This window comes from Triticum aestivum, chromosome 6B (assembly GCF_018294505.1).
Source record: "Triticum aestivum cultivar Chinese Spring chromosome 6B, IWGSC CS RefSeq v2.1, whole genome shotgun sequence".
Taxonomy (NCBI): Eukaryota; Viridiplantae; Streptophyta; class Magnoliopsida; order Poales; family Poaceae; genus Triticum; species Triticum aestivum.
Window position 1 is genome coordinate 625358682 of NC_057810.1, and position 72089 is coordinate 625430770.

Sequence of the window (72089 nt, forward strand, 5' to 3'; positions counted from 1 at the left end):
CCTCTCCGATGAGTTGTGAGTAGTTTACCACAGACCTTCGGGTCCATAGTTATTAGCTAGATGGCTTCTACTCTCTCTTTGAATCTCAATACAAAGTTCTCCTCGATCTTCTTGGAGATCTATTCGATGTAACTCTTTTTGCGGTGTGTTTATCGAGATCCGATGAATTGTGGGTTTATGATCAAGTTTATCTATGAGAAATATTTGAATCTCCTCTGAATTCTTTTATGTATGATTGGTTATCTTTGCAAGTCTCTTTGAATTATTAGTTTGGTTTGGCCAACTAGATAGATCTTTCTTGCAATGGGAGAAGTGCTTAGCTTTGGGTTCAATCTTGTGGTGTCCTTTCCCAGTGACAGCAGGGGCAGCAAGGCACGTATTGTATTGTTGCCATCGAGGATAAAAAGATGGGGTTTATATCATATTGCTTGAGTTTATCCCTCTACATCATGTCATCTTGCCTAATGCGTTACTCTGTTCTTATGAACTTAATACTCTAGATGCATGCTGGATAGCGGTCGATGTGTGGAGTAATAGTAGTAGATGCAGGCAAGAGTCGATCTACTTGTTGTGGACGTGATGCCTATATACATGATCATGCCTAGATATTCCCATAATTATGCACTTTTCTATCAATTGCTCGACAGTAATTTGTTCACCCATCGTAATACTTATGCTATCTTGAGAGAAGCCACTAGTGAAACCTTGTCACGCCCAATATGCGACCCTATCCAAAAGGAACTCGAAGGTCCCACCAAGGATAGACCCGCATATTGAAAAACTTTTACAAGGTGGATATCATTACATCAACATTACATAATAGATGGGGATACATACATAAGGCATACAATGCCAAACGAATACAACATCACAATACATCAGAGCATTATCCGACTACGGATGAAACACAAACAGAAACTCAAATGACATCCACCTTGCTAGCCCAGGCTGCCGACCTGGAACCTATCCCCTGATCGAAGAAGCAGAAGAAGAACTCAACGCAAGCAAGCATCGCTCTCGCGTCATTACATCGCATAAACCTGTACCTGCAACTGTTGTTGTAGTAATCTCTGAGCCACGAGGACTCAGCAATCCCATTACCATGGGTATCAAGACTAGCAAAGCTTAAAGGGAAAGGAAGGGGTAAAGTGGTGAGGCTGCAGCAGCGACTAAGCATATAAGGTGGCTAACATACGCAAACAAGAGCGAGAAGAGAGCAAGCGGAACGGTCTTGAAACTAGCAATGATCAAGAAGTGATCCTGAACTCCTACTTACGTCAAACATAACCCAAAAACCGTGTTCACTTCCCGGACTCCGCCGAGAAGAGACCATCACGGCTACACACGCTGTTGATGCATTTTAATTCGGATCCGGTGTCAAGTTATCTACAACCGAACATTAACAAATTCCCATCTGCCTATAACCGTAGGCACGGCTTTTGAAAGATTATAACCTGCAAGGGTTTCCCAACTTAGCCCATGACAAGCTCTCGCGATCAACGAAGGAATAGACTTTCTCCCAGGAAGACCCGATCAGACTCGTAATCCCGGTTTACAAGACATTTCGATAATGGTAAAACAAGACCAGCAAGACCGCTCGATGCGCCGACAATCCCGATAGGAGCTGCACATATCTCGTTCTCAGGGCAACACTGGATGAGCAATCCATACAACTAAAACCAGACCTCAAGTTTCCTTGAGGGGGCGCTGCAAAGGGCTCTAGTTTGGACCAACACTTAGACAAGCACTGGCCCGGGGGGGCTGTAATAAAGATGACCCTTGGGTTAAAAACTCCCAAGGGAAATATAGGTGGTGGTGAGGCAAATGGTAAAACCAAGGTTGGGCCTTGCTGGAGGAGTTTTATTCAAAGCGAACTGTCAAGGGGGTCCCATAAATCACCCGACCGCGTAAGGAACGCAAAATCCGGGAACATAACACCGGTATGACGGAAACTAGGGCGGCAAGAGTGGAACAAAACACCAGGCATAAGGCCGAGCCTTCCACCCTTTACCAAATATATAGATGCATTAATAATATAAGAGATATTGTGATATCCCAGCCAAAATCCTGTCCACCATGGAGCAATCTTCAACTTCACCTGCAACTAGCAACGCTATAAGAAGGGCTGAGCAAAGCGGTAACATAGCCAAGCAATGGTTTGCTAGGGAGGGTGTCAAAGGTTAGAGGTTCATGGCAATTTGGGATGGCTTGATGAGCAAAAGATAGGTAACGCAGCATAGCCATAAAACGAATCAACTAGCATAGCAATGATAGTAGTGAGATCCAGGGTAGCCGTCATCTTGCCTGAAATCCCGCTAGGAAGAAGAACGAGTCCATGAAGAAGACGAACGGGAGTAGTCGAACGAATCCTCACAATCGCAACATTACCGGAACTAAGAAGCAACACCAGAAAGAAATAAACAACATGGTAAATGCACGAGCATACTCATGGCATGATGCACAAACAAGTATGATGCATGACCGGTTTAATAAGGCATGGCATGGCAAAGTGCAACAAGCAGTACTACAAGTTAAGTCGAGCTCAATATGCAATGCATATTGACGAAACACCACATCTGAGTTATTTAGTTCGCTCTCGTTTAGGTACACAACCATGTTAAATGTTGTTAAATATGGCAAGGGGTGAAGCATATGAAAAACTACCTACTTATACAAGTTTAAATGAGGCCGGAATAACAAACAACAAGTCCGGAAAATCCCCATATGCATATTTTAGATTCGGTACTGTTCTGCCCTAAACACCATTTTATTGTTGTTAAACAGAAAAATAAACTGCACCATGTTAAACTAGGCATTTTTCCACCCCATTTACATATAAAGTTTATTTAAAACGAGCTACGGTTATTTAGTTATGAATTAAATCGTTTTGACATGGCATATTAGCAAATTTAAACAAACAGCAAGTTAAACATTTTAAACATAGATGAAAGTGGCATATTATAAATCTACACAATTTTCTAAGCATTTTACATATATGAATTATTTACAAAAGATGCATGGTTTGCGAGATATTAAATGCATGAATATTGAGGGGTTTTCTGCAAATTCGTTAATTCTACGGATAATGTTAAAATCGCTGGACAGGGGAAAAAATAGCAACGGGCCGAATCTAGTCAGCCCACAAGTGCATAGGAGGGGGATCTGGAGGGGGCTGCTCACCCTGGGCCTTGGGCCGGTTCGGATGGGAGGCTGCAGGAGGGCGCGCTGGGCCTGGAGGGAGTTGGGCCGCGGTCGGGCCCACGTGGCCGACGCAGGCAACGGCGCAAGGAGCAACCGGCCTTGGCCCGAGGCCGAGGCGAGGCTTGACGGCGGCGGCGGGACGAGGGAAGCCGGCGGCGGGGTGAGGGATGGCCGGAGGAGGGGCATCTGGGCGAGGACGGCGAGATCCGGCGATCCTCGGCCGGAACTAACGCGAAACGGCAGCGGCAGGACGATCTCCATGGCGGCGGCGGCTACCTAAAGGAGGAAGGGGTCGGCGGGGTGAGCACGAGAAGTGGAGGAGGAGAAGGTAGAGAGGAGGAGGCGGGGCTCCGGCCTGGCGTTGGCGCTCGCCGGCGCGGCTGCCGGAGTTGCTGGCGGGATGCGCGAGGCGGCGGCGGTCGGGGTCCCCTGGAGGCGCGGGAGGGAGCTCCTCCCTGGAGCAGGCGGCGCGGAGCGGGCACCTCGGGCCCAGATCGGCCCGGGGCGGGCCGCGGATGGGCTCGGGCGGATGGGGGCACTGGAGGGAGGCGCAGGGGACGCGTGGAAGGCGGGGAGTGGGCGCGGGGGCGGCGCGGCTGACTTGGCGGCGGCGCTGGGTGGTGGCTGGCGGTGGGGGCAGCGCCAAGTGGCGGGCAGGAGGTGGTCGGGCACAGAAAATGAGGCGCCAGCGGCTGGGAGGTTAGGGGAGGAAGCTAGGGGTAGGTTTAGCCCAAAATGGCAAGGGGAGGGGGTTTATATAGCAGTTTTTGGCTAGGGTTTGGTCTAGGGGGGTTTTGGAGCCCTCCGATCTCGATCGGGAGGTTCCGGATGCGAGGGGGGTTAGGCAGGCCTAGGTGGGCTGTGTAGAGGGGGTTGGGCTGAGAGAAGAGGGGAGAAATGAGCCCGGCAACTGTTTCAGAGACCGAAACGTCCGACGAATATACCGACTATATCGCGGTTATATATTTAACGGTCGGGCAGTCTAACGAACTCCGAATACGATGAAACTTGGCAGGCGCTCTGTCTACACTATAATAAGACCGCACGACAAGTTGCATCCCATTCCGAGAACATTTTTATGCCACTTATAAAATAATATTTTGGAGGTGCCGCGGGCGCGTGCGAGTGTGTCTGGGCTCGGAACGGACAACGGAGAGAACCGGCGGAACACGAACGGATGCAAGCTTTATAAAAACGATGCCGATGCAATGCGCATGATGCTATGAGATGAGATGCCTGACATGAACAAAAATCAAAACGAAAGACAGAAACCCAACCACGGAGGAAAAATAAATCACATAGCCGGAAATGGCAAGAGTCGGAGTTACGAATATGGAAAGTTGTATCCGGGGTGTTACAACACTCCACCACTACGAGAGGATCTCGTCCCGAGATCTAGGATGGTACCGGAGGGAAAAGGAAGAGGAAAAGAGGAGGTAAACTAAGTTGCTTCTTTGACAAACGAGTGAAACCATGAACCTTGTGAGGTTGAGCAAAATGAAAGAAAGAAAACAACGAAGATGAACAAGATTGCAAACAATCCGTTAGAAAAGAGGAACAAGGAACATTATGAGAACTTGAAGGTTGCAAAGACATGAATGACGAGCACAATGGACAAGAAGGAATTGAAACCACTCTGGTTGAAACGAGATAAGAATGAATAAGAATGATATAATTTTGACAGCACTCCGACTGAAAAGAGAAGCAAAACTTGATAAGATGAGAGAACTCGAATGAAAACACGACACTCCGGTTAAATGGATAAGCATGAAAAGAACACGATCCTCACAAAACAAGATGATGAGTGAAGAGAACAACATCACAATGCCTTCGGAAGAAAGAATAGAAGATAGATCACTGGAATAAAAGAATGGAGAATACAATGCCAACATCTGCCACAAATGAGCTTGGAAAGCACCCTTCCGAGAAGGTTATAACGAAGTTGTTGGAAAACCAACAACGAAAAGAATAAGCTTGTAGTGGGCTTATGGAAACATCTCAACATTATGAGGTGACATTCTTCCACTAAAGAAAAACAATTGCTTGTTTGAGATCAAAGAGGAGATGGAAACTTCTTTCGCTGGGAGGATAGGAGAAAACTCGGATCATTGATAAGCACCACAAATAGCAACATTCCTTAGGGAAAGCTTTAGGTGAAATATAACCCAAGATAACTCCAAAGAAGAGATTGATGAATTTAAAACACCCCATTCTTGACAACATGTGAATCGAGAAACATGAATGGAAATTGTCCAGAATGATATAACACCACCTCAAAAAGATAAGGTAGAACGAATTGCACTTCGAAATGCAAGATGAAGAATACTTGAACTCCTCAAAACAAGACATGTGTTGAGAACCATGTTTATTTTTGAGTATAACTTGGCAGATCATAGATTCGAGAGAAATCTTGAAGAACAATTGAAGAATGAAAAGAATCCTTGATGAACCACCATGTAGAGCCTCCATGAAGAACTCCGGTAATGAAAGGATGATAGAAAGAAAGAGAAGTTGGAAACACAAGGTGAAGCCTTGCAATGATTTAGATGGAGCTTTGCGATGATATAACCGAGAGAACTTGGAACTCCGGAAAGAAAAGATGAAACATCTCGAACCGACAAATGTGACATGATGAACAACTCCGGAAAGAAGAAACTAGATTACTTGGATGAAACAATAATAAGAATTACGTTAAGCCTATCCTTCACCAATTTAAATTGATGACAGGCAACGGATTTGGCATACTACTTATTCTTGTAGAAAGGATTAAGAGAGATATAGTGTAAACTTGAGAAGGTCTTGATGGAACCACCGGTGGGATTTGGAAACAATGAATATTTCATATCATAACGGAGGAACAGAAATCCTTCTTCGGTCTTCAAATGTTGAGAATGGTGATGAGAACCACCATGAATTGTTGAGATACTCCGAGAGAATGAAAAGCTAAGGGGGTTGAGCCAACGATGAAAAATGATTTGAAATTGATCTTGGAAAAGATCTGACTGATGAAATTCATTCTTACATCACACTTGAAAAGAATTAGGAATGACTCCAGAATAATTAGAAGAGTCAAGTAAGATCCTGGGAAAAGACCTGTGGGTTAGGGCCCACTAAAAGATACACTGTTGAACATTTGATTGAAAGGGGGGATTGCACCGGTTGAATTAAATGACTAGAATGAGATAACAACCTCAAAATATATTGAACGTATTGAGAATGGAAACACAAGTCTTGTGAGATATCTTAGCACTCCAGAACAAATGAATAGCCAGAGGTGAGTGATTGAGAGGTGCATCGGCATGAGAAAGCATTAGAAACGAGTAAAGGAATATGATCAACACTGAAAGCTTGAAATTAATCCACCGGAGAAGAATACGAGAATGAAGAATGATGAACTTGAAGCTCGTGAGCATCTTCACGAGGGATCACCGGATCAGAACATTGATTGAAAAGAGTGAATAGACTTCACATGAATAAATGGATACTTGATTAACATATATGAGTCCTTGCAGAAAAAGGGTGGGAGGGCGGGAAAACAAAGACAACTTGGGAGGGATGAAATGGATACCGTTGAGAAAACTTAGAATTGATCTTGCGGATGTCGAAAATGATCGGATCCACTTGAAGAGAAGCACGCCGGTTGGAAAAGAATTAACATGACAACCTCAATGATCAAGAAGGATTTGCACTCCCATAGAAATATGAGAACACCATTTAGGAAAGGTATGGATTCAACACTTGACTTTGAAGCAACTCGAATACCACAAATAAAACAAAACAAAGGATTGGCTTGCAGAAATAAGCCGGAACAAACATATGATAGAGATTTCGTCCGAAGTTTTCGTGGTGGGTCCCACACGGGCTCGATTGTACAACACCATCATGTACAAGGCAGTGCACATGACATAGAAGTGTCCCCGAACCAGCATAGCCAAGGGTTCTTTCAGACACAACGAGACCACTGTAAAAACGACCGTGGAAAGGCGGACCACTAGACATCGAACCCCAATCTCATATCATGCATCTGTCGAAAAGATATTCTAGGAACTACTTGAATTCCCACCTATAAAACTCCCAAAACTTTCTGCTTATGCAATCTGGTGTTGGGGATACAGGGGAAGCAATATATCTCACCCAAACTATGAATACCTACATCCAGCTGTATCCATCCGTCAACACATAGCCAAGAAACCTTCGGAAATCGTGTACCTCAACCTTCGAAAAGCATCCGTTATACGAGTTATGGAAATACTCCCGAACTCCCCAGTACTGGGTGACGTCGAGGTTATCTCACCAACAACTGCATAAAAGAGATTTTCGATGTCGGCAAAACTCAGGTATTCCAGAACTGCAACGATAAAATTGTGACGACAACACCTCGGAGCTCAACTCCCCGGGTCGATGCCACATAATAGACAGGAGGCACCAAGAACAATGTTCTCGTCACAAAATCATCGGAACGATTCCAAGATACCCGCGTGATCCTAAAAAAAATTTAGTGAAATTTGAGGAGAGGAAAGTCAAAACATCTACGTCAGGAGACCTCACCAGAGCGACGAAGGGGGCTGAGGAGTAAAAAGAATCCTACTCTCCGATATATATAATCCTAAGACTCAAAATTGTTTTCTTCTAGACTCAACAATGGCCAACAATCAAGGGGGCTCCTATGGTCGGTCGAGGCTCTGATACCAACTTGTCACGCCCAATATGCGACCCTATCCAAAAGGAACTCGAAGGTCCCACCAAGGATAGACCCGCATATTGAAACGCTTTTGCAAGGTGGATATCATTACATCAACATTACATAATAGATGGGGATGAATACATAAGGCATACAATGCCACACGAATACAACATCACAATACATTAGAGCATTATCCGACTATGGATGAAACACAAACAGAAACTCAAACGACATCCACCCTGCTAGACCAGGCTGCCGACCTGGAACCTATCCCCTGATCGAAGAAGCAGAAGAAGAACTCAACGCAAGCAAGCATCGCTCTCGCATCATGATAATCGCATAAACCTGTACCTGCAACTGTTGTTGTAGTAATCTGTGAGCCACGAGGACTCAGCAATCCCATTACCATGGGTATCAAGACTAGCAAAGCTTAAAGGGAAAGGAAGGGGTAAAGTGGTGAGGCTGCAGCAGCGACTAAGCATATATGGTGGCTAACATACGCAAACAAGAGCGAGAAGAGAGCAAGCGGAACGGTTGTGAAACTAGCAATGATCAAGAAGTGATCCTGAACTCCTACTTACGTCAAACATAACCCAAAAACCGTGTTCACCTCCCGGACTCCGCCGAGAAGAGACCATCACGGCTACACACGCGGTTGATGCATTTTAATTTGGATCTGGTGTCAAGTTATCTACAACCGGACATTAACAAATTCCCATCTACCTATAACCGTAGGCACGGCTTTCGAAAGATTATACCCTGCAGGGGTGTCCCAACTTAGCCCATGACAAGCTCCCGCGATCAACGAAGGAATAGACCTTCTCCCAGGAAGACCCGATCAGACTCGGAATCCCGGTTTACAAGACATTTCGACAATGGTAAAACAAGACCAGCAAGACCGCCCGATGCGCCGACAATCCCGATAGGAGCTGCACATATCTCGTTCTCAGGGCAACACCGGATGAGCAACCCGTACAACTAAAACCAGACCTCAAGTTTCCCTGAGGGGGCGCTGCAAAGGGCTCTAGTTTGGACCAACACTTAGACAATCTCTGGCCCGGGGGGGCTGTAATAAAGATGACCTTTGGGTTAATTACTCCCAAGGGAAATATAGGTGGTGGTGAGGCAAATGGTAAAACCAAGGTTGGGCCTTGCTGGAGGAGTTTTATTCAAAGCGAACTGTCAAGAGGGTCCCATAAATCACCCGACCGCGTAAGGAACGCAAAATCCGGAAACATAACACCGGTATGACGGAAACTAGGGCGGCAAGAGTGGAACAAAACACCAGGCATAAGGCCGAGCCTTCCACCCTTTACCAAATATATAGATGCATTAATAATATAAGAGATATTGTGATATCCCAACCAAAATCCTGTCCACCATGGAGCAATCTTCAACTTCACCTGCAACTAGCAATGCTATAAGAGGGGCTGAGCAAAGCGGTAACATAGCCAAGCAATGGTTTGCTAGGAAGGGTGTCAAAGGTTAGAGGTTCATGGCAATTTGGGATGGCTTGATGAGCAAAAGATAGGTAACGCAGCATAGCGATAGAACAAATCAACTAGCATAGCAATGATAGTAGTGAGATACAGGGTAGCGGTCATCTTGCCTGAAATCCCGCTAGGAAGAAGAACGAGTCCATGAAGAAGACGAACGGGAGTAGTCGAACGAATCCTCACAATCGCAACATTACCGGAACTAAGAAGAAACACCAGAAAGAAATAAACAACATGGTAAATGCACGAGCATAATCATGGCATGATGCACAAACAAGTATGATGCATGACCGGTTTAATAAGGCATGGCATGGCAAAGTGCAACAAGTAGTACTACAAGTTAAGTCGAGATCAATATGCAATGAGTTGCATATTGATGAAACACCACATCTGAGTTATTTAGTTCGCTCTCGTTTAGGTACACAACCATGTTAAATGTTGTTAAATATGGCAAGGGGTGAAGCATATGAAAAACTACCTACTTAGACAAGTTTAAATGAGGCCGGAATAACAAACAACAAGTCTGGAAAATCCCCATATGCATATTTTAGATTCGGTACTGTTCTGCCCTAAACACCATTTTATTGTTGTTAAACAGGAAAATAAAGTGCACCATGTTAAACTAGGCATTTTTCCACCCCATTTACATATAAAGTTTATTTAAAACCGAGCTACGGTTATTTAGTTATGAATTAAATCGTTTTAACATGGCATATTAGCAAATTTAAACAAACAGCAAGTTAAACATTTTAAACATAGATGAAAGTTGCATATTATTAATCTACACAATTTTCTAAGCATTTTACATATATGAATTATTTACAAAAGATGCATGGTTTGCGAGATATTAAATGCATGAATATTGAGGGGTTTTCTACAAATTCGTTAATTCTACGGATAATGTTAAAATCGCTGGACAGGGAAAAAAATAGCAACGGGCCGAATCTAGTCAGCCCACAAGTGCACAGGAGGGGGATCTGGAGGGGGCTGCTCACCCTGGGCCTTGGGCCGGTTCGAAGGGGAGGCTGCAGGAGGGAGTTGGGCCGCGGCCGGGCCCACGTGGCCGACGCAGGCAACGGCGCAAGGAGCAACCGGCCTTGGCCTGAGGCCGAGGTGAGGCTTAACGGCGGCGGCGGGACGAGGGAAGCCGGCGGCGGGGCGAGGGATGGCCAGAGGAGGGGGATCTGGGCGAGGACGGCGAGATCCGGCGATTCCCGGCCGGAACTAACGCGAAACGGCAGCGGCAGGACGATCTCCATGGCGGCGGCGGCTACCTACGGGCGGAAGGGGTCAGCGGGGTGAGCACGAGAAGTGGAGGAGGAGAAGGTAGAGAGGAGGAGGCGGGGCTCTGGCCTGGCATTGGCGCTCGCCGGCGCGGCTGCCGGAGTTGCTGGCGGGATGCGCGAGGCGGCGGCGGTCGGGGTCCCCTGGAGGCGCGGGAGGGAGCTCCTCCCTGGAGCAGGCGGCACGGAGCGGGCACCTCGGGCCCGGATCGGCCCGGGGCGGCCCCCGGATGGGCTCGGGCGGATGGGGGCGCTGGAGGGAGGCGCAGGGGACGCGTGGAAGGCGGGGAGTGGGCGCGGGGGCGGCGCGGCTGACTTGGCGGCGGCGCTGGGTGGTGGCTGGCGGCGGCGGCAGTGCCAAGTGGCGGGCAGGAGGTGGCCGGGCACGGAAAATGAGGCGCCGGCGGCTGGGAGGTTAGGGGAGGAAGCTAGGGGTAGGTTTATCCCAAAAATGGCAAGGGGAGGGGGTTTATATAGCAGTTTTTGGCTAGGGTTTGGTCTAGGGGGGTTTTGGAGCCCTCCGATCTCGATCGGGCGGTTCCGGACGCGAGGGGGGTTAGGCAGGCCTAGGTGGGCTGTGTAGAGGGGGTTGAGCTGAGAGAAGAGGGGAGAAATGCAGCCCGGCAACTGTTTCAGAGACCGAAACGTCCGACGAATATACCGACTATATCGCGGTTATATATTTAACGGTTGGGCAGTCAAACGAACTCCGAATGCGATGAAACTTGGCAGGCGCTCTGTCTACACTATAATAAGACCGCACGACAAGTTGCATCCCATTCCCAGAACATTTTTATGCCACTTATAAAATAATATTTCGGAGGTGTCGCGGGCGCGTGCGAGTGTGTCTGGGCTCAGAACGGACAACGGAGAGAACCGGCGGAACACGAACGGATGCAAGTTTTATAAAAACGATGCCGATGCAATGCGCATGATGCTATGAGATGAGATGCCTGACATGAACAAAAAGCAAAACGAAAGACAGAAACCCAACCACGGAGGAAAAATAAATCACATAGCCGGAAATGGCAAGAGTCGGAGTTACGAATATGGAAAGTTGTATTCGGGGCGTTACAAACCTATGGCCCCCGGGTCTATCTTTTTATCATATAAGTTTCCAATCTATTTTATTTTGCATCTTTAATTTTCAATCTATATCATAAAAATACCAAAAATATTAATCTTATCTTATTATCTCTATCAGATCTCACTTTCGCAAGTTACCGTGAAGGGATTGACAAGCCTTTATCGCGTTGGTTGTGAGGTTATTGTTTGTTTGTGTAGGTGCGAGGGACTTGTGAGGAGCCTCCTACTGGATTGATACCTTGGTTCTTAAAACAGAGGGAAATACTTACGCTACTTTGCTGCATCATCATTTTCTCTTCAAGGGAAAACCAACGCAGTGCTCAAGAGGTAGCAATATCACTACAAGAAAAATGCTCATCTATGACAAAAATTAGTGACCGCAATTTAAGTAGTCATAGATCCATGACCAAAATTCACAAATTAGTCATGAAGGGTGTAGAAGGGCTCAACCCCTATAATCTCATGACAATTCGGAGCCAAAAGGTCGTTATTTGATTTCATAGAAAGGTCATAAAGATATGAATGGTGCATACTACCTTATTTCAGTCCATAATGACCAAAATATATCATCATAAAAACTTGATAATGGTGAGTAGATGACAACTCAGCAATTTTGTCTACGTGGCGGACATATACGTGATGAGTGGGCCTTCTTTGGGCCAAAACTGGAGGTGTCCCTTTTTATGAACAAAAGAAAAAAAATAGGGCCAAGTCCGTGACTTAGAAACGAAACCTAGAAAAAGAATCCCCAATCGTGTTCGGCGGCGGCGCGGCTGACAGCGGGCGGCGCCGCGGCCGACCATCACCTACGCCGGCCAGGCAGCGGGCGGCGCCGCGGCCGACCATCATCTGCACCAAGCGGGGAGAGTGCGGCGCCGTGGCCGTCCATCATCGGGTGGCGGGCAGCGCCCGGCAGCAGAGGGCGTCATCTGCGGAGTACAGACGGTGGCGGACGGCGTCATCTCCAGAGCGGGCTGCGTAGGGCGGCGTCATCTCCGTTTCTAAGTGCTGCAGTCGAACAAAGCTTCTGTTTTGAAGCTACAGGTAAGTGCTCTGAAGCTGTTGTTCTCACTCAGCACACAAGCTTACTCCTGAGTATTGTAGCTCTTTTCATTCTCTGATCATTTGTGTGGGGAAAAGTACTCCCGTGCATGATATTAAAATACTGTGGCATATTGTGGCGTACTTAAATCATCTCAACTCTACTGTGGCCTACTGTAACTCTACTATATGTTTACCTGCCATCTCAACTTTGCATCGATATTACATTATTAATGGTTCAAAATTTGAGAAAATTTTCCATCTTACACACATGCATGATATTACATTATCAATTGTTATGTGAAAAATCTACTCTTTCTATCATGGTCATATCTGCTGAATAAACCCAAGTGTGCACTAGCTAGTGTTTATTTCTTCAGTTTCGTCAGTTTCGTCAATTTCGTCAGTAGTTTGAGGTTGTTTTCTGAATAAACCCAAGTCTGCATAACTCACTCTCCTTTGCATTGCAGACTATGCAAGGAAGAATTGCGGCAGGAAGATAGTCATAATGTTGATGAAAGGCTTGAGAAAGGATTTGCCAGATGGTTTCAGAATCATGTGACTTCTTTGCATGTGGAGAAGAGAGAAGAGGTAAGTGATGATCTCTATGCTTTGGCATGTGGACCAGCTTCTGGAGTCTTATCGTATTCAGCTTGTGTTGTTGAGGTTGTCTGGTACCACACAACGGACCGTGAGAAGAATAATAAGGCGCAAAAAAGTGGAGTCATGGTTGAGGGAACCAATGATAGTGAAGTCAATGATGATGGAGAAGAGGAGATCATTGACTTCTATGGTCAACTGAAAGAAATCATCAAGTTGCAGTATAACTCTACCCATGGTGTCAATCGTTCAGTAGTCTTATTTCGTTGTGATTGGTTTGATCTGGATGCCAAAAAGACAGGACTTAAAGATGATGGACATTTCAAAAGCATCAATATTGGAAAATGCTGGTATAAAAATGATCCTTTTATTCTGGCAACACAGTCAACAAAGGTCTTTTATTTACAAGACACAAAGTATGGTGGAGATTGGAGAGTTGTGCAGAAATTTCAGCATAGACATTTGTGGAGTGTGACTTCCTGAACAAGTGCTCAACTAAGATGGACCTCTTTGTCGTTCTGGAGCGTGTTGGGATCAAGGAAGATGGGTGACCAAGGAAGATGCCATGAAAAAAAGATGCCATGAAGTGGTTCCAGGTCAAGTATGAGTGTGTCATCCCGAAGAAGTCCCATGGTAGCTAGTAACCTTTCGAGTCATTGAGTTGTTGTTAGAGTTTAAGTCAGTCACACTTCATTTGGAATTCTGGATCATGGAATCGTATGTTTATTGGTACAAAGCCGCACTACTAATTTTACCTAATCTGTTTATTGAAGCAGTTGGTTCTGACTTAGTGTTGTGTGGGTTCAGACGTTGTAATGTGTGGGTTCAGACATAGTGTTGCGTGGCCTTGGTTCAGTTGGGTTCAGAAACAACAGTCAAATAGAGAACCTTGGTTCAGTTGGGTTCAAGGATCCTTCTAGAAACGTATTTTTGAAATTCAAAACAGAACCTAAAAACGTTTTTTTTTGTTTTTTTCGAAAAAGTGACGAAATATTGGAAAACATGAACAAAATTAAATGATATTTCGATTCCTGAACAAAATTTTGAAAACCCGAACAATTTTTGAAAAGATGAACAAAAGAATTCAAAGTAATTGTAAACAAATTTTGATTCCTGAACAATTTAATTTTCGACTATGATTTTTTTTTTGAAAAGTGAATTTATTGTATCGTGAACAACATTCCAAAGAAATTGTGAACAAAGTTTGATTCCCGACATTTTTTAATATACGACGAACAATTTTTATGGACAGTGAATTTTTTTAATGCATGGTAAACATTTCCGCAACATTGCTGCGTACCTATTTTTTTAGCCCTTAAAAGACCCATTTCTTCTGGCTCACCCGGTTGGTCATCAGGTCCGTCATCATACAACAAAGTTGACCATACATAAATGTTGATTCCGCATCCACACACCGAGGTAGGCCATTGCTCGCATGTTAGTAGGGATGATGACCTAGCTATTGTAGGTCGAGGACGATCCGGAGCAACAAGTAGATGTGGAGGTGGAGGCTCGAGAGCGGGATCAAATACGGAGGAGATGCAAGTGCGGGAGGTGGAGGTGAAGGTGGGAGGGTCTGGGACATTTGGATGGCCCTCGAGAGGAGGAGGAAGAAGAATGGGAGAGGGGAGCAAGGTAATGAGGATGTTGTACCCCATTATTCTAACATACATCGTTTGATCTTACCACCATCACTGCCTCCTCCTATCTGTCCACATGTCTACTTTTTCTTGTGACCCGTTGCAGAATACTCTGTCATGCCTTCATGTTGGGAGGCAAATGGGCATGTAAGGATTTGTTTCTCCCGGTGCAATGCACGTGCATTTTACTAGTATATTTAAACTCCCAAGATCATAATAAATTCATATGAACTTGAAATTATATATAACCAGGACACATGCCCGTGTGCTGCAAAGCGAGAGTCTGTAAAAAGGAACATGTAGAAATTAGAAAATCAACATAAACCAAACTCTACACACTCAGGACAACATCTTCCACTCTGAATTGGCATCGCAGAATGGAGGGACGGCGGTGGCGGAGGGACAGGGGCGCGACGGCGGCGGAGGGATGAGGGTGTGGTGGCGGGGGAGGGATGGGGGTGCGGCGGCAGTTGAAACCCTTGGGCAATTGTTGCTTTATTATTAGGTAAAGATATATCATATTGTTCACAAATAACCGAATCTTGATAATAAATTCCTTTCCCCCTAAAAAATGAATCTTGATAATAAATTCATTTCCCCCTAAAAAAGATAATGAATGCCATTAATCCCATGACTCGTTCTCTTTCCCAACCACACGAGAGGCAAACGAGGAAGAGAAACCGTTGCCCCCTCTGACGATGACATGTACCTAGGGTAAGGTCTTATTCAACACTCCAAAGAAACAAAGCTCCCGAAGCACAAAGACGTAGGGTTGCCCTCTCCTACGTACCCCCTACCTCTATTGTAAGATCTGTTCCCGTGACACCCTCCATCCACCGGCGAAGCTGCTGGTCCCTACCTCCATTTGTCGCTCCGGCGGCGGCTACAGGTGGGGACCTCGGCGCCATGTTATTTCACCGTCAACTTGTTCGCTCCAGCCGACACAAATGCTCCATCACCATCGCAAACCCTAGATTTGAAGTAACCCCGATGAAAAAATGTGTGTGGAAACCAGCAAGCTCCGACAACCCCGTGTCAAGACACCGCGCCCGAGGAAGCAAGATCGGGCGCCCCTGCATGATGTTATATGAAGGTTTTCTTTTTTTTGATTTTTTAATTTGTTAGTCGGTTTCAAAATGCAGTCAAAAATGCCGGCATAACTGTTCATACCTAGGGATTAAATATTGTGAAACTCTTGATGAAATAGATATTTGTGTACCTAATTTTTTTTAAATAACAAGTAAACTATAAGGGAGTTGTAGTTCAAATTTTCATAAAAATGACTTAATTATTTTTTCCTCCCGCCACACATAAAAATAACAAGTAAACTATAAGGGATTTTTACCTCGCGCCACACCTAATTTTTTTTCCGCTGCTGCCAAAATTTTTCCCGCTCCACACATGAGGGTATTTTTGTCATCACAGAACACCACTACACGCCCGCACCGCACGATACGAGGGTAATTTCGTCAAAGTAATTTAGCCGCACCGCACCATACCGCCGCTCCCGTCCCCCAAATCCCCAAATCCCCTCGAACCCTAGCCGCCCCTCTGCCCTCCCCACGAACCCTAGCCGCCCCTCGAGCACGAGCCGCAGCCGATCCAGCCACCGGCAGGGCGGCGCGAGCAGCGCCCGGTCCTACCACCGGCAGGGCGGCGCGACCTTAACCTCTCCAGGTACAGGGCCTCCCTACCGGTGGGGTTCCTGTGCTTCCCCGCTCCGGCTCGCCCAACCCCGCAACACACACTCCACCACCACATCTCTCTCTCTCTCTCTCTCTCTCTCTCTCTGCACCACCACACTCCACTGTTTCTCACTATATTTCTTATGTCGTGGTGAAGGTTGCAGAGGTGGAAGGAAGCAGAGGACCGCTGCTCACGGAGGTGCCCAAGTACAAGCAGACCATCTTCTCCGTCCTCCCCTAGGTAACTTCCTCTTCATCCCACATCCAAGTAGGTGTTTCGTTTGAACTAAATTTGATTCAGTTTCCGGACAACTAGGTCTGTTTTTATCTGGCGTTGCGGGAGTCTAGATAGCTCTGCAATAGTAGACTCATGACGTGACCACGCAGCTCTAGTTCTGCTAGTCCCCATTGAAAATTCTGAATCTTCATCAGTTCTGCACTGGCTGTTAATTTAAATATTTAATCCTATTGCTACACTTAATTTCTGCAAATTTAATGAACTGGACAACTGAATGCAAATGTATTTTATTTGCACTTGCTCTCAACTGAATATTGTACGAAGACATGATACATAAGCAATCTTTATCAATAGCTAAAAATGTGTAGGCTACAGCTTGTGTGTGATAGTGTGACTGATGTCAATGACAAGTAGTGAAGTGCTTGTGTCTAGATACTATTATATCTGCAACTGTTTATCTACCTTTCAAAGCATCATCCCACTTTATATTTTTAATAACTTGTAACTGCTATGCTGCTCCCTAGGCCATTAACTCGTCCAGCAAGCAAGGCAAGTAAACCAGGCAACAACCAAGCTGACTAGCACAGTTCCAGTTCCCGTGAGATCTACTATGACAAAGATGACAAGGAGCAAGAAACTTGCAGGTATACGACTTGTTTGTTTAGTGTGCTGTTTGGGTTTCTATGGACGTGAATTGTGCTTTGTATAGTTTCGTGCCTAGCTAATGTTTGTAACCAATTAATCGAAATTTATGTCTTCTAGGATTGCTAATAGTTCGCTCCTGATATGTACTCTGTATAAAAAATAAAATAGTTCGCTCCTGATTTGTATTTGTATTCTAGGATTGCTAAGAAACTCGCAACTCAGTTGTTTGTGTTGTCTTGCTTCTCCTATGCATTTCAACCATTAAGTCTTACAATTATATTTTTTGTTCATGTAAAGAAGCGCCAACTACTGAATATGAGAAGATTAGGGCTAAAAATATGATGAGGAACAACCGAATATTCCAATCACTTGGCATCGCTGCATTAGGTATGATGGTTAGGAACTCAAATCAAATGCAGCAAGGTAGTGCCATCACCGGTGGGGACTCAGCTTCTGCCATAACACAACAAGGCTCAAGCTCTGAGTACAGTCCTGACGATGAGGTCATTGAGGAGGATGAAGTTGATGATATTGTAGTGGAGAAGGAAGATAAGGTGCTAATTCTACCTTTGTTTTTGAGGGATGAGGGCTATTTGTATGCTATATGTGCTTGAGTGCTTTTACTAATTTTTGAAAGACATTTTTTGCATGAGATCTAATAGTTGTCTCTTTTTTATTATAATGCTTTGAAGGTTTCTAAGAAGGCAAGGAAGTCAATCAATAAAAAGACTAAGAAGAGTTTTGATAAACCTTCTGAGATGGCTCCAGGAAAAACAAGGGTGATTGCTCCAGCCTCAGGAGGCTCAAAGAGGGTGCTACCTGGTTTGAACTCGGATGAACATGAATCTGCTCGAGTCACTAGGCAAAAAACAAAGTTGTCTCTAACCAACCATGAAGAAAGTCTTGTGCAAATGGATGTAGGAAGCCCAGCAAATGTGGATGAAGGAAGCCTCCATGTGCACGTGGATGTAAGAAGCTCAATGCACGAAGATGAAAGAAGCCTGATGCATGAGGGTGAAGTAAGCCTGATGCAGATGGGTGAAACAAGCCATGTCCCATCTACTCTGTGCACAAATCAGCCAATTGAAGTTCCTGAGTTCTCTGACCAACAGCTTGACCAACAACGGCAATTGGACGTTGAAGCCAAGTAATAATAACACATGATCAGTTATGAAATCATGAAATGCAAACTTGATTTATGTTAACTGTATGAATGTCTCAAGAAGAAGCATTTTGACAATGTACCGGCCAATCTAGTGAGTGTCAAATCTCCTGATAAGAATGTGACAGATGCGGAGTGGCAAAGGCTGGTCAAGATGTGGTCTATCGCAAGGCACAAGGTATTCATACTGTAGTTCTATGTGAAGGAGTTCATTGTGTCTATGTTTACCATTGTGCTTGTTTTATCTTGCCATGTTCATACGATAGCTATTTAGCTGGTATAATAATGATGATGTGCTTGTTTACCATTGTGTCTATTGTGCTTGTTTTATCTTGCCATCGTTGTGCTGCTTGGAGAGATGATGATAACATTGTTTTCATGCTATTATGGCTGCATACAATTTTGAACTGCAACTTGGATTGCAATCTGTAGGAGCCTTTATGGTTGCTCCATTAATTCTCATGTTTCTTTTTCCATGGTAGGAAACCTGTCAGTCGAACAAGGAGAACCGTTCCAAAGTTAAGTTCCATCAGAAAACTGGTTCTCGCCCCTACATTTCCCATGTGCATGCTTTGGTAAGGATCTCTCATGTTATCATTTGCTACTACAGTGATTTTTTCAGTTGTTTCTTATTGTTCCATTGTGTCGTGAACAATTTCAGAAAGAGGCTCGTAAGCATGAAGAGTTGACTGCGTTTGATCTATTCAAGGAGTGCCACAATGGCAAGAAGACTCGTTTCTCTGAGCCAGTTAAGAAGGCGATAGTAAGTTTCTAGTATTCTTTTTCGTGTTGATGAGGCTTGTTTACCTCATCCTTGTTACACTTGATTACATTATATGACTTCTGCTTGACGGATTTGATAGAGATGGTTTTTTCAAAGTAGTACCGTATATGATTCATGTTTTGTTATAGTTTGTTTGTACCAGTCCTCTATTTCATTGCATTGCATATTCATTTTGGTACTGGAAATGCGACAATATTCAGGCAATTTTAGTTCTTGTTGCAGTCCAGCAGGTATTGCTTGTCGTTGGACACTGTTAATTAAGAGAGAGCGTTGTATGCTCTTTGATTATTTGTCTAGTGATTGCCTGAAGCATCTATCTTCCCATCTTTCGGAGTGGAGAAACTCTGTCATTTCATATACGATCTGAATGAAATGTTTAGGACTTGTGGAAGTGGATTTCTCTGATACTATATACTGTACTAAAGAAACAACATATGCGCTCCTGAAACGTACTACATTCTTTGCTGCTCCATGTTCCCATTTAAGCTAAACAGAGATGCACATAGTTGCCTAATTTAAATTTCAACAATGGTTTGTTGTGTATGCTTACCTGTTTAATAAACCTGGTGCCATGCTTCTTTCATGTAGCTGATAGTAACTTGCAAAAGAAAGTGATTCCCAAGGATGATTAATTCTGCTTGCCTGCTTCAAAGTTTTCAAATAACTAGTTAATTAGTAGCATGGAGACTGGATTATTATTTAGTCAACATTCTTGAGTAGTTTGCTTATAAATTTTCCTAGTTATTCAGAACCAACTGCAATGACATGTGTGTGCATCTTTCTTTAAATGTCAGGCTGACATGGAAAAAGCTATGGAACAAGGGGTACCAGAAGGTGGAGAACCAAAGAATGTTGCTGCTGTTGTTGCTGACGTTCTCACTAAAGAATGTCCCTCCAGCACATTCCTTCAAAATGTTGGCCTTGAGTCGAGCTCCAAGAAGAAGTTCAACAAATCTGTAGCTGCTTTGGATGCTCATGTACAAGAACTAGAGTACAGGCTTGAGAAGGAGAGGCGAGTCGCTAAGCTGATGCGAGAGGAGCTTGTTGAGGTCAAGAAGAAATCAGAGGAGACCGAAGCTGCACGCGCCGTAGAGTACCAGTTGTTACTGCAGAGAGTTGAGGCCACCGATGCTAGATTTGCGCGTCTCATGGATCTATTCGAAGGTAAAATAGTTTAGTACGGCGTGGTTGATGTTGGCTTTGGGACTTTTGATGTTGAGTTGTTTTGACCTGGGGTTGATGAGTTTCTTTGACTGGACATGTGAACCACAATATGGACCAGAGATTGGCTGTGGTTTGATGAGGTTGTGTTTTGGTTGGTGCGTCTTAATCTTATGAACATGGTGTACTGATACTAAGCTACAGGCTATGTTATTTTGGTTGGTGCATCTTATGAACTTGTGGTGTAATGATACTGTTGGGCCTAAGTTAATGAAATCTTGGAGAATTGTATTGGTTGACTGCCAAACTGTGCAATGATTTTTTTGAGCTACTGTTGGTTATTGGCTGGACCGAAAATACTAAATTATATGAGTGGGCTGGCTCGTCTCAAGGCCCAATATAGATTTTTTTGATAGAAAAAGATTCATATATTTTTTGTTGGTTAGAGAGAAGGGCTGGCCCAATTAATGATAGATTGAATAAATGGACTGCACATTGCCTGAGCCCAAGAACTAACATTAAAAAGCCGTGGCCCAAAAATAAATGTAAAAATGGGCTAAATTATTGGGCTCAGCCCATTAAAACAACTGATTTGGACTGATCCTACGTGGCATCCACGTCATCATTTTTTCCACGTCAGTGCCACGTTTGTTCAGCCACATCAGATCCTACGTGGCCTAGGCTCATTAGTAATGACCATAATTTTGGTCAAAGATTTAACGACGAAAATTTTGGTCAAGGGCGGTCATGACTAAAATTCCAGAAAAGGTCACGTTTGTTCGTTCTTGACGGTCAACTGTTGACCATCCGAATTTGGTCAAAAAAGGTCAATAAATGAAAGCAATGACGAATTAACGACCAAAATGGGGAGTCATAATTGACCGTATTTCTTGTAGTGTATCCACATGCATATCAACTAGATACTGGTTGACTGTTCTCGTAGCTTTCTGATATGCAATTTTCCTATCCATATGCAGCAGTTGTATTTGTATATGACTTAATTAGGCTTCTAATGTGCAAGTTTTTTTGGATCCATTGTACCTTTGCATGACCAAATGCATGTGCAAGTTTTTTCGTCATCCTGAAATCTATCCAGTTTCTTGTTTTGTACTACTACCAATTTTTAGGAAAGAAAGTCATACCAAACTTAAATAGGTATATTTTCCTTATGCAGTTATGCCTCGTCTTCCCTTAAGTGCGAGGCGTGGAAGGAGAAATGCAATATTTTTTAATCTGACCACTTCCATTATGCTTGTATACTATTATGTGTGGTTCATGTTTGCATTAGCTTATAGGAGAAAATGTTGGCAAATAGAAAGGAGAATTTTAATTAGAGAGTTAAGGGGAGAGAACTTGTATCGACTAATTGGTGAGAGCGACGCCATGTGTATAAGTCAACTTCGTATGGATAGGAGAACATTTCATATATTATGTGAGATGGTGAGAGATGTTGGTGGACTAAAGGGTACAAGGAAAACATCATTAGAGGAGATAGCGGCATCATTCTTGTATGTATTATCACACAATCTCAAAAATAGGTTCTACACATGATGGTCGGGTTCTTAGGGATGCCATCTCACGGCCAAATGGGTTGCGTGTCCCCGAAGGCCAATATTATCTTGTCGATGCTGGATACACAAACGCAAAAGGATTTTTAGCTCCATATCAAGGTCAAAGATATCACTTGGGTGGTTGGACACCACAAAATCCACCTTGTAGCACAGAAGAATATCTCAACATGCGCCACACTAGAGCCCGAAATATAGTAGAAAGGTGCTTTGGAAGGCTAAATGGCCGGTGGGGGATTTTGAGGTCTCCTTCCTTTTTTCCCATGAAGACCCAATGTCGAATCATCATGGCATGCACACTCTTGCATAATCTTATATTACAAAAGATGTCTGTCGACCCACTTGATATCAACGAGCCAATAATACAAGAAACATTAGAAGACGTGGAGGGAGAATTGGACCAACCAGAATTCTCACATCTATCTCAACTTCGAATGAGTGGACAAATTTTTGGAATGAACTTGCTCAGGGCATGTATAATAGACATAGGGCTGCTAGGGCGCATTGAGGTATAAGTTGTTTCTATTTGTTCCCTTCTATATATATTTCCATCTTATTTACATTTGTTCCCTTTCAATTATATTTGCAAGCTACAATTGCATGTCGTTTGCATTTGTTCTCTTTCATATATATTTGCTATCTCATTTGTACCCATTATTGCTTGTGCAGATATGGACCGTCTGGATAGCTCGAGCACGTCTCGTGGAAGAGGCAAGAATAAAAGGAATTGGTCTTCTGATGAGGACGACGAGCTTATTAAAGCTTTGTATGAGTTATCTTTGGACCCGAGGTGGAAAGCTGATGGTGCCTTCAAGGGTGGATACCTGGGGATATTGGAAAAGCATCTTGTTGAAAAGTGTCCAGGCCGTGGTATCACTGCATCTCCGCACATTGAATCAAGAGTGAGGCACTTCAGGAAGAAATTTGGTGCCGTTGAAGTAATGCTATCCAAAAGTGGATTCACATGGGATGGAAGTCGAAAGATGATTCAGTGCGAGAAGGCACAATATGAAGCTCATTGTCAGGTAGATCACTTGAACCACTAAAACTGAATTCCTTAGTAATGCTTTGTGCTGAATTTCCTTGCTATTGTACCTTGGTTACCTGTTATTCTAGTGTTTTCTCTTCAGTATTTTCTGTATTTGGATCATCCCTTGCTGCCTTGTTAGTGCTACTATTCCTAAGATGTTCAAGGAGAAAGTAGTACCGTTTCTATCCCGTGTTATTGTCCTTGCTATTGAAAACCAACTTTCTTCTTTTGTAAAAAAAAACATGTAGATTCACAAGGAGGCTAAGGGATTGTATGGTGTAGCATTTCCATACTTTGAACAATTGGCTGCTATCTATGACAAAGACATTGCAACAGGAGAAAATGCGGAAGGCTTTGGAGAGACAGTGGGAAACTTGGAGAAGGAAATTGCTATGGAGGAAGAAGAAAATGAGGAAGAGGACATGATCTCAATAGGAACAGCTCGACGGTCCATTGACACTTGCTCTATTGATACAACTAGTTCGAACAGGCAGAAAAAGGAGCCAAGGCCAAAGAGGGCGACGGGACCAAGCGATCCATTTGCAGCCATGCTTCAAGATGTTAATAGCCAGCTGAACAGCATGACACAATGTGGGTGCAATGGCAACATCATTTACAGTAGCAATGGCACAATAAGAAGCAGAAGAAGACCCTCAACAGAAATCAAGAGAAAATGCAATTAGTGAATTGTCTAGGCTTGCATTTACTGGGAACGAGATCGTTGAAGCTGCAACAATATTCGCTAAAGCTCTAGAGCACATGAACATGATGCTTGTGCTTCCAGGCATTCTGAGGAGGGACTTCGTCCTGAAAATGATGTCCGGTATCCCTTTTTCTAAACTCTCTTTAATAATATGCACTATCTTGTGATGCAGTTTTTGTTTTTCCCGACTGTTGATTCGTGATCTAACTAGGTAGGTTGCTGAAATCAATGAAGTAACAAGGTGAAAATGTTCAAGAACTCATGTGTGACCACATTTTTCTAATATGTGATATCTAGACTGCCATATAAATATGTATGATAGTTGATAAATTATGCTCCTGTTACATAACTAATTTATAACACATTTTGTTATTCTTGATTGAACTTATTTGTAAACCTTGGGGGTTGATAGCATCCTGACATTTATCACCATGAGTGGCTCAAGTGAACTAAAATTTCGCTAGTACAGAGCGGCGTATATAAGCAAGAGTGGTTATTTGCAGTATATATAAGCCAAACTTGTAGTGACATAGTGATGTGGTGTTTTTGGTTGGTCATATATAAGTCAAACTTCTGCTGAAGTTTTTTTCCTTGTATCTAACTCCTGCTTATTGGCTCCTCATTGGTAGATGAAAGAAAAAAGCAAGGTTGATGGGAAAGAAGGTCCTTTTCCAATAATGGTGTGACATAACTGGTGTGTACAAAATCCACCTCATTTTACTATTGTTATATATTTGTCAAAAGTGTTGAAAAGCATGGAGTAGATCTCATCCTTTCCACCATATTTTAGTATATGTTCTTGCAGTATACACCATTGTAGTCTGTGTTAGCTAAGAGAGTGCTTTTCATTTCATTGGTCTTGCAGTATACATCATTTTCCTATTGTTATCTTTGTCAAAGTGTTGAAATGCATGGAGCAGATTCCCACCTTTTCCTTCGTCAAAGTGTTGATGAGAAAGAACAATCATGTTATAGTTGCTATTAATTTTATTATTATTGGTTGTTTCTTGTGTATTTCTTTATCCTCATTTTAACTCGTGCTTATTGGCAGATGAGAAAATAAGCAAGGTTCATTAGAAAATGGGATCAGTGTTGTGGCGTGGAAGATGAAGATCCATGGAAAAGCTTCTTTGCAAGATTGTGAACTTGGCCTTTCTATTTATCCTATAATATAAAAACAGTTTTAGGGACTAATTTTGTAGTTTATTTCAAAGTGTCGTCGAATTCCGAGTTCGTATCATTTTCATTTTAAAAATGTGTAATATCGTTAAAGTGGAGCCAAATTCTGGTTAAAAGATGCCTTTGTATTGGATGAATGCAAAAATATTTCTAAATTGTGTGCTTGTCTGATGCATGTGAAAGCCCATGTTGTGTTCTGTATTGTGAAAGGTGCCTGTTATTGTGTCAAACCAAACACTATTTAGGTACCTGTTTCCTTTACACTGTAGAACCAAACAAAATAGGGTTTGTCCAGTCTGGTGCTGTTACAGTCCGTAATCAGGTTCCATTTACGTTTACGTTATCACTGGACGAAACAAACACCTCCATAGAGCAACTCTAGCAGACCCCGCATCCCGCCGGCCCGCAAAACGCGTTTGCAGTTCGCGCAAAACAGCTTTTGCGGGTCGGCTTGGGCTGGCACAGATGCAGACCCCCAAACGGATCCGTAAAAAGTATATTCGCGAAATATACTTTTTTACGGGTCGGCTTTGCGGGGTCTGCTCTTTGCGCTGCTGCATCCCGCATATTATCAGCCCGCGAATATCAAATACAACATAATTCAACAATCGAAAACAAACTGAATTATTCCAATCAAACATAATACAATAATCATCCGCATTACAAATAATTATTCAAATAACCGTAGCAAACTTAAATAGTGCAATACAATATTTGTCATGAATACAAATACAAATGAATACAAAAATAAGTCACTGTCCAGCCCTTTGCCAATGGTGCTCAATGAGATCTTCCTGAAGTTGAAAGTGGGTGTCTGTATTTTCAATCTCCTTGTATGTCTGAAGAAAAGCTCTAATGCGGTTTGGGTCTCTTGTTGGTTTGACACGGCTACCCACATTGTCGTAAAAGAATTCTAAGTTCAACCCTCTCTCATCTTTAAGAATCATATTGTGCAGGATAACACAGCATGTCATTATGTTCTTCAAGGTTTTCTTATCCCAAAAATGAGCAGGACCACGGACAATGGCAAACCTAGATTGCAAAACACCGAATGCTCTTTCAATGTCTTTTCGGGCTACCTCTTGCACCCTTGCAAATTCACATTGTTTTTTTGTTTTGAGTTCTTTGATGCTCTTGACAAATGTGCACCAAGGAGGGTATATACCATCTGCAAGATAGTACCTTTTTGTGTATTCGTGCCCATTGATACTGTAGTTGCAAGCAGGAGCATCACCACTAGCAAGCCTAGCAAATAAATGAGACCGTTGCAACACATTTATATCATTGAGAGTGCCCGGCATACCAAAAAAGCAATGCCAAATCCATAAATCCTCGGATGCTACGGCCTGTAGCGCAATTGTTGCATCATGAGACTTGCCACAATACATTCCTTGCCAAGCCTTGGTACAATTTTTCCAATTCCAATGCATACAATCAATGCTACCTAGCATGCCAGGCCAACCTCTCCTCTCATTTGATGCCATCAATTTCTTTGTGTCATCTTCATTGGGTGCCCGAAGATACTCAGGACCGAAGACATGAATGATCACTTTCGAAAATCTACGCACAGACTCAATTGTGCTATCTTCACCAATGCGAAGATACTCATCGGCATAGTCAGCCGGAACGCCATATGCAATCACCCGCATAGCTGCGGAGATTTTTTGATATGCACTAAATCCCTTTAAGCGCGACATTTCTTCTTTGAGTAAAATACCGGCAATTTGACTCGCAAGCTTTAACAATTTTCACAGAGGGATCGGCGCATTCGGTACCTTCTCCGGAAGAGGTGCGGAGGATATGTAGGATTCTCCGCGAAATAGTCTTGCATCAACATCTTGTTCCCAAGATGGCGATTCCGACGAATGCACAAACGACCGACAGTCGATCCTCGTCTCCTCTTCCGGTGCTCGTCTTCATGCTCCTTCACGGCAAGCGCCATGACTAATGTTTGCTGCCGGAAGTTCGCAAGCATGCTCTCAACATCCGAGTCGTCCGAATCGGACGAATCGGATAGCAAGAACTTCTCGCACGGGGTCAACTCCATCTACACGCACACCGGCGCGTTAATCTACTACGCAGCTCGCAAAAATCACAAAAAAGGGACTAACCGGTGGCGGCTGATCCCAGGCGGCGACGAGGGGGTGCGCTCAACGGTGGTCGATCCCCGGCAGCGGCGGCGACGGGGGGCGGCTCTTCTCGCCGGATACGGAGGGGCGGTGTAGCGGCTCGGTGAGGGAGGGTGTGGGGCGGCCCCGGGGCGCGATTCCGCCCGCAGATATATGGCCGGAATCGGCGGCGGCGGGTGGGCGGAAGCAAAGGGCGGGCGGCGGCGGAAGGAGGAGGAAAGCGCGCGGGCTGAAATGTCCCTCCCGCCAACTGCTTCTCTCTGATGCAGGGCACCGCAGTCGCGAGGGGGAAACCCGCGTTTTTCCGGGTTGGGGCGGAGAATTTGCCGCGCCCTCCAAAATTTTTTGCGGGCCAGGGCGGGATGCGGGGTCTGGTCGGGCAGGCTTTTCAGCCCGTACCCGCATTTTGGCGGTTATTTTGCGGGTCGGGGGCGGATGCGGGGTCTGCTAGAGTTGCTCTTAATGGAGGTGCGTTTGACTCTCCCCGCTGCCCTGCTGCCTCAAGGCACTACGATTTTGGCTCTGGAATTCCGGCACCACCACAAAACAGAGACATACAAGACATGTATGTAGCCGATTCAGTCAATGAATTCTTGACCTACTTGCTTGAAGAGAATCCAATTCATGAATTCTTTTCATACAATAAGAGTGACTACTTGAAGATTATTGAGTGGTAAACATTGACAGAACTTCAGACCATCTTAGGTTAGGCATTGCATTCTGAATTTGTGAATTTCAGCTGAAAAGGGCAAACAACAATCAGCATCCCCGCCACTGAATAAGCTCTGTTTGACAAACAAGCAACTTGTCAGGACTTCATCTGAAATAATGATGCCTGGACATCCTTCCTGCCTTTTCGAAACGAATACTACTATACTCTAGCTGTTACAGTGTATCTGTGTACGCTATACAATGTTTTTTTTCCGCAAAGCTATGCTATACAATGTATTCACCCCTATACAACAGCCGTTTTAACTTGGCCAAAAAAAATAAAGAGAGACTAACCGTAGATACTGCCACTGGGATTCTTGAGGTGCCTGAAGGTGTGGATGGCACAATGAAACTGAATGGTCAAGTCTTAGCTTAGTCGCAACCCGACTGGACGATGATATGAGTTGTGACTGACAAATCAAAGAGGAGTGGCATGGAGTGAGTGAGCGCGTCATGCATGATCTCACGCAATGTAGGGAAGGCACCTTCCTTTTTACCTTCTTCTTTTTTGCGACAATTTTTACCTTCAACTTCAGTAAGCAGGCAGTATTAGTAACCGGACACGTGGTACCCAAGAAGAGAACACAGCTCCTATCTTCAACTTAAGTAAGCACCAGTACTACTTTATTATCGAAAAAAAGTAAGCACTAGTAACCCAACACGTTGGTACCCAAGATTATAATTATATACTGCCGTCTTCCCTCTTCTCTCCTTCATCTTCCTCTCCAAGTTTAGCTCCCCTTACATATAGACCTCCATCCTTCGGGATACCACGGCAAGGTTGTCACAGTGACCAAGAACATAGCTCCCTCGATGGTGCGGACGACGGTGCAGGAGCTGGCGGCGGCCGTCGAGGAGCCGCCACGGCAGTACGTGGTGCACGAGCGAGACCAAGACCACCTGCTGGCCGCTGACGAGATGCCGGACCCCATCCCTCTCATCGACCTTAGCCGGCTCACGGCCGCCGACGAGGCCCACAAGCTCCGAGAGGCCCTACAAACCTGGGGCCTCTTCCTGGTTAGTACCTTAGTTTGTAGCTAAAACTATTCAACTTTTGCTGATGTTTTTATGCAGGTCACCAACCATGGAATCGAGGAGTCTCTTATGGATGCCATGATGAGCGCGTCGAGGGACTTCTTCCGGCAACCGTCTGAAGAAAAGCACAAATGCAGTAACTTGGTAGACGACGGCAAGCACTTGGAGGTGGAAGGCTATGGAAATGACAAAGTGGTTAGCCCCCAGGATCAGGGCCTCAGCTGGAACGACCGGCTGCATTTGAGAGTGGAGCCAGAAGACGAGAGGAATTTTGCCAAGTGGCCCACTCACCCACAATCTTTCAGGTTAATCACCTACTCCCTTACCTTCATTCAGTGTCGTTTCACATTTCTAGTACTCCCTACGTTCCAACATGAAAGGTGTACTTTTGTGAGCTTCTCTTGATGATGTAGAGTAGTTTTGTAGTTACTTGCGGTGTAGTTTTGTGAAATTTATTGATTAATTGCTTTCTTTAAAAGATATTTAGATCTTTTCGAACAAAAAAATGGATATTCAGAGTGAATTCATAGGAACTGAATAAGGAAATCAAAATGTTCAATTGACTATAAACTAATAATTCTGGAGTGTTTCTGTGTACAGAGATGTGTTACTTAAGTACGCATCAAGAACCAAGAGAATAAGAGACCTTATATTGCGATCAATAGCCAAGATCTTGGACCTTGATGAGGATTACTTCGTCAACCAAATATCAAACAAGGCTCGTGGGTTTGCTAGGTTCAACTACTACCCCCCATGTCCGAGACCTGACCTAGTTTTGGGCATGAGGCCTCACTCTGATGTTGGTCTCCTTACCATCCTTTCTGTCGACCACGACGTCGGTGGCTTGCAAGTTCAGAGAGATGGGAAATGGTACAATGTTCCAGCCAAGCCTTATACGTTGGTGATTAACTTAGCTGACTGCATGGAGGTATGAAGCTAAGCACTTGCTCTCTTGAATAATTTACAATCATCAGTGTACATAATATCCTATTTCATGAATCCTAATGATTCGCTGACTTGTATGCAAATATTTGACGCATGCAGATAATGTGCAACGGAATCTTCATGAGCCCAGTTCATAGGGTGGTGACGAATGCCACGAAGGAGAGACTTTCACTGGGCGTGTTCTATGTTGTGGATGGCGAAACGGTGCTGGAGCCGGCACCTGGTTTGCTGGATGACAAGCGACCACCAAGATATGGAAAATTCAAGGCCATGGATTTCGGTTTTTCTTTCGACTGAACATTTCCGTTAAGGAAAGAGATTCACCGAGACCCTGAAAGTACCAGTTCAATGTATTAACTAGTTGGCTTGTAATAGTGATTACCTGCATATGGAGAATAATTAAAGAGGTGGTTTCTCTTCTGTGAGTGGGTTTTCTAACTATAATATAATGGCCTTTCTTAGCAGTGATCAGTCGAAGATTGAGTCATATACTACATTATATTTATATTGGGAAAGACAAAGCTTTTTCAAGACGCAGAAATTTTTATCACTCCTCCCTTCCCCCGCGCCGCTCCCTCCCCGGGCGACATGGGCGGCGACCCCCGCCCCCTCAGCCTCCGCCCCTCCCGCCTCCTTTCTCCGCCTCGCCGTCACCGGTGGCCTCCAGCAGGCAAAGCATGCGCGGAGCCGGCGGCGGCGGGGCGCTTTTCTGGCTGCTGCTCGCTCGCGGGAAGGGGATTCGGCGTGTGGGCGGCGGCTAGCCGGCGCTTGGCTCCGGGGTGGCGTCCTGACTCGCGGTGGAGGAGGTCTCCGGCGGGAGGCGCGGGATCCGGACGCGGAGTTGGGCGCGCTGTTGCGAGCGGCGGTCGCGGTCGTGGCGCCCGTGCGGGCCCGATCTGGATCCTCGCGAGATGAGACCCCCTGCTGCGCATCGTGGAGGGGCCCTTGCTGCGTTCTCCGGCTTGGTGTCGTGGTGGTGCCGTCTTGTGTTTCGGCTGACGGGCGGCGGATCTGGCAGCTCGTCCAGCGAGTTGGGGTGGGGTGGCGGCCCCCCCTCCCTGCTCGGGATTCCTCTTTGGCTATGCAGCGTGCGGCGGCCGTGCGGTGGTGGCCTTCGGTTGCTGGGGCGGCGGCCCTAAATTTGGTGGTGCGGCGGCTACGGTCGGGGAGGTGGTGTGTGTCTGGTTGCGGTGGATCGAGGGATCCTGCGGCCAGAGTGAGGTTGGTCTCAGCAGGGGTGGGGGTTGGTAGGCAGTAGTCGGTGGTAGCTGGTTGTCGGCGCAACTCCAGGAGAAATCCTAGCTTCGGTCTCCATCGGAGCCGGTGACGGCGGCGCTCGCGAGTCCCGCGATCTTTCTTGGAAGCGTCATCGTGGAGGTGCTCTTGCTTCTCCCCACTACTTTGGCTCCGGAGGGAAACATCAGATCCGCTGGATCTGGCGATTGAGGCGTCTTCGCGTCTTTCTCCTCCTTGGGGGCATCGTCTCGGAGCCGGCTACGACTGGGAGACCGGTGGATGGCGGCATCTTCGCCGCATTGTTTGCGGCATCTTCGCCATGTAGTTTGCTGAGGCGGCCTTTTCGGGGGCGCAGATTTCTGTTTGGCAACGATGATGGCGTCGAGAGGAACTTTGGTCATGGCTCGGGCTTCGGTAGCCGGATCTTCCCGGCGTGTCCGAGGTGCTCTTCGGGGCATGGTCGGCGCAAGTCCTGCATATTTCCCTTGTGATGATCGTCGTCAGAGTCGAAGTTGTCCGTTGTTCGTGCGTGTGGCCTTCTGTTGGCATGTGCTGTCATGGTTTCTGTGCAGCTGTTTGCGGGTCGGCTTCGACGATGAAGGTCTACGGTGAAGTCGGAGTCGCCCGTTCGGAGGTAGCCGGTGATGACGATGACGCTTGCGACTGCTCGGCGGATGTCTTCCCTCTTTGTAGCTCTGTGATCCCATGTCGGTGGCCAGGTTGGCCGGTGGTACCCATTTTATGTGGGTTGATTGTATCGGTTTTAGCCCGTTTTCTGTTAATTAACTGAGCAATTCTCACTCCTTAATCAATGAAAATGGCAAGTCTTTTGCCTTATTTCAAAAAATATTTATATTCCAAACAAATAAATATACAACACTTGTTATAACAATTCTCTATATCTAAATAGCTAGCCCCCACTAACTGTTTCTCTCAACATGCAAGCATGCCATATCATCACACAACATGCATGAGAAAAGGCCCACCTCCACTACCATTTGTCTCTCAACATGCAAGCATGTCACCTTATCATGAAACATGCATGGAAAAAGACTCATCTCAACATGCAAACATACATGAGAATTTTCGTTCTATTAAGTTACTTATATTTAATAAACATTTTACAACTATATAGTAATCAAACCAAATAAATTATATGTATTTTCAGTTTTAGCTTTTTATATCATTACTTCAAATATTCATGTTACAAAATATTCTCGCAACAACGTGCAGGGTATCATCTAGTATGATGTACCATGTACCCCTCCGCTATGCAACCACTGCTATACATCAGATCATCTTTGCCTCCTGTCCACCCAAAGATGACCATGTTTTGCTCAAGGTTCTGAAGGCTGCTCCAGGGATGTAACCTTGCTAGGCCTATCTTAGTTCTTTGGTTTCCCTTCTCTTTCTTCTTCGTATTTCTGCCGCCGCCTAGCTGCCCGGGGGTTGTCGCCTAAGTCGCACAAGGGCGTCCGCTCCTTCTCCCGCCCTGTGGTCACCATCGCCTGAGTCGCACGAGGGCGACTGCTCCTTCTCCCGCCCTGTGGACGCTCATACTGACTCATACTAACACTTATGGGTCCGGAGCAGCTGTAATGGCACTTGTGGGTTCAAACATCTCATACAGACCGATTTCGGTCCGGAGCAGCCGTACTGACACTTATGGGTCTGAAGCAACCGTACTGGCACACGTGGGTCCAGATGACTCATACTAACTATTGGGAAACGCGGTAATTTCAAAAAAAATCCTACGATCACGCGACATCTATCTAGGTGATGCATAGCAACGAGAGGGGAGAGTGTGTCCAGGTACCCTCGTAGACCGAAAGCGGAAGCGTTTCAATAACACGGTTGATGTAGTCGAACTTCTTCGCGATCCAACCGATCAAGTACCGAACGTACGGCACCTCCGCGTTTAGGACACGTTCATCTCGATGACGTCCCTCGTACTCTTGATCCAGTTGAGGACGAGGGTGAGTTCCATCAGCACGACGGCTTGGCGACGGTGATGATGATGTTTACCGGGGCAGGGCTTCGCCTAAGCACTACGATGGTATGATCGAGGTGTGTAACTATGGAGGGGAGCACCACACACGGTTAAGAGAAACTTGTGTCTTTGGGGTGCCCCCTGCCCCCGTAAATAAAGGAGGGAGGGAGAGAGGCCAACCCCTTAGGGGCGCGCCAAGTGTATGGAGTCCTACTAGGACTTCCAAGTCCTAGTAGGAATCCTTTCCCTTTTAGGAGTAGGAGAGAAGTAATGAGAGAGGGAGTAGGAAAGGGAAAGGGGGGTGCCGCCCCCTTCCCCAAGTCCAATTCGGACCCATGGGGGGCGCTACCTCCCCTTGGCCTACCTCCTCTATTTCCCGTATGGCCCAACAAGGCCCAGTACTTCTCCCGGTGAATTCCGTAACTCTTTGGTACTCCGAAAAATACCCGAATCACTCGGAACCTTTCCGATGTCCGAATATAGCCTTCCAATATATCGATCTTTACGTCTCGACCATTTTGAGACTCCTTGTCATGTACGTGATCTCATCCGGGACTCCGAACAAACTTCGGTCATCAAAACACATAACTCATAATACAAATCGTCATCGACCGTTAAGCGTGCGGACCCTATGGGTTCGAGAACTATGTAGACATGACCGACACATCTCAGGTCAATAACCAATAGTGGAACATGGATGCTCATATTGGCTCCTACATATTCTACAAAGATCTTTATCGGTCAAATCGCATAACAACATACGTTGTTCCCTTTGTCATCGGTATGTTACTTGCCCGAGATTCGATCGTCGGTATCATCATACCTAGTTCAATCGTTACCGGCAAGTCTCTTTACTCATTTTGTAATACTTCGTCCTACAACTAACTCATTAGTTACAATACTTGCAAGGATTATAGTGATGAGCATTACCGAGAGGGCCCAGAGATACCTCTCCAAAACACGGAGTGACAAATCCTAATCTCGATCTATGCCAACCCAACAAACACCTTCGGAGACACCTGTAGAGCATCTTTATAATCACCCAATTATGTTGTGACGTTTGATAGCACACAAGGTGTTCCTCCGGTATTTGGGAGTTGCATAATCTCATAGCTCGAGGAACATGTATAAGTCATGAAGAAAGCAGTAGCAGTGAAACTATAATGATCATAATGCTAAGCTAACGGATGGGTCTTGTCCATCACATCATTCTCCTAATGATATGATCCCGTTTATCAAATGACAACACATGTCTATGGTCAGGAAACATAACCATCTTTGATTAATGAGCTAGTCAAGTAGAGGCATACTAGGGACACTTTGTTTTGTATATGTATTCAAACATGTTAAGTTCCCGGTTAATGCAATTCTAGCATGAATAATAAACATTTATCATGATATAAGGAAATAAATAATAACTATATTATTGCCTCTAGGGCATATTTCCTTCAGTCTCCCACTTGCATTAGAGTCAATAATCTAGTTCATATCGCCATGTGATTTCACCAATAGTTCACATCGCCATGTGACCAACACCCAAAGGGTTTACTAGAGTCAATAATCTAGTTCACATCACTATGTGATTAACACCCAAAGAGTACTAAGGTGTGATTATGTTTTGCTTGTGAGAGAAGTATAGTCAACGGGCCTGCTAATTCAGAGCCGTATGTATTTTGCAAATATTCTATGTCTACAATGCTCTGCACGGAGCTACTCTAGCTAAATGTTCCCACTTTCAATATGTATCCAGATTGAGACTTAGAATCATCTGAATCGGTGTAAAAGCTTGCATCGACGTAACTCCTTACGACGACATCTTTATCACCCCCATAACTGAGAAACATTTCCTAAGTCCTCACTAAGGATAATTTTGACCGTTGCCCAGTGATCTACTTCTAGATTACTATTGTACCCCCTTGTCAAACTCATGACAAGGTACACAATAGGTCTGGTACACAGCATAGCATACTTTATAGAACCTATGACTGAAGCATAGAGAAGGACTTTCATTCTCTTTCTATCTTCTGCCATGGTCGGGCTTTGAGTCTTACTCAATATTACACCTTGTTATACAAACAAGAACTCCTTCTTTGACTGGTCCATTTTGAACTCTTGCAAAAACTTGTCAAGGTATGTATTCATTGAAAAATCTTATTAAGCGTCTTGATCTACCTCTATAGATCTTGAAGCCCAATATATAAGCAACTTCACCGAGGTCTTTCTATGAAAAACTCCTTTCAAACTCTCCTTTATGCTTTCCAAAAAAATTCTACATCATTTCCGATCAATAATATGTCATTCACATATACTTATCAGAAAGGTTGTAGTGCTCCCACTCACTTTCTTGTAAATACAGGCTTCACCAAAAGTCTGTATAAACCATATGCTTTGATCACACTATCAAAGCGTCTATTCCAACTTCGAGAGGCTTGCACCAGTCCATAAATGGATCGCTGGAGCTTGCACACTTTGTTAGAACCCTTTGGATCGACAAAACCTTCTAGTTGCATCATATACAACTCCAGAAATCCATTCAGGAATGCAGTTTTGACATCCATCTGCCAAATTTCATAATCATAAAATGCGGTAATTGCTAACATTATTCGGACAGACTTAAGCATCCGCTATAGTTGGGAAAATCTCATTGTAGTCAACACCTTGAATTTGTCTAAAACCTTTTGCAACAGGTTGAGCTTTGTAGATAGTAACACTACCATCAGCGTCTATCTTCCTCTTGAAGATCCATTCATTTTCTATGGCTTGCCGATCATCGGGCAAGTCCACCAAAGTCCACACTTTGTTCTCATACATGGATCCCATCTCAGATTTCATGGCCTCAAGCCATTTTGTGGAATCTGGGCTCATTATCACTTCCTCATAGTTCGTTGGTTCATCATGGTCTAGTAACATGACTTCCAGAATAGGATTACCGTACCATTCTGGTGTGGACCGTACTCTGGTTGACATACGAGCTTCGGTAGTAACTTGATCTGAAGTTTCATGATCATCATCATTAGCTTCCTCACTAATTCATGTAGGAATCACTCGAACTGATTTCTGTGATGAACTACTTTCCAATTCGGGAGAAGGTAAAATTACCTCATCAAGTTCTACTTTCCTCCCACTCACTTCTTTCGAGAGAAACTCCTTCTCTGGAAAGGATCCATTCTTAGCAATGAATATCTTGCCTTCGGATCTATGATAGAAGGTGTACCCAACAGTTTCCTTTTGGGTATCCTATGAAGACGCACTTCTCTGATTAGGGTTCGAGCTTATTAGGTTGAAACTTTTTCACATAAGCGTCGCAGCCCCAAACTTTAAGAAACGACGACTTTGGTTTCTTACCAAACCATAGTTCATAAGGCGTCCTCTCAACGGATTTTGATGGTGCCCTATTTAAAGTGAATGTAATTGTTGAAAGGATCGATATAGTTGACTAGAGGGGGGGTGAATAGGCAACTAACAATTTTTAGCTTTTCTTTACCAACTTCAACATTGCATCAAAGTAGGTTGTCTAGATATGCAACTAGGTGAGCAACCTATATGATGCGATAACAACAAGCACACAAGCAAGCAAGATATGCAACACAAGATAAGCTTGCACAAGTAAAGGTGAGAGATAACCAAAAATGGAACCAATGGAGACGAGGATGTGTTACCAAAGTTCCTTCCTTTTTAAGGGAAGTACGTCTCTGTTAGAGCAGTGTGGAGGCACAATGCTCCCCAAGAAGCCACTAGGGCCACCGTATTATCCTCATGCCCTCACACAATGCGAGATGCCGTGATTCCACTATTGATGCCCTTGAAGGCGGCGACCGAACCTTTACAAACAAGGTTGGGGCAATCTCCACAACTTAATTGGAGGCTCCCAACGACACCACGAAGCTTCACCACAATGGACTATGGCTCCGCGGTGACCTCAACCGTCTAGGGTGCTCAAACACCCAAGAGTAACAAGATCAGCTAGGGATTAGTGGGGGAAATCAAATTTCTCTTGGTGAAAGTGTAGATCGGGGCCTTCTCAACCAATCTCGAGCAAATCAACAAGTTTGATTGGCTAGGGAGAGAGACCGGGCGAAAATGGAGCTTTTGGGGGAAGAGGTAAGTCAACTTTGGAGAAGAAGACCTCCTTTTATAGAGGGGGGAACAATCCAACCGTTACCCCCCAAAACAGCCCCACAGAGGGCGGTACTACCGTTGGCCCCAGCGGTACTACCGCTCCCCCTCGCGGTACTGCCGTGCAGTCGGGGAGGGCGAAAAGATGGGCAGAAAATGGACCCAGTGCGGTACTACCACGGAGGTAGGGCGGTACTATCGCTCACGAGCGGTACTATCGCTTCTACTGCCGCTGCTTAGTGCCGCACAATCCGACACGAGAGGCGACCCCCTCGAGTCAAGGCAGTAGGAGCCCGGTACCCAAGCGGTACTACAGCTGAGGACCCCGAGGTGGTACTACCGCTGTAGAGCGGTACTGCCGCCTGTGGCTCTTGAGCGGTACTATCGCTGGGCACCGCAAGTACTACTGCTGGGACCAAAAAAATGCACATAGGAAGGAAATGAAAGCTCCACCGAAGTGGGAAGGTTCAGAGGGTGCGAAGAGGATGTGTACGTGCTGATTCCACCCTAGCCTTACCAAAGCAGATCCCCTCTTGATAGCACGGTGACTCCTATGAAACCAGTCGACCAAAACAGAAACGAAAGAGCTACACCGTCTTTGATAAAAACTCCGAGGGGAAGGAATCGTCTCGTGCCAAAGGATGAATCTATGAAATGCTCAAAGCACACGACTAGTCTGCAAACGTGTTGTCATCAATCACCAAAACTACATCGAGAGAGATATGCCTTAACAATCTCCCCCTTTTTGGTGGATTGATGACAACCAGGGATTTGCACAAGGATAGTACAAGAATGTAAAGATACTTAGAACTACAAAATATAGACGGGCTCCCCCTGAATGTGTGCACCTAAATAGTGGTGCCTTTGGAATGCAAGGCACACACATTAGGATCAACACTCCCCCTGTATTTTATAGTACAACAACATAAGCAACAAGTAAACATGGCTTAAAAGCATAAGGGTACGTGTGAGCAAGGTATATAATCGGATAAGCATGCAACTCACAAATTACCAAAGTACTTGATGGAGATAGATAATAAAGGATAAGGTAGCATATGTCTCACACCATATGAACTGTAACTACGTCTCACAAGCACAAAACCAAACAAAGCAAACGACGAGAGAAAAGACACAACTCGGCAACGACACAACAAACCACAAAGACACAACCCGGCAACGACACAACTCCCTAGACTCTCTCCCCCTTTTGCATAGAGACACCAAAAAGGCAAAGAGCGTTGCTACGGCTCTAGGTGATAGCAAACTGAGGATCTCGAGCATCACATCCCAATGGGATCGTCTGCACAGCCGTCATTGGTAGGAAACTGCTCGATGCCTGAATCGGTCCACGGGCAGTGCTGCTGAACCCACTCCTCCTCATCAGTGATCCTTCCCTCAGATCCGCTATTAACAGTTGCACCCAACTGACGCATGAGCTCCTTATGACGGCTGCGGGCCTTCTTCTCAGAGACATTAGACATGTACTGGCCATGAGACTTCATGCAGAAAAGTTTCTTCATCTTGCGCTTAATCTTCTTTGCCCAAGAGGGCTCCACTCCGGAGGGTTCATAGTCCTCATCATCATCGGCCTCAGCCTCGCCCTCGGTCTCCATGTCAGCAGCAGTAGATGGACATCCAGACATAGGAGCCGGGGTGCCCCAGTTGTCCTTCTTCCTCAGATGCTTGATCTCATGAGAAACCAACTCTCCAGTTTCCAGCATAACCCTAGGATAGACATGTGCCCAGGCCTTCTCAATGAGCAACATGACAAAAGGGCCATATATCAGGCACTTGCGCTCAGAAACGGCAGAGAGAAGTTCAGAACACATGACATGGGAAATGTACAGGGACTCGCCAGTGTTTGCTTCCTTCTCATGCTGGCAGAAGAGAAGCATGTCCACGAGATAGGAGTGGACCATATCCAGATTCCCGATACGAGGGAAGAGAGCCTCTCGAAAAACGCGATGAAGGATGTCTAGAAAGGCAGGCAACTCATAGGTCTCCTTCTCATTCACGGGGTGAATCTTCACAGTACAATAGGGCCAGAGGGCTTGCTTGTGAGTGGAGGTTGCATTGCGGTGAGGGCGGAAGCCGACTGGAGTCTCAAGCCCGTGATCTTCCACCCCAAGTAACTCCATGAAGGCTTTCCACTTGACACAAAGCAACTTGCCATTTGTCATCCAGGTCAGAGTCCTTTCTTCATCAGTTCCAAGATGGATAGTGGCAAAGAAATGAGCCACCAAATCTGCATCAAAGTCCTTGTTGAACTGCATGATTCTGAGAATGTTCAGCTGAGAGCACATCTGAAGGGCTTCGCCAAAGTACTCAGGATCCTTTTCCATAGCATCCGTGTCGATGGAATGCACATCAACATAGAGATTCTTCTTAGCCTTGATCACATCAAAGTAGATGGCAAACTGAAAGCGGTTCCAGAACGGGCGGTTGACCAAAGTGGGTTCTTGGTCTTCCGCATAGGGGTTGCGGCGACGCCTTTCCCGGAATTCCTTGGTAGTCATCTCATTCACAGTCTTGCCCCTCGGCTTTGGCTTGTTGGCAGGCTTCTTCTTGAGTTGAGGTGGAGGTTGAGCACTTGAGGAAGCACCCGTTGTCTCAGAGGTGCGGTAGCTCTTTGACGTTGAACGTCCGGGGTTGACACGGCGAACTTGCTGCTCAGGATGTTCATCACCTGGAACCAAACACACGAGCAGAAGGAACAACACGGAAGAAAGAGCATAATCCTCCAAACAAAACAACATGGATCAAATAGTGGTAGGACAATGATGGAATTGGGCATCCAGCAGTAGTACCGCGACCCAACCGTGGCAATACCGCTCGAGCGGTAGTACCGTGCAAGATGAGCGGTAGTACCTCTCTAGACGGGGAACGGCAGTTCCCTACTGCCGTGGACAGATCCGGCACTACCGGTGATGCCAAATTCAAAAATAGTCCTACCAAACATCAATCCAAAATGTCTAGATGCCATCTCCATCCTACTCAAGCCTCGACTTAGCCAAAAATCGAGAAAAGCAATGCCTATTGCCCCTAACAACTACTCCCTCCGTAAACTAATATAAGAGCGTTTAGATCACTACTTTAGTGATCTAAATGCTCTTATATTAGTTTAGAGGGAGTAGATGTGAGATTCTGGTCAAAAAAAACAACTAGATGTGAGATCTAGGCAAAGAGAGAATGGGAATGGGGGCAATACCGGCATCCATGGCAAGAGGACGCGGTGAGGATAGATTCCACCGAAGGAACTGGAGAGGAACGACATTAAGACGGCGGTCTGTGCAAGCCCTCCTGCGGTGAGACATCGCTGGAGTGATGAATAAGACGAGCGAGTGGAGCGAATGGGTATGGGGGAGAAAAGCAACTCCCCCTGCCCCAACATAACCCCCCATCGCCCGCCCCATAGCGGTGTTGCCGCTTAGGGTGGGTGGTAGTACCGCTTGATGATCATCAGCGGTAGTACCGCGCACCCAGCGGTAGTACCGCTCAGCCGCAAAAAGACTGGCCCAAAAGGCTAAGCTCAGGAAAAGAAAATGACTGGAAACGAGAGCAAACACACACGCAATAACCAACACAAAGAGGACGAGAAACACACTCCTCTCCAAGAGAGGGCGGTGGCTGAGGCCACCTATGTTTGAGTCCGGAGGTATGGCGCCGCGAAGATTTTAACCTTGGGCCCATGACCAACACTCATCTTTGAAGCACAAGTACCATAAAAAATGGCTAATGTGAAAGAGTTTGATTAATTTATGCATAATGGGGGAGGGAAAGTTCATTGAGAGAACAACACTCCCCCTATGTCCATGCCTACACCTAGACAAGAAAGCATGATGAGTATGGTGGGGTGTGCAAGGGTTCACGCCACATTGCTCGAATCAATGATATTTAGCTCATGCCTTAACTCACGAAATCTTGCTTCATCCAAGGGCTTCAAGAAAATATCTGCAAGGTTATCATGAGTGTTGACATACTTGAGCTTGATCTCCCTTCGCCTAATGTGATCCCGGATGAAGTGATATCGAATCTCAATATGCTTTGCCTTGAAGTGTTGCAGCGGGTTAAGAGCGATCTTGATGGCACTTTCATTGTCACACCAAAGAGGCACTTCGTCACAAGTGACACCGTAATCCTTCAAAGTTTGCCTCATCCATAGGAGTTGAGCACAACAACTACCGGCAGCCACATACTCTGCTTTGGTGGACGAGATAGATACACAAATTTGCTTCTTAGAAGACCAACTCACTAGAGAGCAACCAAGTAATTGGCACCCTCCGGAGGTGGACTTCCTATCCACTTTGTCTCCCGCCCAATCTGAATCTGTATATCCCAAAAGATCAAAGTTGGCTCCTCTTGGGTACCATAAGCCAAAGTTTGGGGTATGAGCCAAATATCGAAAGATTCTCTTGACCGCCACAAAGTGTCTTTCCTTAGGTGCGGCTTGAAACCGTGCACAAATTCCCACACTCAACATGATATCCGGTCTAGATGCACAAAGGTAAAGCAGGGATCCAATCATGGAGCGATATGCCTTTTTGATCCACCGCTTTACCATTGGGATCAATGTCAAGTTGGCATTTGACGGGCATTGGAGTGGAGGCCGGCTTGACATCACTTAGCTTGAATCTCTTGAGCATGTCTTGAGTGTATTTGTCTTGGTTGATGAAGATTCCTTCTCTTCTTTTCTTGATTTCAAACCCGAGAAAGAACTTCAACTCTCCCATCATAGACATCTTGAACTCTGAGGTCATGAGAGCGGCAAATTCTTCATTGAAGGCTTTGTTAGGGGAACCAAAAATAATATCATCAACATATAGTTGGCACACAAACAACTCCCCTTTGACCTTCTTAGTAAAAAGAGTGGGGTCGACTTTCCCGATTTCAAACCCATGATCTTGTAACAAGTCCGTAAGATGCTCATACCACACACGTGGGGCTTGTTTAAGGCCATAGAGCGCCTTGTGGAGCTGGTTCACATGATCGGGGAAATAGGGATCTTCGAACCCGGGGGGTTGTTTGACATACACCAACTCATTAATGGGACCATTAAGAAAAGCCATCTTCACATCCATTTGTTGCAACGTGAAATTATGATGAGAAGCATAAGCAATCAACAAACGAATAGATTCAAGGCAAGCAACAGGAGCAAAGGTTTCACCGTAGTCGATACCCTCGACTTGGGAGTAGCCTTGTGCCACCAAACGAGCCTTGTTGCGAACAATGATCCCATGAGCATCTTGCTTGTTCTTGAATATCCACTTGGTTCCAATGACATTATGATTCCCGGTTGGCCTAGGCACTAATTTCCACACTTGGTTACGCTTGAAGTTGTTGAGTTCTTCATGCATGGCATTGAGCCAATCCGGGTCCTCGAGCGCCTCATAAACCTTTTGGGGTTTGACACAAGAAACAAACACATGATGTTCACAATAGTTCGCTAATTGTCTACGAGTGCTTACCCCCTTTCTTACGCTTCCAACCACATTCTCCATGAGATAACCTTTGGTAGTGAGCTTGGAAGCGATCTTCGCGGCACGACGCTCTAATTCCTCCTCGGATGTGAAAAGAGGAGGGGTAACTTGATCATCTTGAGCGTCGTCTTGAGCTTGTTCTTGATCTTGAGTTTGCTCTTGATCTTGAACTTGCTCGAAGGGGAGAACTTGAGCTTGGGCATCATTTGGTGGTTCACCACCATCTTGAGGTTGATCTTGCCCTTGATATTGTTCATGAGGTTGAGGGCCTTCACTTTGTTCTTCAGAAGCGTGTGGGTCTTGGGTTGGTGATGGCTCCACTTGAGTGGAGCATTGTCATTCTCCTTCGGCCACAAGGGGTTCCTCAATGGGTAGGATATGACCAACACCCATTCTTCTTATGGCTTGGGGAGAAATTTCATCACCTACACCACAAGTACCACTTTGCTCCACTTGGGAGCCATTATTCTCGTCAAACTCCACATTACACGTCTCCTCAATGAGTCCGGTGGACTTGTTGAGGACACAGTAAGCATGAGAGTTTGTAGCATAACCAACAAATATGCCCTCATGATCTCTAGCCTCAAATTTAGAAAAACGAACACCTTTCTTGAGAATGAAACACTTACACCCGAACACCCGGGAGTACTTGAGGTTGGGCTTGTTACCAGTGAGTATTTCATAAGGAGTCTTGTGCAAGCCTTTGCGGAGATAGAGCCGATTGGATGCATGACATGCGGTGTTGATGGCTTCGGCCCAAAAGTTGTAAGGAGACTTGAACTCCGCCATCATGGTCCTTGCCGCATCCATCAACGTCTGGTTCTTCCTCTCCACGACACCATTTTGTTAAGGGGTATATGGTGCAGAATATTGATGCTTGATCCCCTCATCACTAAGAAACTCATCCAAGGTGTAGTTCTTGAACTCGGTGCCGTTGTCACTCCTTATTGTCAAGATCTTTGCATCATGTTGACGTTGAGCTTCATTTGCAAAGTCGATGACGGTTTGTTGAGTCTCACTCTTCCTCTTGAAGAAATATACCCAAGTGTATCTTGAATAATCATCCACAATCACCAAGCAATACTTTCTACCTCCAAGACTATCAAAGGATGGAGGCCCAAAGAGATCCATGTGAAGGAGCTCCAAGGGTCTCTTTGAGTAGATGATAGTCGTGGGAGGGTGAGCCTTCTCATATAGCTTTCCTTTGATACAAGCACTGCAAGCACGATCTTTGGCAAAACTAACATTTGTTAGTCCACGGACATGGTCCCCCTTGAGAAGACTTTGCAAAGATCTCATATTGACGTGGGCTAAACGGCGATGCCAAAGCCATCCCACGTCAACTTTAGCCATTAGGCATGTCGCGGTCTTAGTGGGTCGCTCTGAAAAGTTAATCACATAAAGACCGTTCTCGACATGCCCAACAAAGGCTACTTTAACAGTCTTGCTACACAAGAGGGCCACGGTATCAATATCAAAGAAAGTGGCAAAGCCCATGAGTGCAAGTTGACAAATGGAAAGTAGATTGTAAGCAAGGGACTCAACAAGCATGACTTTCTCGATCGTTAGATCATGAGAAATGACAACCTTGCCAAGACCCAATACCTTCTAAGACGAGGCATCACCCCACTCGACATTGGTGGGCATAGAAGGGATCTTGTGCACGTCCACCACCAAGTCCTTGCTTCCGGTCATATGATTTGTTGCTCCATTATCGAGCAACCATGGTCCCCCACCGGAAGCAAACAGCTACAAGAGATCAATGCTTGGTTTTAGGTACCCACTTTGTAATGGGTCCTTTGATGTTAGTAACAAGGGTCTTAAGAACCCAAATAGACCAATCAATGTACTCATAAGGAGAACCAACAAATTTAGCATAAACATGTACATCACTAGCATGGCACAACACATAAGAAGGGTTAAAGTCGCCGGCTTTGTTGGAAGGGGTGGCATTGCCCTTTTTGACATCACCACCCTTCACATTGTCCTTCTTCTCCTTAGGAGCACCCTCTCCCTCCTTCACAAAAGTTTGCTTGAGAGGGGGAGGTCGTTTGGTCTTGTCGTTCTTCTTCTTGTTCTTGGACTTGGGTGCGAACCCAACTCCCTCCTTGGCCACAACTTCCTTTTGATTGCTCAAAAGGTCACTGAGGTTCTTCTCACCTTCTATGCACGTCACAAGGCCTTTGTCAAGTTTCTCCTTCAACTTGGCATTCTCCTCCACAAGATGCACATGCTCACAACACGGGTTAGTGGTATTTGCATTGTCAATTAATACCATATGAGGAAAGGTGGCTTTTCCTTGGTTAGCTTCACTTGGAGTTGATCATGAGACTCCTTGAGGCTAGCATGATCACCCTTCAAGACCTTGTGGGCCTTGTCAAGTATATCAAACTCCTCCTTGAGTCTAGCATGGTCAACACCAAGTTTATCCTTCTCGGAATTTAGCACACGAGATACAACAAGAGCATGATCAAGATCTTTCTTTAATTTAGCATGGTCATTGTTGTGTGACTCCTCAAGAACCAAACGATGGCCACGCTCTTCCTTGAGAGCATTAGAGAGATCTTATATCTCATCGACATAGTCACGACTATGACCTTCCATCTTAGAGATGGTTTCTTCATGAGCCTCGATCATGTCATTGGCTTCACCAAGTTGTTACAAGAGAGCAACGAAGTGCTTCTTCGATTTGCCCTGGAGCTTACTCATAAAAGACTTGAATTCATTCACTTCCTCATTAGACCCCTCACTTTCATCAATGCCATACGTCAAGGTGGGATTAGTAATGATGGTGGTCTTGATGTTGGGGGTTACCTTGTTGGTGGCTTTAGCCATGAGACACTTGGCGGTGATGTTCTCATTGGGTGAGTCAAAGAGGGATACCCGTGGAGTTATGGCAATGGCAACGGAGGCCACAGCCGCGGCTTCACTATCTTCATCATCAGCGTCATCCTCATGGTATTCTTCTTGAACCACCAACCCTCGAGTAGGAGTCTTTTTGGTGAAGTTGTTCTTGTTGGGGAAGACTTGGCTTTGTCTTTTCGGATGAGCTTGCTACCATTGTCTTCCCGCTTCTCGTAAGGGCAATCCACAACAAAGTGGCTCACATTGCCACAATTGTAACATGTTCTCACATGTTGCTTGCCCTTGAACCCACTTGAGTTGTTCTTGTTGAAGTTGGGCCTTGAGTTCTTCTTGCTCCAAAATTGTCTTGAAGCAAGAGCCATGTGCTCATGATAATCATATTTTGCATCTTCGAGGTTGCTCTCCTCATCTTCCTCTTCTTCCTCTTCTTCCACAATAACCTTGGCCTTGAAGGCAAGGTTGGGCTTCTTTGCTCTTTGAGAATGCAACGCTGCGTTGTCGGTGGTCTTGTCCAAGATCCTCATTGCCACAAACTCATCCAACACTTCATTTGAGGACAAGGAGTGGAAGTCCGGTCTTTGGCGGATGACGGAGGACATGGCCTTGTCATAAGGCATCATTGCTTTGAGGAACTTGCACTTGATCCAATTGTCATCCGTGTCCTTTCTCCCATGATCTCGGAGTGAGACCGCGAGTTTGGTTACTCTCCGAAAGAGCTCACGAGGTTCTTCATCTTCTTTCATTGCAAACTCATCGGCTTCATCTTGCACCACTTCATAGTTGGAGCGTTGAATGCTTGCGCTTACCCTGTAGAGAGAAACAACACAATGCCATGCATCTTTGGCCATGGCGAAGGGTCGAAGATGAGGGCGATCTTCGGGTGGAATTGCATCTTGGACGATGAAGAGAGCATTCTCATTGAATTGATTATGCACGGCTTCTCTAGGGGTGAAGTTGCTTCAGTCATGTGGATAGAAACCTTATTCAATGATTCTCCAAAGATTAGTATTCACATGATTTAAATGACGCTTGAAGCGATAAACCCACGAATCAAAGTCCTCATTTTTCACAATCTTAGGAGGAGGGCCGGCATGATTTAAATGAGTAGAGGGAATCGGTCCTCCATAAATTGGAGGTTCCACATGGGCAAAGATGCCGGTGCCATTTCTACCACTAGTAGAAGGACCCTTTTCACTATTAGCTTCCCCCTTGTCGGAGTTAGCATCTTGTCACCTTGTTAGTGGGATCACCCACTTTCATCGGCGAGGTAGATAGTTTAAGTCCTTCTAAGAATTTATTAAACATGCTTTCAACCTCGGTTGTCATGGAGGTTTTCAATGTGTCCAAAGCCACATTGAATTCCTCACGAGAAACCGTGATTCCCCCATCGACCATAGACGAGCTCGGATTCACACCGGAGTGCTCCTCTCCACCATCTATGGTGTCAACCATACTCTTCAGACGGCAAAGTCCTTAATAAAGAGATGAGGCTCTGATACCAATTAAAAGGATCAATATAGTTGACTAGAGGGGGGGTGAATAGGCAACTAACAATTTTTAGCTTTTCTTTACCAATTTCAACTTTGCATCAAAGTAGGTTGTCTAGATATGCAACTAGGTGAGCAACCTATATGATGCGATAACAACAAGCACACAAGCAAGCAAGAGATGCAACACAATATAAGCTTGCACAAGTAAAGGTGAGAGATAACCAAAAGTGGAACCGATGGAGACAAGGATGTGTTATCGAAGTTCCTTCCTTTTTAAGGGAAGTACGTCTCCGTTAGAGCGGTGTGGAGGCACAAAGCTCCCCAAGAAGCAACTAGGGCCATTGTATTCTCCTCGCGCCCTCACACAATGCGAGATGTCGTGATTCCACTATTGGTGCCCTTGAAGGAGGCGACCGAACCTTTACAAACAAGGTTGGGTCAATCTCCACAACTTAATTGGAGGCTCCCAACAACACCACGAAGCTTCACCAAAATGGACTATGGCTCCGCGGTGACCTCAATTGTCTAGGGTGCTCAAACACCCAAGAGTAACAAGATCCGCTAAGGATTAGTGGGGGAAATCAAATTTCTCTTGGTGGAAGTGTAGATCGGGGCCTTCTCAACCAATCCCGAGCAAATCAACTAGTTTGATTAGCTAGGGAGAGAGATCGGCCGAAAATGGAGCTTGGAGCAACAATGGAGCTTTTGGGGGAAGAGGCAAGTCAACTTTGGAGAAGAAGAACTCCTTTTATAGAGGGGGGAACAATCCAACCGTTACCCCCCAAAACAGCCCCGCGGAGGGCGGCACTACCGCAGGGGGCAGCGGTACTACCGCTGGCCCCAGCGGTACTACCGCTCCCCCTCGCGTACTGTCGTGCAGTCAGGAAGGGCAAGCAGATGGGCAGAAAACGGGCCCAGTGCGGTACTACCGGAGGTAGGGCGGTACTATCGCTCACGAGCGATACTACCGCTTCTACCGCCGCTACTTAGTGCCGCACAATCCGACATGAGAGGCGACCCCCTCGAGTCGAGGCGGTAGGAGCCCGGTACCGCAACGGTACTACGGCTGAGGACCCCCAGGCGGTACTGCCGCTGTAGAGCGATACTGCCGCATGTGGCTCTTGAGCGGTACTACCGCTGGGACCAAAAAAGCGCACATATGAAGGAAATGGAAGCTCCATCGAAGCGGGAAGGTTCAGAGGGTGCGAAGAGGATGTGTACGTGCTGATTCCACCCTAGCCTTACCAAAGCGGATCCCCTCTTGATAGTATGGTGACTCCTATGAAACCAGTCGACCAAAACAGAAATGAAAGAGCTACACCATCTTTCATAAAAACCTCCGAGGGGAAGGAATCGTCTCGTGCCAAAGGATGAGTCTCTGAAATGCTCAAAGCACACGATTAGTCTGCAAACGTGTTGTCATCAATCACCAAAACTACATTGAGAGAGGTATGGCTTAACAATTGTATCTAATGCATAACCCCAAAACGATAGTGGTAAATCGGTAAGAGACATCATAGATCGCACCATATCCAATAAAGTTCGGTTATGACATTAGGACACACCCTAACACTGTGGTGTTCCAGGTGGCGTGAGCTGTGAAACTATTTCACATTGTTTTAAATGAAGGCCAAACCAATAACTAAAATATTCTCCTCCACGATCAGATCGTAGAAACTTTCTTTTCTTATTACGATGATTCTCCACTTCACTCTGAAATTCTTTGAACTTTTCAAATGTTTCAGACTTGTGTTTCATTAAGTAGATATACCCATATCTGCTCAAATCATCTGTGAAGGTCAGAAAATAATGATACCCGCCATGAGCATCAACACTCATCGGACCGCATACATCGGTATGTATTATTTCCAATAAGTTATTAGCTTGTTCCATTGTTCCGGAGAACGGAGTTTTAGTCATCTTGCCCATAAGGTACGGTTCGTAAGCATCAAATGAGTCATAATCAAGTGATTCCAAAAGTCCATATTTATGGAGTTTCTTCACGCGCTTTACACCGATATGACCCAAATGGTAGTGCCACAAATATGTTGCACTATCATTATCGACTTTGCATCTTTTGGCATCAATATTATGAATATGTGTATCACTACAATCAAGATTCAATAAACCATCAACATTGAGTGTATGACCATAGAAGGTTTTATTCACGTAAATAGAATAACAATTTATTCTCTGTCTTAGATGAATAATCATATCACAATAAACATGACCTAATCATATTTATGCTCAACGCAAACACCAAATAACATTAATCTCGAAAGTATAGGGAGTGTGTGATGATGATCATATCAATCTTGGAACCACTTCCAACACACATCGTCACTTCACCCTCAACTAGTCTCTGTTTATTTTGTAACTCCTGTTTCGAGTTACTAATCTTAGCAACCGAACAAGTATCAAATACCCAGGGGCTACTATAAATACTAGTAAGGTACACATCAATAACATGTATATCAATATACCCTTGTTCACTTTGCCATCCTTCTTATCCACCAAATATTCAGGGCATTTCCGCTTCTAGTAACCATTTCCTTTGCAGTAGAAGCACTCAGTTTTAGGCTTTGGTCCAACTTTAGGCTCTTCATGGGAGTGACAACTTGCTTGCCATTCTACTTGAAGTTCCCTTTCTTTCCCTCTGTCCTTTTCTTGAAACTAGTGGTCTTGTTAATCATCAACACTTGATGCTCTTTCTTGATTTCTACCTTCGTCGATTTCAGCATCACGAAGAGTTCGGGAATCATTTTCGTCATCCCTTGCATACTATAGTTCATCATGAAGTTCCAGTAACTTGGTGATGGTGACTAGAGAACTCTTTCAATCACTATCTTATCTGGAAGATTAACTCTCACTTGATTCAAGCGATTGTAGTACCCAGACAATCTGAGCACATGCTCACTGCTTGAGCTATTCTCCTCCATCTTTTAGCTATAGAACTTGTTGGAGACTTCATATCTCTCAACTCGGGTATTTGCTTGAAATATTAACTTCAAGTCCTGGAACATCTCATATGGTCCATAACGTTCAAAATGTCATTGAAGTCCCGATTCTAAGTCGTAAAGCATGGTGCACTAAACTATCAAGTAGTCATCATATTAAGCTAGCCAAATGTTCATAACGTCTGCATCTGCTCCTGCAATAGTTTTGTCACCTAGCGGTGCATCAAGGACATAATTCTTCTATGCAGCAATGAGGATAAACCTCAGATCACGGACTCAGCCCGCATCATTGCTACTATCATCTTTCAACTTTGTTTTCTCTAGGAACATATAAAAACATAGGGAAGCTATAACGCGAGCTATTGATCTACAACATAATTTGCAAAATACTATCAGGACTAAGTTCATGATAAATTAAAGTTCAATTAATCAAATTACTTAAGAACTCCCACTTAGATAGACATCCCTCTAGTTATCTAAATGATTACGTGATCCATATCAACTAAACCATGTCCGATCATCACGTGAGATGGAGTAGTTTTCAATGGTGAACATCACTATGTTGATCATATCTACTATATGATTCACGCTCGACCTTTCGGTCTTCAGTGTTCCGAGGCCATATCTGCATATGCTAGGCTCGTCAAGTTTAACCCAAGTATTCTGCGTGTGCAAAACTGGCTTGCACCCATTGTATGTGAACGTAGAGCTTATCACACCCGATCATCACGTGGTGTCTCGGCACGAAGAACTGTAGCAACGGTGCATACTCAGGGAGAACACTTATAACTTGAAATTTAATAAGGGATCATCTTATAATGCTACCGCCGTACTAAGCAAAATAAGATGCATAAAAGATAAACATCACATGCAATCAAAATATGTGACATGATATGGCCATCATCATCTTGTGCTCATGATCTCCATCACCGAATCATCATCATGATCTCCATCGTCACCGGAGCGATACCTTTATCTCCATCGTAGCATCATTGTCGTCTCACCAACTATTGTTACTACGACTATCATTATCGCTTAGTGATAAAGTAAAGCAATTACATAGCGATTGCATTGCATACGATAAAGCGCCGATAACTTTGTTACAAAACATGATCATCTCATACAACAATTTATATCACATCATGCTTTAACCATATCACATCACAGCAAGCCCTGCAAAAACAAGTTAGACATCTTCTACTTTGTTGTTGCAAGTTTTACGTGGCTGCTACGGGCTTAGAAGGAACCGTTCTTACCTACGCATCAAAACCACAATGATTTTTTGTCAAGTGTATTGTTTTAACCTTCAATAAGGACAGGGCGTAGCCACACTCGATTCAACTAAAGTTGGAGAACAGGCACTCACTAGCCACCTGTGTGCGAAGCACGTCGGTAGAACCAGTCTCGCGTAAGCATACACGTAACGTCGGTCTGAGCCGCTTCATCCAACAATACCGTCAAATTAAAGTATGACATGCTGGTAAGCAGTATGACTATTATCGCCCACAACTCTTTGTGTTCTACTCGTGCATACAACATCTACGCATAGACCTGGCTCGGATGCCACTGTTGGGGAACGCGGTAATTTCAAAAAAAATCCTACGATCACGCAAGATCTATCTATGTGATGCATAGCAACGAGGGGGGAGAGTGTGTCCACGTACCCTCGTAGACCAAAAGCGAAAGCGTTTCAATAACACGGTTGATGTAGTCGAACTTCTTCGCGATCCAACCGATCAAGTACCGAACGTACGGCACCTCCGCGTTTCGCACATGTTCAGCTTGATGACGTCCCTCGTACTCTTCATCCAGTTGAGGATGAGGGTGAGTTTAGTCAGCACGACAGCGTGGCGACGGCGATGATGATGTTTACCGGTGCAGGGATTCGCTTAAGCACTACGATGGTATGATCGAGGTGTGTAACTGTTGAGGGGGGCACCGCAGACGATTAAGAGAAACTTGTGTCTTTGGGGTGCCCCCGGCCCCCGTATATAAAGTAGGGAGGGAGAGAGGTCGGCCCCTTAGGGGCGCGCCAAGTGTACGGAGTCCTACTAGGACTTCCAAGTACTAGTAGGAAACCTTTCCCTTTTAGGAGTAGGAGAGAAGGAAAGAGAGAGGGAGTAGGAAAGGGCAAGGGGGCGGTGCCCACTTCCCCTAGTCCAATTCGGACCCATGGGGGGGTGCGCGCCACCTCCCCTTGGACTGCCTCCTCTATTTCCCGTATGCCCAATAAGGCCCATTACTTCTTGGATGCGTCTAGCGAGCAGTCGTATGCTCTCTAGCACTCCACGGCAGCCGGCCGTAATACGAAAACTAGTGTCCTGTGTCCTGACTAGGAAAGTCGCATTTTGTGTCTCTACCTGGTCCTCACATGAGACAAAACTCAAAAGCATCACCCAGCGCACTCCCCTTCTTTTCTCTCCTTTACAGTGTCCTCACTTCATTCCCATGTGCTCTGCATTAATAATGTAGAAAGGCAATTATTGCATTCCAAGAAAAATCAAAAAGCTATAACTTTCAAAGCACAAGTCGAAATCAAGATCCATTTTCAGTGTTGGAACCCTCGCGACGAGATCTTTAAAACTAGACCCCATTTATATATGTTTCGATGAAAAAAATTTCACTGCCAACTGGTTGTACTACATGGTGCAACTTTTACACCATGGGATGCAACTTTTTTAAAAACAACGTTGGTGCTACCACAACCAACTATAATATTGCATGGGTGCAATTTTAGTGCTACATGAACCAACTTCACCAGATGAGCAACTTCATTTGTTGTCCCCTCCACCTGCCTAGCAGATGATGTGCAACTTCGTGTGTTGCTCGACCAACTGCATAGTACTTGATGTGCAACTTTCCCCCTTTCTTGTGGATGTTCATTTTCCAACTCCCAAATTATCCATGTCAGTGAGATGTGCAACTTCATCTACTATCCACGCCAACTGATTAACAAGCAATGTGCAACTTTATCTACTAACCCTCCACCTACCTAGCAGTTGATGTCCAACTCCGTCTTTTGCCTGCCAAATGCCTTGTAGTCGATGTGCAACTACCCCCTTACTGCATAGATGTGCATTTTTCACCACTCCTAATTATCCTTGCAGTGAGATGTGCAACTTCATCTGCTGTCTGTGCCAACTGACTAACCAATGATGTGCAACTTCATCTGTTGTTTGTGCCAACCGACTAAAAAAAGATGTGCAACCATTGTAGCCCATGCATGATCAACTATGCCGACGAGAGTGCGCAACTCCGCGATCGTGCATGTGCGACTATGCTGACAAGAGTGTGCAACTCTGTGGTCGTGCATGTGCACCTCAACAGCCGTGTGGGCAACTATGCCGACAAGAGAGTGTGCAACTTTAAGCCCCGTGCGTGTGCGACTATGTGGACAAGAGTGTGCAACTCCACAATCAGGCGTGTGCAACTCCCGCAGCCTTGTTCATGAGCAATTATGTCGATGAGAGCCTACAACTCCGTGGCCATGCATGCGACTAGCCGACTATGCCAACAAGAGTGTGCAACTCCCGGTGTTGTGCACACTGCAACTATGCCACCACGTGTGTGTGTGTGTGTGCAAGTTTCGTAGTCATGCATGAGTTACTATCCAAGGAGAGTGTGCAATCCCGCAGTCCATGGGTGAGCAACCATACCAACTAGAGGTATGGGACTCCACAATCGTCATGAACTACTATCACTAGTAGAAAACAGGGCTTTGGTTCGATCCTGGCCAGCCCATTAGTCTCGATTCTTCACGAACCGGGACCCATGGGGGGTGAGGGAGTCCCGGACTAGGGGGTGTCCGGATAGCCGAACTACCATCATCGGCCGGACTCCAAGACTATGAAGATACAAGATTGAAGACTTCATCCCATGTCCGGATGGGACTTTCCTTGGCGTGGAAGGCAAGCTTGGTGATACGGATATGTAGATCTCCTACCATTGTAACCGACTCTGTGTAACCCTAGCCCTCTCCGGTGTCTATATAAACCGGATGGCCTTAGTCCATAGGACGAACAACAATCATACCATAGGCTAGCTTCTAGGGTTTAGCCTCCTTGATCTCGTGGTAGATCCACTCTTGTAACCCACATCATCAATATTAATCAAGCAGGACATAGGGTTTTACCTCCATCAAGAGGGCCCGGACCTGGGTAAAAACATCGTGTCCCTCGTCTCCTGTTACCATCTGCCTAGACGCACAGTTCGGGACCCCCTACCCGAGATCCGCCGGTTTTGGCACCGACATTGGTGCTTTCATTGAGAGTTCCTCTGCGTCGTCACCGATAGGCTCGATGGCTTCTTCGATCATCAACGACGATCCAGTCCAGGGTGAGACCTTCCTCCCTGGACAGATCTTCGTATTCGGCGGCTTCGCACTGTGGGCCAATTCGCTTGGCCAGCTGGAGCAGATCGAAGGCTACGCCCCTGGCCGTCAGGTCAGATTTGGAAGTTTGAACTTCACGGCTGACATCCGCGGGGACTTGATCCTCAACGGATTCGAGCCACAGTCAAGCGTGCCGTACTGTCACGATGGGCATGATTTAGCTCTGCAGCCGGACAGTACCCTGGAGGCCGCACTCGAACCCGCTCCGATCTTCGACTCGGAGCCGGCTGCGCAGACCAAGGATGGATGGCTAGACACCACCTCGGGGGCTGCAACCTCTACGGCGATAGAGCCGAACACCGATCTTTTCCCCCATGAAGCTCGTGACTCCGAGGTGCCGGACTCCGGTCCTCCCGCACCCCCTCCAGTCGAATCCGATTGGGCGCCGATCATGGAGTTCACCGTGGCGGACATCTTTCAACACTCACCTTTTGGCGACATCTTGAGTTCGCTAAAGTACCTCTCGTTATCAGGAGAGGCCTGGCCAGACTGCGGCCAGGACGGTTGGGATGCGGACGACGAAGAAATTCAAAGCCCACCCACCACCCACTTGGTAGCCACTGTCGATGACCTAACCGACATGCTAGATTACGACTCTGAGGACATCGACGGTATGGACGACGATGCCGGAGACGACCAAGAACCAGCGCCCACCGGGCACTGGAAAGCCACCTCTTCATACGACATATACATGGTGGATATCCCAAAGGATGGGAACGGCGAAGGAATAGCGAAGGATGACCCCTCCAAGAAACAGCCCAAGCGCCGGCGTCAGCAGCGCCGCTCTAAATCCCGCCATAGCAAGAATGAGGATTCCGGCACTAGAGACAATAATACACTGGATAGCGCCGAAGACAACCCACTCCAGCAAGATCCAGCACAGGAGGAGGGGGACGCCAGCCCTCATGAGAGAGCGGCCGAAGAAGAGGTAGAGGACTATATGCCTCCCTCCGGACACGAGGCAAACCTCGACGACGACGAATTCATCGTGCCTGAGGATCCCGTCGAACAGGAGCATTTCAAACGCAGGCTTATGGCCACGGCAAACAGCCTCAAGAAAAAGCAGCAGCAGCTTAGAGCTGATCAAGATCTGCTAGCCGACAGATGGACCGAAGTCCTCGCGGCCGAAGAGCATGAACTCGAACGCCCCTCCAAAAGCTACCCCAAACATAAGCTGCTCCCCCGATTAGAGGTGGAGGCATATGATCCCGCTTCACCAGGAGACAATACGGCTGATCGACCACCCCGTGGTCGCGACAGAGAGGCCTCAAGGCCCTTCACTAGACCCGTACCCCGGCATCGCTCGAAAAGCACAAGGCCACAGGGGAACACTCCGGACCTGCACGACATATTGGAGGATAAGGAAAGACAATCAAGATCGATCTATGGATCACGTGGGAGCCCCATGATACGTGACGATCACCGTCACCCCGAACACAGTAAGTCCGGTCGGGCTGAACACAACAGACAAAGCTCTTTTGAGCTTCGTCGCGATATCGCCCAGTATAGAGGCGCCGCACACCCACTGTGCTTCACAGATGAGGTAATGGATCATCAAATTCCAGAAGGGTTTAAACCCGTCAATATTGAATCTTATGATGGCACAACAGACCCCGTGGTCTGGATCGAGGACTATCTCCTCCACATCCACATGGCCCGCGGAGACGATCTTCACGCCATCAAATATCTCCCACTCAAACTTAAAGGACCAGCCTGGCACTGGCTTAACAGCTTGCCAGCAGAGTCAATCGGGAGTTGGGAGGACCTGGAAGCCGCATTCCTCGATAACTTCCAAGGCACATACGTGCGACCACCAGATGCAGATGACCTAAGCCACATAATTCAGCAGCCAGACGAATCGGCCAGACAATTCTGGACACGGTTCTTAACCAAGAAAAACCAAATCGTCGACTGTCCGGATGCCGAGGCCCTCGCGGCCTTCAAGCATAACATCTGCGACGAGTGGCTTGCCCGGCACCTGGGACAGGAAAAGCCGAAATCCATGGCAGCCCTTACATCACTCATGACCCGCTTCTGTGCGGGTGAGGACAGCTGGCTAGCACGCAGCAACAACCTCAACAAAAATTTTGGCAGTCCGGATATCAAGGACCGTAGTGGCAGGTCGCGTCGCAACAAAAACAAACGCCGCATTAACGGCGATAACAGTGAGGATACGGCAGTCAATACTGGATTCAGAGGCTCTAAACCCGGTCAACGGAAAAAGCCATTCAAAAGAACAACTCAGGGTCCGTCCAATTTGGACCGAATTCTCGACCGCTTGTGCCAGATACATGGCACCCCTGAAAAGCCAGCTAACCACACCAATAGGGACTTTTGGGTGTTCAAGCAGGCAGGCGAGTTAATTGCCAAAAACAGCAACAAGGGGCTACATAGCGACGACGAGGAAGAGACCCGACCGCCGAACAATAGAGTACAGAAGGGTTTCCCCCCACAGGTGCGGACGGTGAACATGATATATGCCACGCACATACCCAAAAGGGAGCGGAAGCGTGCACTCAGGGATGTATACGCGATGGAGCCAGTTGCCCCTAAGTTCAATCCATGGTCCTCTTGCCCGATCACCTTTGACCGAAGGGACCACCCCACCAGCATTCGCCATGGTGGGTTCGCCGCATTGGTTCTAGACCCAATCGTCGATGGATTTCATCTCACCAGAGTCCCGATGGACGGCGGCAGCAGCCTAAACCTGCTTTATCAGGACACGGTGCGCAAAATGGGCATAGACCCCTCACGGATTAAACCTACCCAGATGACCTTTAAAGGCGTCATACCAGGTGTAGAAGTCAATTGTACAGGCTCAATTACACTAGAAGTGGTCTTCGGATCCCTGGATAACTTCCGAAGCGAGGAGTTAATCTTTGACATAGTCCCGTTCCGCAGCGGCTATCATGCCTTGCTCGGACGTACCGCGTTTGCAAAGTTCAACGCGGTGCCGCACTACGCATACCTCAAGCTCAAGATGCTAGGCCCTAGAGGAGTCATCACGGTCAACGGAAACACTGAACGCTCCATCCGAACGGAGGAACATACAGCGGCTCTCGCGGCAGAAGTACAAAGCAGCCTTTTAAGGCAATTCTCGAGTCCGGCTGCCAAGCGGCCGGAGACAGCTAAGCATGCCCAGAGTAACCTATAACACGACCACCTGGCACGTTCCGAGCACGCGTAGCAGTGCGGCCCCAACCCCAGCCCCTGTAAAACATTAAGACAGACCCTTCGCGTACTCCATTACGCTCTGAAGATACCATGGGCATGGGGCAAGGGGCTCGACGACGATAAGCCCAGACTACGGCTCAACCGCACCAGGGGCTCTTAAGTGTGTCGTTTCTTTTTCTTTTCCTTTTATTTTTTACCTACAGGACTCCGTTTGTCAGAGGCCCTGTTCGGCAGCAGACATGCCGAACCCACGATGCAACAGCCAGGGAAGGAGAAAGGCTACAACGAAAACCCAGGTGGTCTGCATCATGAGCATTAAATCTGTTTTATGCATTATTCCGTAGCCTACCCCTGGAGGGGGACATGTTAAACAGTCCCATCCCTTGCTTACCGCGCCACTTGTATCATCCTGCACTTACAGCAGTTTTTATTGAATAAAGCAATGCAGCACGTTTTTGCTTCTAATTGCATTTCTTTCTTACACATATGTTCATCTACGACATGTTGCATCCGTACGTTTTGGTACGGCTAAATACACCAGGGGCTTATGTTTCCCGCGTTATGGTGTGATAAGTCCGAACACTTTCACAAGTGCGGCACCCCGAACTTATAGCATTATATGCATCGGCTCCGAATCATGTTCTTGGGTCAATAGTTGGGTTTGCCCGGCTCCCATGTTTTGGTACCTTACGTTCTGTTTTATCGGCTAAGGTAGCACTGGGAGAACCACTGCGATTGCGCCCCAGTTGAGCTGGGTTAACGCCTCAGTGGAGAAAGCTAAAACTGACCGTCATGATGAGGCGAGAGCTGGTCTCTGTTCGAGAGGTTCTTTGCTAGTCCCTAAAGACTTATGCCGCTTCGAGCGAGGAGCCGGATTCTGTCCGGCCAAGGCGTGGATAGCGCCCCAAATTCGGCCTTCCGAAAACTAGGGGCTTCGCCGAAATTTAAAATTATAGAATTCTATGGCTAAGTGAGAGTGTTCAAGCATTATAAGTCCGGTTGCCTTGTTCGTTGTGTTGAGCGCCTCCCTAGATGGACCCAAAAATGGGAACAAGAGCGCTCGAGTTTATCCCGAACACCCCAGCACTCGTGGCATGGGGGCTGAAGCCGACGACTTGCCATCTCTCAGATTTGATAAACAGCCGCACAGAAGGTAATATTTTAAATTAACAAGCGTTGCTTAGCGCATATGAACCAAGTTTTCAGCGCACAGGATAACAAAATGTGAGTCTACTCAAATATTACATCTTTGGAGCACTCACCCGCAATAGTGCGGGCGCCCTTCAGCACACTCTTATAATACATCTCGGGCATACGATACTCCTTGCCCTCTGGTGGTGGGTCCGTCACAAGCTTCTGGGCATCCATCTTGCCCCAGTGCACCTTTGCGCGGGCAAGGGCCCGACGGGCACCTTCAATACAGGCGGAGTGCTTGATGACTTCAACCCATGGGCACGCATCCACCAGCCGCCGCACCAGGCCGAAGTAGCTCCCAGGCATGGCCTCCTTAGGCCACAGCCGAACTATGAGGCCCTTCATGGCCTATTCGGCCGCCTTGTGGAGCTCGACCAGCTGCTTCAGCTGGTCGCTAAGGGGCACCGGATGTTCGGCCTCAGCATACTGAGACCAGAAGACCTTCTCCGTCGAGCTCCCCTCCTCGGCCCGGTAGAATGCGGCAGCATCGGACACGCTGCGAGGAAGATCTGCGAACGCTCCTGGAGAGCTCCGAATTCGGGTAAGCGACAGGTAATTAACACTCACATGCTTACTTTGCATGAAAAATGCCTTACCCGTTGCTATTTTCTTTACCGCCTCGATCTCCTGGAGGGCCTTGTAGGCTTCGGCCTTAGCGGCTTTGGCACTTTCAAGAGCCGTTGCAAGCTCAGACTCTCGAGTCTTCGAGTCACGCTCCACGCTCTCATGTTTCCTCACGAGATCCTGGAGCTCTTGCTATACCTCCGCCACCCGCGCCTCCTGTTTCTCTCGCTCGGTGCGCTCCGCAGCCGCATCGCGTTCGGCCGCGGCCACCGCCTCCTTCAGGGTCGCCACCTCGTTAGTGGCCCCTGCAATACCCTAGTTATCCTTATCATTTTTCTTGCAACCAAATCCTTTTCTGTAAGGTACAATTTTCATAAGGTATTACTCACCTTCTTTTTCCTCGAGCTGCTTCTTGGCATGGCCGAGCTCGTTCTCGGACCGCTCGAGGTTTTCCTTCAAAGTTTTGACCTCCGCAGTCAGTGCGGCAGAGGTCAGCAGCACAGCCTGCAATCCCATATTGACATATTTTCATGACTCCTGCGTTTATCTTTCTAAAGATCCTCAGTCCAGCTTTTCTTTCCGAACACCGAACCGAGCATTAGGGGCTACTGTCTATGCGGTACCATTTTACTTATATTGAAATTCTTACCTCAAAGCCTGTTAGAAGGCTGCTGCAGGCTTCGGTCAGCCCGTTCTTGGCGAGCTGAACTTTCTGAATCACCACACTCATAACAGTGCGGTGTTCCTCTTCAATAGAGGCGCTATTGAGCGCCTCTAGCAAATTATCCGGCACCTCCGGTTGGACGGAGGCAGCCGGCGTCGCGGTCTTGCCCTTCTTACGAAGGGGTCGCCCGCCGGACTCCGGAGCCACTATGGGTTCCGGGGCTGAGTCCGGTGCAAAGTCCGGGAGGTTGTCCTGCGACACCTCCGGGGCCCTCTCCTCCTGGCGGGTCCCTTCCTGGGATCCCACCTCGGCATCGTCCGCATCACGGGGGGTGGAGGCAGTCGGAAGAGAATCCATATCCGACGCCCCTAAGGACCCGCTCGACGAAGTGGGGAGATCATCCTTAGGCGGACTGCAGGGTTCTATGCGGCATTAGAAAGACATAATGTGGCGGAAAACGAAAACCTTGAAGTTATTCGGGAGTCCGGATACTTACGATCTCGCCAGAGGCTTGGCCCTTGGAGGCCAGTCCTCGTCGTCGTCACTGGCGTTGGCAGAACAGTCCGGAGAAGAGTTTTTCCCCTCTTGGACCCTTCGGCCTTCCTTGTTGGGGAGGCCTTCCTTTTCTTCCCTCCCCCTGCTGCGGGAGAGGCTTTCTTCTTCTCCTCCTCGCCTTGGTGGGAGGAGTCAGCCTCAGATTCATTGTCCGATAGCACCTGAAAACGGGAACTCTTCCGAGTCCCCGTGGCCTTCTTCTTGGCCTTCTTCTCCGGCACCACGTGGGGTGCCGGAGCCAGCAGCCCCGTTAGGCGGGCGTCAGCTGGGTCCTCTGGCAATGGGGCCGAACAGATAGCCTGTGCGGCCTTCTTCAGCTAGTCCTGTCAAAGGAAAGGGAGTTTAGATCCCGCATAGAGTCAAACTATGAATAACAAGTGTCCCGTAAAGGACAATATCACTTACCTCGTCAGCTGGACGCTGCGAGCTGAATCCGCGATCTTCGGTAGCGGATGCGGGAGCCTCGGCGCCCTTGAACAGCACCTTCCAGACCTCTTCATACGTAGTATCAAAGAGCCCATTCAAAGTCTGGTGCTGCGCCGGATCGAACTCCCAGATGTTGAAGCCCCATCTTTGGCACGGGAGAATCCGGCGGATGAGCATGACCTGGACTTTGTTGACAAGCTTGAGCTTCTTGCCCACCAGCTTCTGGATACAAGCTTGGAGTCCGGTCAGCTCCTCTGAATCCCCCCAGATCCGGCCGCTCTCTTTCCAGGAGGTGAGCCGTGTGGGGATGCCGGATCTGAATTCGGGGGCCGCTGCCCATTCGGGATCACGCGGCTCGGTGATGTAGAACCACCCCGATTGCCACCCCTTGATGGTTTCCACAAAGGTGCCCTCCAGCCACGTAACGTGGGACATCCTGCCCACCATGGTGCCTCCGCACTCCGCTTGGCTGCCCTTCACAATCTTCGGCTTGACACTGAAGGTCTTGAGCCACAAGCCAAAGTGGGGTTGGATGCAGAGGAAGGCCTCGCACACGACGATAAACACCGAGATGTTGAGAATAAAATTCGGGGCCAGATCATGGAAATCTAGGCCGTAGTAGAACATGAGCCCCCGGACAAAGGGATGAAGCGGGAAGCCCAGTCCGCGGAGGAAATGGGGAAGGAATACTACCCTCTCATGGGGCCTAGGGGTGGGGATGAGCTCTCCCTCGTCGGGGAGCCGATGCGCGATGTCGCTGGACAAGTATCCGGCGCTGCGCAGCTTCTGGATATGCCCCTCCGTAACGGAGGAGGCCATCCACTTGCCTCCCGCTCTGGACATATTTGGAGAAGGTTGAGGTGAGATGTGCGGGCTTGGGCGCTAGAGCTCGAGTTCACGGAGATGGATAAGCCAAGGAGAAAGAAGGCGCAGGTAAAAGGATTGGATCTTTATCCCCTTATATGGGCGGACGGAAACATGCGTCCCCACCGGCCTGATAAAGCTCTCTTATCTCCCAAGCGCCGCAATCAATGGCGTGGTTGGGTTACCCACGTCCGTATTGATGGGAATCCCGGAATAAGGGGAACACGATCTCTGCTTCGACAAGACATGCCAAGGAAACTGCCTCGCTAAACGCACTGAGATGGAACAATAAAAACAATTTGAAGGCTTGGTAGTGGTGTGACGTTACGCCACAAAATATGTCAGCAAATTGAACTTGTGTAACATTATTCTCTCTACGGTTGTATGTGGAATTTATTTTGCAGATCCGGACACTATCCTGGTGTTCACAATCTTCTATAAATTATTCGGAGGAGGAACCCGCCTTGCAATGCCGAAAACAACATGTGCGCTGGACTCGTCGTCATTGAAGCCTGGTTCAGGGGCTACTGAGGGAGTCCCGGACTAGGGGGTGTCCGGATAGCCGAACTACCATCATCGTCCGGACTCCAAGATTATGAAGATACAAGATTGAAGACTTCGTCCCGTGTCCGGATGGGACTTTCCTTGGCGTGGAAGGCAAGCTTGGCGATACGGATATGTAGATCTCCTACCATTGTAACCGACTCTGAGTAACCCTAGCCCTCTCCGGTGTCTATATAAACCGGATGGCCTTAGTCCATAGGACGAACAACAATCATACCATAGGCTAGCTTCTAGGGTTTAGCCTCCTTGATCTCGTGGTAGATCCACTCTTGTAACCCACATCATCAATATTAATCAAGCAGGACATAGGGTTTTACCTCCATCAAGAGGGCCCGAACCTGGGTAAAAACATCGTGTCCCTCGTCTCCTGTTACCATCCGCCTAGACGCACAGTTCGGGACCCCCTACCCGAGATCCGCCGGTTTTGACACCGACAGGGGGCATTAGACCCGGTTCATGCGCTCAGGGGGCCGGCAGGGGCCTCGTGGGCATTGGTCCCGGTTCGTTTGGATCCATTTGTCCCGGTTCATGGCACGACCCGACACCAATGGGCCGCGCTCCTGGCCCACCACCATTGGTACCGGTTCATACCTTGAACCGGTACCAAAGGGTGTCCTTTAGTCCTGGTTCATGCCATGATCCGGGACAAATAATTTGCCTATATATACCCATCGCCGCTGCAGAGCACTCCACAGTGCTCTATTTTTTCTAGCCGGCGAGGGGAGGGCATTTGGGTACTTTAGCTCACCTCCTATGCACATGAGGTGTTCGATGAAATGCCCGAGCACACTAGTTAAGCTTTCGCCTCTCGAAGCTCGACCTCGGAGCTCCATTTTTCTCAAGATTTGTCTAGATTTAGCGGTCTATCACGCCTCGTCCCCGTTTTCACCGCCGTTGATTGCCCGCGCCGATCTCGTCACCGGCACCATCGTGGTGAGCCTCTTGTTCTTATCTTCTTTCTGATTTTCTTACTTTAGATAGATACTTGTCTGATTTTCTTACTTTTGACACACGTAATTATATATAATGCATGCAGATGAACCGGCAATGGATGTATGGTGACAGGCACACCTCCGAGTACATTAAGGGCGTGCATAATTTTCTCAAAGTGGCTGAGGAAAACAAGCAGAATGGTTTTATGTGTTGTCCATGCCCTATATGTGGGAATACGAAGTCTTACTCTGACCGGAAAATCCTTCACACCCACCTATTTTACAAGGGTTTCATGCCACACTATAATGTTCGGACGAGGCATGGAGAAATAGGGGTTATGATGGAAGACGGTGAAGAAGAAGAAGACGATGACAACTATGTGCCCCCTGAATACGGTGATGCTACAACGGGGGGAGCTGCTGAAGATCAAGAGGAACTAGATGATGTGCCCGATGATGCTGCAACGGGAGAAGCTGCTGAAGATCAAGAGGAACCAGATGATGTGCCCGATGATGATGATCTCCGCCGGGTCATTGTCGATGCAAGGACGCAATGCAAAAGTTAAAAGGAGAAGCTGAAGTTTGATCGCATGTTAGAGGATCACAAAAAAAGGTTGTACCCCAATTGCGAAGATGGCAACACAAAGCTGGGTGCCGTACTGGAATTGCTGTAGTGGAAGGCAGAGAATGTTGTGCCTGACAAAGGATTTGAGAAGCTACTGAAAAAATTGAAGAAGAAGCTTCCAAAGGATAACGAATTGCCCGACAGTACGTACTCAGCAAAGAAGGTCGTATGCCCTCTAGGATTGGAGGTGCAGAAGATACATGCATGCCCTAGTGACTGCATCCTCCACCGCGGTGCGTACGAGGATTTGAACGCATGCTCGGTATGCGGTGCACTGCGGTATAAGATCAGACGAGATGACCCTCATGATGTTGACGGCGAGCCCCGTAGGAAGAGGGTTCCTGCGAAGGTCATGTGGTATGCTCCTATAATACCACAGTTGAAACGGCTGTTCAGAAACAAAGAGCATGCCAAGTTGATGCGCTGGCATAGTGAGGACCGTAAGAAAGACGGGAAGTTGAGGGCACCCGCTGACGGGTCGCAGTGGAGAAAAATCGAGAGGGAGTACTGGGCTGAGTTTGCACGTGACCCAAGGAACGTATGGTTTGGTTTAAGCACGGATGGCATTAATCCTTTCGGGGAGCAGAGCAGCAATCACAGCACCTGGCCCATGACTCTATGTATGTATAACCTTCCTCCTTGGATGTGCATGAAGCGAAAGTTCATTATGATGCTAGTTCTCATCCAAGGCCCTAAGCAACCCGGCAATGACATTGATGTGTACCTAAGGCCATTAGTTGAAGAATTTTTACAGCTGTGGAATGGAAACGGTGTACGTGCGTGGGATGAGCACATACAGGAGGAATTTAACCTGCACGCATTGCTGTTTGTAACCATCAATGATTGGCCCGCTCTCAGTAACCTTTCAGGACAGGCAAACAAGGGATACCACACATGCACGCACTGTTTAGCTGACACCCAAAGTATATACCTGGACAAATGCAGGAAGAATGTGTACCTGGGCCATCGTCGATTTCTTCCGACCAACCATCAATGTCGAAAGAAAGGCAAGCATTTCAAAGGTGAGGCAGATCACCGGAAGAAGCCCGCCATGCATACAGGTGATCACGTACTTGTTATGGTCAATTATTTACACATAATCTTTGGAAAGGGTCCTGGCGGACTAGCTGTTCCGAGTGACGCTGGGGGACATGACCCATGTGGAAGAAGAAATCTATATTTTGGGACCTACCCTACTGGAAAGACCTAGAGGTCCGCTCTTCGATCGACGTGATGCACGTGATGAAGAACCTTTGCGTGAACCTGCTAGGCTTCTTGGGCATGTATGGGAAAACAAAAGATACAGCTGAGGCACGGGAGGACCTGCAACGTTTGCACGAAAAAGACGGCATGCCTCGAAAGCAGTATGAAGGTCCTGCCAGCTACGCTCTTACCAAAGAAGAGAAGGAAATCTTCTTTCAATGCCTACTTAGTATGAAGGTCCCGACTGGCTTCTCGTCGAATATAAAAAGAATAATAAATATGCCAGAGAAAAAGTTCCAGAACCTAAAGTCTCATGACTGCCACGTGATTATGACGCAACTGCTTCTGGTTGCATTGAGGGGGCTTCTACCGGAAAACGTCTGATTAGCCATTGTGAAGCTATGTGCATTCCTCAATGCAATCTCTCAGAAGGTGATCGATCCAGAAATCATACCAAGGCTAAGGAGTGATGTGGTGCAATGTCTTGTGAGTTTCGAGCTGGTGTTCCCACCATCCTTTTTCAATATCATGACGCACGTCCTAGTTCATCTAGTTGACGAGATTGTCATTCTAGGCCCCGTATTTCTACACAATATGTACCCCTTTGAGAGGTTCATGGGAGTCCTAAAGAAATATGTCTGTAACCACGCTAGGCCAGAAGGAAGCATCTCCATGGGCCATCAAACAGAGGATGTCATTGGGTTTTGTGTTGACTTCATTCCTGACCTTAAGAAGATAGGTCTCCCTGAATCGCGGTATGAGGGGAGACTAACTAGAAAAGGCACGCTTGGAAGGGACTCAATAATATGCAGGGACGGATATTCTTGGTCTCAAGCACACTACATAGTTCTACAGAACTCTACCTTGGTGACCCCGTATGTCGATGAACACAAGAACAGTCTGCGCTCCAAATACCCGGAGCAGTGCGATGACTAGATTACATGTGAACACATTAGGACTTTCGGCAGTTGGTTGGAAACACGTCTCAGAGGTGACAACACTGTTTGTGATGAGTTGTACTTGTTATCCAGGGGACCATCTTCGACTGTATTGACTTACAAAGGATACGAGATAAATCGGAATACATTTTACACGATCGCCCAAGATCAAAAGAGCACCAACCAAAACAGTGGTGTCCGCTTTGATGCAGCAACCGAGAGGGAAAAGGATACATATTATGGTTACATAGTGGACATATGGGAACTTGACTACGGACATGATTTTAAGGTCCCTTTGTTTAAGTGCAAAAGGGTCAATCTGTCAGGAGGCAGGGTACAGGTAGACCCAAAGTATGGAATGACAATAGTGGATCTGAACAATCTTGTTACACTGACGAACCGTTCGTCCTAGCCAGTGATGTGGCACAGGTTATTTATGTGAAGGACATGTCTACCAAACCGAGAAAAAGAAAAGATAAGGAAGCGAATAAATCATACGACGAGCCAAAGCGCCACATAGTTCTTTCAGGAAAAAGTGACATCTTGGGAGTGGAGGGCAAGACAGACATGTCCGAAGATTATGAAAAGTTTCATGAAATTCCTCCCTTCAAAGTCAAGGCTGACCCAAGCATCCTGATAAATGATGAAGATTATCCATGGTTACGGCACAATAAGGAAAGGACACAAGCGAAGAAAAAGTGAAGACTTTCTCCACAACTATTATGATGATACCATGCCAATTTTCAACCTTTTCATAGTTCATTTGAAATTCCTGTTGTAACAGACAAGTTTCCTATGAAATTCTGATACTTCGAAAGAGATTGTCCATTTTGTACATGAAGTGCATCCAGTTTTTGCAGTAACCCTGTCAACTTTCTTGCACATGCTATGTGGATGAAATGATGATACCATGCCACCAACCGGGACTAATGGGAGGAATTGGTACCGGTTCGTGGCACCAACCGGGACCAATGCCACTCTTTAGTCCCAGTTAGTGCCACCAACCTGGACCAGAGGCCTCTGCTTCCCGCCCTTTGGGCTACTGAAAAGAGGCCTTCGGTCCCGGTTGGATGCACCAACCGGGACCAAAGAGGGGCATTTGTCCCGGTCTGTGACAAGAACCGGGACTAAAGCTTCATGTATATAAGGCACACTTGTGAAAAAATTGGTTTGCATCTTGCACTTCGCCCCCCACAACGCGCGCGGAGAGGACGCCGCCAGGCTGCCGGACGCCGTCGCCGTCGCCCCCGCCCCGGAGCCCATGCCGGCGCCGGCGCCGTCCGCCGCCCACGCCGTCACCGTCGGCCCCACCCGGGAGCCCCCGCCGACGCCATCCGCCGCCCACGCCGTCGTCGCCAACGCCGTCGCCATCGCCCGTGCCCTGCTTCGTGCGCCTGCCCGGATCCTCTGCACGCCGGCGCCGTCCGCCGCCCCCACCGTCGCCGTCGTCGACGTCGTCGCCGCCCCCGCCGTCGCCCTCGACGGCCGGCCCCGCTGTGAGCCGCCGCCGCCCCGGATCCTTTTTTCATTTTTTTTCGTATATGTATTTTTTCCATGTATATATACTAGTAAGTGTTTAATAAAATTAGTTAGATTAGTTGAATTAGATGTTTTTCCATGTATTTTAGATTAGTTGAATTAGATATTTTTTTTTGTCAATTTATGTATATATATGTGCATATTTAGAAAAAAATTGTGTTGAACTAGTTAAATATAATAGAACTAGTTAAACAAGTTTATTTTTAGTAAGTGCTTAGTAGTTGAACTAGTTGATTTAAAAAAACTACTTTATTTTACTATAGAAGTAGTTTATTTTAGTAAGTACTACTTTATTTTATTTATAGTAAGTGCTTAATTAGTAGTTGAACTAGTTGATTTAATGAAACTACTTTATTTTACTATATATAGAAGTAGTTTATTCTTAGTAAGTACTACTTTATTTTATTTATAGTAAGTGCTTAGTAGTTGAACTAGTTGATTTAATAAAACTACTTTATTTTACTATATATAGAAGTAGTTTATTTTTAGCAAGAAAATTAATAGGACTAGTTTTTTTTTAGTTCAAGCAATTATTCTCGCATCGATGTCGACGCTGCCTATCCCGCATCCTCGTCGTCGACTCGGCGGAGGAGGCTGGCTTGATCAGAGGGGCCATGTCTGGGACTGGGCTCCGCCGGGCTGGTATTGGGAGGTGCTACCTTCCGGGGGGCGTAGGTTGGTGAGGAGCCAGCCCGTCGTTGACCCGATCCTTGTTTGGTGGCGGTCGCGTGGGCCAGTGACGGTGCCGAGGCTTCCGGACACCGCGGAGGTGGTACATCACCATGTCAGCGAGGAGGACGAGCACGTCCGTCGCTACATGGTTGCGTTGGAGGGCAGGTTCGACAATACCTGGCAGGTTCTTCAGGGATCTCACTGGAACTATGATCCTGTGATGGTTCCTTCTCTTTGGGTGTCCACCGCCCGCGACGATACCCGTCGGGCACTACAGTTCTAGCTGTATTAGCGATGCTATATGTGATAATATTCGAGGAGTATTAGTGATAATATTCGACGATGTAACGGACACTAGAGATGATGTAATTTTGCTTATAATTGAATGCATGCTAATTTGAATACTACTTTATTTACGATTTGGTTTTGCTTATTGAGAATGCTCAAATTAATTGGAAAAGTACTCCTACTTTAAATGCTAAAATTGGAGAGCACTATATATGCAAGGCGTATGCATTTGATTACTTGATAGCTTATAGGGTTTTCGTTTTTACAGAAATCTAGGAGCCCCCTACATCATCCGCGTCGTCGTCCCTGTCACCGACTCCCATCCGACCTCGAGGTGAGACCAGGCAAATCTCCATGTCAATATGAGTCTTCGGTTTGACTTTAAGTCTGTCGAGTCTCCACCATATATGAGAGGACGAAGAATCCCGACTGTTGTCGTGGGGGTAGCTTCTCCTTCGTTCCCGTGTGCTAGACACAATTTGATGTAATGCACTCAGGAATAAAAGGAGGAGCTACCATCACCGACGGTCGCAAATGTCAGAGAGGAATCAGTGAGGGAGAGTCTCCAACCATATATGCATGAGAGGATGAAGAATCCCGACTGTTGTCGTGGGGGTAGCTTCTCCTTCATTCCCGTGTGCTAGGCAATTTGGTGTAATGCACTCGGGAATGAAAGGAGGAGCTACCATCACCGAAGATCGAATATGTACACCACGTGAGCTGAGAGTTTTCAAGAAAAGGCTTGACAGACCGATAGTCAACCCGTGATGAATAATAATGATCTAATTTAGGTTTTTTAGTATATATATTTAATTATACAAGTTTAATATTCGAATTATGAACATAGGAAATGTCGTACTCGGATGACGAAAATCGCCTAGGGGAGTGTGACTAGTGCCACGACGACCGAGGTATGTGCGACAGGTTTCTTGAGCTGGACGAAGATCGGCGCTTCAGCATTAAGCTCGAGGAGACCTTCGATGTTGAAACGGTATGCAACGACGACAAGAGTTTTTTTTTGTAATTAAGCACGACTTCAACTATTTCAACGTGTACTTTTCATCATTTTCAATTCGACTAGCTTATCTCATGCTATGCAAGACAATATGTCTTGGAGAGGATGGGATTTGAAGACCATGAAAGTATGGAAACAAAAACAATTCACCTAAGGACCCATCATGGTGTGGATTTTGAAGTAAAGTTGTACAATTCTGCGAGTGTAATCCATTTTGGTTGTAAAAATTGGAAAGCACTTTGCAAGATGTATGGTTTTGATGAGGGTATGCTTGTCACCATGGATCTTGGTGATTCTAAAATCGAGCAAGACAATATGGACATTTGGGTCCTTGTTGATGCGCTTCCAATTCTTTCCCTATGTGAGCTTCTCAAACATAGTTATTAAGTAATTTATATTGTTTATTTTAAAATAGTTAACTTATTTCCATTGACAGCTTATTTTCATTCTTCAAAGAATGTGCGGAAGATGGTAGACAAAACCCACTACACTGATGGCTCCGAATTAACTTATTAGGAGAAAAATCATTTGATCGCATTTTGTAATTATCTTGAGAATTACAATATCTACATTCGAACTCCTCAACATTATGGTCAATACGTGCCACTAGTGCACGTGTTGAACTACGGTAACTATCATGGAGATACCCTGGTAAAAAAATTTACTATTACGACATCTGTGCATCTTTGCATACTTCTAAAACTAGTATATCATTGCTAACTACGAAATTATTACTATGTTTTTCAACATATAATCCTGAATGATTGTGTGCCTCATCTGATGTATTAGCATGGTCACCTTCATGTTTTGAACATACAGCCAGGTCATCCTACGAATCTCAACTGTCCATACCGGATTTCTAAAAAAAGCGGAGACATGACAATCAAAGAATGGAAAAATGTATGGACAGTCGTAAGGAGGTTCTTGAAAGCAAAAGGAAGCGAAGCGCAAGAATTGAAGACAGGATGATCTCCATTCTCCATAATGGAGAGTCGGGGTCTATATTGTTTTATGCTATTTTACCTTAAGGGTATTTAGGTTCTACCTGATACTGATGATCATGTGCTAAGAACAATTAAGTAGGGTTGGTTCGATGACTATGAGGATGATGATCGTATGACTTGTTATTAATAACGAGTAGAAGTTGTATGATGATGCATTGATTAGTAGGACTTGTTATTATATATGATGATGCATGATGCGAGCATGCAGAGTTATTATATATTAGCTGGTGAAATGAACATAGCAGTAGCGTTGGTAAACCAAGCACGGAGATATAAGAGAGGACACTTCTCTCTATTAGCTAGCTAATAACAACCTAAATTAACCCCCAAAACCCCTAAACGAGCCCTTTCAAAAAAAACTCAGCTTCAGCCAGCTGCTGACGCGTGGATGCCTTTTGGTCCCGGTTGGTGCCAGCAACCGGGACCAAAGGCCCCCCTGCCTGGGCTGGCCGCAGCGGCCACGTAAAGGCCCATTTGTACCGGTTCGTGTAAGAACCGGGACTAAAGGTCTAGGGCATTAGGAACGACACTTTAGTCCCAGTTCATCAACCGGGACAAATGGCCCTTACAAACCGGGAAAATAGGCCCTTTATCTACTAGTGTATTTCACCGCACGTGTGCAACTGTTGTAGCCTCATGCGTGAACAATTATACCGACCGAGTGTGTAACCCTGTGACCGTGCTTGTGCGACTATGCCGCCGCGCGTGTGCAACTACGACAGCTATCCAAGCCAACTGCCTAGCCGTCATTGTGCAACTTTGATTGCTGCATGGACCGTCTGCATAGACATGGGTGTACATTATTGCTTGTTCGCCCCGAACCATAGATTGTTTCTTGATATCGACTGCTACGCTATTCTACTCGTATCTAACTAGTAGCTAGCAATCAATTAACAAGATATGGTCTATAAAGCTAGAAGTATCACATGTGATTAACCAATGAAATGCACGGATAACATTTTTCCTAATCCCAAGCCATGCGTGTGTATTTAGCTTTATGATTTATATCACCTACGGAGATGGGGATTACAGGGAGATAGACAGATTGGAGGAGGCCGGCGTAGGGTCGGTGGTTTGCTAAGAGTAGTCAAACATGGAGTACGTACGAGCTTCCATGATTTGGCTAGCGAGGATAGAAGTGAATCACGCCAGCGCAAGAGGAGCGGGTACCTCATCAACGATGAAACCGCCGCCCTCAACGACGGCGCTGCCGACGGGATCGCTTCATGTCCAACTCTGAGAAGGGGGAAGCAAGACGGCAGCGCTTCTTCTCCGGTTCCCATCCGGCCTTCTCGCCGGGCACCTCCGGTCAGCCGCCTCCCCATCGATCTCCCTGGCGAC

At 46.4% G+C, this 72089-nt stretch overlaps 3 protein-coding genes across 3 annotated transcripts; all 3 read left to right on the top strand.

The window, feature by feature from the left end:
• The first annotated feature begins 16505 nt into the window (after window positions 1-16505).
• On the top strand, window positions 16506-21005 carry LOC123139485 (uncharacterized). Its single transcript, XM_044559277.1, has 9 exons — window positions 16506-16708; window positions 16874-16957; window positions 17479-17598; window positions 17897-18153; window positions 18292-18741; window positions 18823-18939; window positions 19244-19336; window positions 19423-19524; window positions 20340-21005. The coding sequence occupies exons 3-9, from the start codon at window positions 17565-17567 to the stop codon at window positions 20721-20723; spliced, it is 1437 nt and encodes a 478-aa protein (XP_044415212.1). The 5' UTR covers window positions 16506-16708; window positions 16874-16957; window positions 17479-17564; the 3' UTR covers window positions 20724-21005.
• A 1940-nt stretch (window positions 21006-22945) lies between these two features.
• On the top strand, window positions 22946-23987 carry LOC123139486 (uncharacterized). Its single transcript, XM_044559278.1, has 2 exons — window positions 22946-23299; window positions 23553-23987. Exons 1-2 carry the CDS (start codon window positions 22946-22948, stop codon window positions 23985-23987), a joined length of 789 nt encoding a protein of 262 aa, XP_044415213.1.
• A 4800-nt stretch (window positions 23988-28787) lies between these two features.
• Window positions 28788-30539, top strand: LOC123134594 (2-oxoglutarate-dependent dioxygenase 11). Its single transcript, XM_044553814.1, has 4 exons — window positions 28788-29043; window positions 29101-29366; window positions 29662-29989; window positions 30106-30539. Exons 1-4 carry the CDS (start codon window positions 28840-28842, stop codon window positions 30301-30303), a joined length of 996 nt encoding a protein of 331 aa, XP_044409749.1. The 5' UTR covers window positions 28788-28839; the 3' UTR covers window positions 30304-30539.
• Window positions 30540-72089: the final 41550 nt, after the last annotated feature.

Coding starts and splice junctions, on each gene's coding strand:
- LOC123139485 (XM_044559277.1), top strand. CDS start 17,565: ATGACAAAGATGACAAGGAGCAAGAAACTTGCAG. Junction 18,940..19,243: donor GGTCTATCGCAAGGCACAAG/GTATTCATACTG, acceptor TTTCCATGGTAG/GAAACCTGTCAGTCGAACAA. Junction 19,525..20,339: donor AGCCAGTTAAGAAGGCGATA/GTAAGTTTCTAG, acceptor TTTAAATGTCAG/GCTGACATGGAAAAAGCTAT.
- LOC123139486 (XM_044559278.1), top strand. CDS start 22,946: ATGGACCGTCTGGATAGCTCGAGCACGTCTCGTGGAAGAGGCAAGAAT. Junction 23,300..23,552: donor AATATGAAGCTCATTGTCAG/GTAGATCACTTG, acceptor AAAAACATGTAG/ATTCACAAGGAGGCTAAGGG.
- LOC123134594 (XM_044553814.1), top strand. CDS start 28,840: ATGGTGCGGACGACGGTGCAGGAGCTGGCGGCGGCCGTCGAGGAGCCG. Junction 29,044..29,100: donor AAACCTGGGGCCTCTTCCTG/GTTAGTACCTTA, acceptor GTTTTTATGCAG/GTCACCAACCATGGAATCGA. Junction 29,990..30,105: donor ACTTAGCTGACTGCATGGAG/GTATGAAGCTAA, acceptor TGACGCATGCAG/ATAATGTGCAACGGAATCTT.